At 44.1% G+C, this 71,576-nt stretch overlaps 2 protein-coding genes across 10 annotated transcripts; one reads left to right on the top strand and one right to left on the bottom strand.

Annotated features, from left to right (window-relative positions):
- Positions 1-19,337: 19,337 nt before the first annotated feature.
- Positions 19,338-53,462, top strand: Acox2 (acyl-CoA oxidase 2). 4 transcript variants are annotated; one of them, XM_028853830.2, is made up of 15 exons: positions 19,338-19,436; positions 21,761-22,007; positions 22,611-22,773; positions 22,968-23,119; positions 23,432-23,539; positions 25,241-25,360; positions 25,769-25,884; positions 26,444-26,616; positions 31,037-31,199; positions 33,079-33,269; positions 34,730-34,909; positions 37,483-37,588; positions 41,201-41,418; positions 49,740-49,872; positions 53,145-53,462. In XM_028853830.2, the coding sequence occupies exons 2-15, from the start codon at positions 21,848-21,850 to the stop codon at positions 53,205-53,207; spliced, it is 2,046 nt and encodes a 681-aa protein (XP_028709663.1). In that variant the 5' UTR covers positions 19,338-19,436; positions 21,761-21,847; the 3' UTR covers positions 53,208-53,462. The 4 variants fall into 4 exon arrangements, with proteins under 4 accessions (XP_028709663.1, XP_028709664.1, XP_037064552.1 ...); XM_028853831.2 differs by lacking the exon at positions 19,338-19,436 and adding an exon at positions 19,463-20,439; XM_037208657.1 differs by lacking the exon at positions 19,338-19,436 and adding an exon at positions 20,727-21,004.
- A 1,263-nt stretch (positions 53,463-54,725) lies between these two features.
- On the bottom strand, positions 54,726-65,593 carry Kctd6 (potassium channel tetramerization domain containing 6). 6 transcript variants are annotated; one of them, XM_037208655.1, is made up of 4 exons: positions 63,528-65,225; positions 60,369-60,438; positions 58,982-59,052; positions 54,726-56,955 (listed from the first exon to the last, which is right to left on the bottom strand). In XM_037208655.1, the coding sequence occupies exons 2-4, from the start codon at positions 60,391-60,393 to the stop codon at positions 56,269-56,271; spliced, it is 783 nt and encodes a 260-aa protein (XP_037064550.1). In that variant the 5' UTR covers positions 60,394-60,438; positions 63,528-65,225; the 3' UTR covers positions 54,726-56,268. The 6 variants fall into 6 exon arrangements, with proteins under 6 accessions (XP_037064550.1, XP_028709660.1, XP_037064551.1 ...); XM_028853827.2 differs by lacking the exons at positions 60,369-60,438; positions 63,528-65,225 and adding an exon at positions 65,350-65,593; XM_037208656.1 differs by lacking the exon at positions 60,369-60,438.
- Between the last annotated feature and the right edge of the window lie 5,983 nt (positions 65,594-71,576).

The following is a 71,576-nucleotide window of genomic DNA, read 5'->3' as shown; positions in this document are numbered from 1 at the left end:
TTTCTTTTATCCTTAACTCTAAAGCCAGAACCACATGGCTGAAGCTGCCAAGTTCTATTACTTACTGGGATTGGAACATGGCCCCTTCATTCAATTACATCTTCACCAGCTTCCTATCCTTCACTACGTAAGCTTGGCCATCCTGAAACTGGATTTCTAGACCAGGCTGCCCTCAAACTCAGAAATCTTCTAGCCTCTGCCTTCTCAGTGCTGGGATTAAAAGTGTGCCCACCACACCCAGCTCTAAGTTTTTCTTTAGTTTCTTTCTACAAGTGGGAAATTTGGCTAGGTGGGATCTTGCCCTGAGATCACCACTCCCTTTATTCCTTAATTTGTTTATCTCCTTGAACACAGCACTTAAAGCCATTCCTTTTCTCCTCAAATTTTACATTTTATTGCTCCTTTTCATTATAAATTTCCATTAGAGTTACTACTAATAACCATATGACAGATTCTATACTAGGCTCTTTTGAGATTTCTTCTGCCAATAGAATTAATCCAAAACTCTTCACTTTAGCCTTAGGCAGACTCTTTGGACAAGGGCAAAAAGCAGCCACTTTCTTCACCAAAGTATCTCTAGTCCACATACTAACATTCTTCTCCTCTGAAACCTTTTGATCCCCCCCAGTTTACCAAATCACATTCAGCACCACTATCTTCCATGCCCTACTAGTATGGCCCATTAAGTAGTGCTTAAAGCATTCCACTGCTTTCCTAACCCAAACTCCCAAAGTCCATATTACTCCAAGCAAAAATATGGTCAGGCCTATCACAACAATACCCCAGTAACTGGGACCAACTTCTGTCTTAGGGTTTTTATTGCTGTGAAGAGACACCATGATCCTGGCAACTCTTATAAAGAAAACATTTAATCTGGGGTGACTCACAGTTTCAGAGGTCAGAGGTTCAGTCCATTATCACGATGGGGAGCATGGCTGCATGCATCCAGATGATGTGCTGGGGTAGCTGAGAATCCTACATCTTTAAGGCAACAGGAAGTCAACTGAGATACTGGCCAGTGTCTTGAGCATAGGAAACCTCAAAGCTCACCCCTACAGTGACATACTTCGTCCAATGAGGCCATACACACTCCAAGAAAGCCACACCTCCTAATAGTGCCATTCCCTATGAGATTATGGGGGGCCAATTACACCCAAACTACCACAGACACAAAAGGCTAGCCTTGGTCTGCTTGTCCAAAAATCCCTGTAAGCAAGGCTAACAACTTAATTCCCTCTTTTCCAACAGAAGCCTGCTGGGATTGGGTCCACTGCAGGGCCTGCCAAACATACTCTGATGCTGCACAACTGATTCCAGTCTACAACTGGAAATCATCATCATTAATCCCATTCCCCGGTGCCATGTGTTTCCTGGAAAGACTTGCTGTTCCCTGGATTAGTGCAGAGGCCTCATCCCTTTTGCTGCCCTTGCCCTGCGCCTCCTCTATAAAGCAGAGAGGACAATTCCTATTACAATGTTAAGCAGATTTTGCCATACTCCATAGATGCCCCTGCTGGTTCCCAGGCCAGTGTTTCAAGCAATCTGGAAGGCTTTATGTGTCCAGTTCCCTCTCCACCCTGCCCTTCCACTGTGGCAGTCTGCCTGGCCTCCTGGTACTGCCCAGCAAGCCCCACCTCAATACCTCCCCAGCTGCTACTGGCCAGGAATAGCCTTTCCAGTAGCCACCCAGTACACACCTCATTTTCTTCAAGGTCCCATCTTCAAATCTTTCCAAAAGAAGTCCCAGCTAAAATGTTAGCATCTACATCTAACAAAAGTAGGTGAGGAAGGACCATCTCAAAATGCACCAAAATGGCATACTGATCATTTGGAGTTCCTGGACTACTCACTATTCACAGGTATCTACCCAGAACACAAGCTTCAGGACAGCCATGAAAGCAGCCCATCATAAAACCATAAACTTACTTAAAACATGAGATTTTCATGTGCTGATTCCATTGTGTGGTTCTCCAGCATAAACTGCAGATGATAACATCATGTCACAAAGTCCAGAGGTAGAACTCCCTAACAGCTTCAGAAAGGGACAGTTGTCCTGTCGTTTCCTACAAGCCACACACTATAAAGGTTCCATGGGGAGAAATGTTTTCCCCACAAGACATCAGCACCTGGGTTATCCCAAGCCTGAATAAATAACTTTTCTTCTGCCTGCTTTTATAGGATCCCAGATGTCTAGTGACATCTCTAGAGTTTGCTGCCCCTAGTCCAAAGATCTGTGCTCCATCAGACTTTACAGGCTACTGTATATTGCATAAAAAGTCTAAAAGCATCATGCGTTGGTCATTTTTTCACACTTCACTTTCTTGTGAAAATCCTCATGTGCACATAAAGGTAATAAGTGGTGTGTTTTTTTCTTCTTAGTCTTGTATTAACTTCTCCACTGTCATCAAAATTAGCCGAGTGTGGTGTCATGCACCTTTAATCCCAGCACTTAGGAGGCAGAGGTGACAGATCTCTGTGAATTCAAGGCCAGCCTGGTCCACAGAGGGAGCTCCAGGACAGGCTCCAAAGCTACACAGAGAAATGCTGTCTTGAAAAACCAGAAAAATAAAGAAAGAAAGAAATTCTAGTCAGTCAACATTGTGTTGTAGCCACAGCTATCCAGGGACTTTCAAATCTGAGTGACTACGACCCAGGAACACAGATTCCAGGTACCCTAAGCCTCACGTACCCCAGAGGTAACTCATTCTTTTAAGTAGAAGGAAGTTGCTTTGCCTTGATGGGCTTCAACAAAGCCTAGACGCCTTTTTTTTTTTTTTTTTTTTTTTTTTTTTTTTTTTTGGTAATTTAAATCCTAAGGAGTGAGTAGCAAAGCTGATATTTGCCTTTCTGCTGTTATTGGGGTTGTAGGAGAGGATCAATGACCCCCAAGGCTGTTAATCTCTGTTTCCCAATTTCACAAATCAAAACCCTAAAATTATTTAGGAACCAGACCAGGAATAAAGGACTCCAAATGTTTTGGCATTTCTGGACTTTAGCCAAGACAGAGCAAAGGACATTTTTGGCTTTTGGACAAGGATACAAATCAAGGCCCCATCTCTAAACATTCTGCCCCATTTCGATCTTTCTTCTTTATCATTCCCCACTGTCTTAGTCAGGGTTTCTATTGCTGTGACAAAACACCAAGACCAAAAACAAGTGGAGGAGGAAAAAGTTTATTTGGCTTATACTTCCATATCTCTATTCATCATTGAAAGAAGTCAGGATAAGAACTCAAACAGGGCAGGATCCTGGAGGCAGGAGCTGATGCAAAGGCCATGGAGGGGTGCTGCTTGCTGGCTTGCTCCCCATGACTTACTCAGTCTGCTTTCTTACAGAACCCAGGACCACCAGCCCAGGGGTGGCACTATTGGGAATGGGCAAAAAGCACCTTGTCCTAAGAACTGCCATTTTGATTTCAGGCTCCATTTTACCAGTAGGGTGAAACAAAGTTCAGGTTCCCGAGCCCTAGGGGAGCTGAGAACCTTCCAATAGCTGACTCACCTCCTCCCTAAACCATAGGGAGGTTTCTATACATATTAGAAACATCTTGGCTGTTCCTAACAAGAAAAAGAACAAATGAATCCGATTGGTTGGATTGAAATCTGGCATTCCATGTTGGTTGACACTGATGGAACACACGGGGGAAGCCCTTTATCTTTGAGTCCTGTTTGGTGGGAAAATGGAACTGTAACTTGGCAAGGATATTTGTGGGTTTTGTGCTTAAGTACTTGTTGAAATGTACATTTTGGGATCACAGTTCAGCTCCCAAGTCTGTTCTGCCAGCCTGATGGATCAGTTTTCTGTAGTGCTGCTCAGTAATAAATCGTGCTTTGCAGAACCTCTGCAAAGGTCTTGGGTCTGCTTGGGTTGATTTGAAGCCTCGGACCACAACAGCACCATCCACGGTGGGCTGGCCTTTCCCCCTTGAATCAGTAATTAAGAAAATGTCCTGCAGCTGGATTTTATAGAGGCATTTTCTTATAGAGTTTCCCTCCTTTCAGATAACTCCAACTTATGTCAAGTTGACATAAGACTAGTCAGCACACCCACTCTGAAGAAGAAACCCTAACTGCCATTAGGGAATTTAGATGACTCCCAACCTGGCTTCTGTCTATTGGGTGCAGACATCCATCTGGTGGGCCTCTGCAAGGGTCCTTAAAACCAGCCAGCAAGGTATAGTGAGAAAAGGAGGTCACCAGTGAACACCTGGATAGAGATGAGGGTAAAGAATAAAATCAAGAGGGATCTGGGAGAGTAGGCATTGAGTAAGTTGGGGTGCAGAGGGTTTTAACGATCCCACTCTTACAGACTTTCAAGCCTCAGAGGTTGATCAAGGGGACTCAGGTAGATAATTAGACTTTCTTGGGGCAGACTCCTAGCCAGGTGATCCACAGCTTGTTAACTCCTGAGGTGACAATAATATGGAATGTTGCAATGTTAGGTAGCTTGGGAAATCAGGTCTCCACCCAGAGCCAGAGGCAGAACTTTGATTCCGATCTCTTGAGCAGGAGGAAGTAGCTTGTCTTGAATAGGTGTGAGGTCCAAGCTCCATGCTAGAAAAGGAAGAGTGTCATAGGAGGCTGAGAAGCTGAGAAGCTGCAGGAAGATAAGACATATTTTATTAACCAGCACACAGACTGTTAGGCAGGCAGCTCCTGGTGGGTACCCAGGCAGGCACAGCCTGCGTGTAGACCAGCATGTAGGCCCCACGGAGTTAGGCATACAGGTTTAATTACAGATACACACAGGCAGGTAAGCAATGGCTAAGGCTCAGGCTTCTGTCTTTAAGCTTATATTTATATGGAATCCACACAAAAGTGTCATTCTGCTAGAACTGGTTGTCTAACAGTTGACATCACTATTTACTTTGGGGTTCTCTGAACATTCAGTGCCAGCCATTATGTGCTGACTCATAGTTGTACCCCAACTCCAATAACTATTATTTATTTATTTATTTGCTTGCTTACTTACTTACTTACTTACTTACTTACTTACTTATTTGGTGTTTTGAAACAGGGTTTCTCTGTGTGTAGCCCTGGCTGTCCTGGAACTCATTCTGTAGACCAGCTGGCCTCAAACTCAGAGGTTCACCTGCCTCTGCCTCCTGAGTGCTGGGATTAAAGGCCTACATCACCCCATCACCACCACCCTCCCACCCAACCCAACACCTCCACACCCTCACTTTCAATAGCTATCTTGATTTATGCTGGATATCCACATCAGCATCATGTTGTCTAAACATAAATTGGTCCCTTAGGGCCCTCTGTTCCCAACAATGGACCTCAATAAATAGCAGACAACTCCACCTTCTTATATAATAATTTAAATCCTAAGGAGTGGGGATCCTGATGTTTACCTTTCTAGTGTTACCAAGGAAACAGGAGGCAGGATCCATCCTCACCTCACAGTAATAATTTAAAACTGAATACACTAAGCCAGAGTTGTGGGTACATACCTTTGATCTCAGCACTTAGGAGGTGGATCTTTGTGAGTTGGAGGGCGGTTGTGTGTACACAGTAAGTCTGAGAAGTCAGCAGTACACAAAGAGACCTTATTTCAAAAATCAAAAGAGAGAGAGAGAGAGACAGAGAGAGACAGAGAGAGACAGAGAGAGACAGAGAGAGAAGTGGGAGGGTGGGGAGCAATATGGTCTCAGAAATTAGGAATCAATAAAGAAGAATGAGGCAGTTGTTTGGGGATAAGAAATTTATCAGGCAAAGTATTAACTTCATAGATAGACAGCAGCATTGTGGGAGATCTTATAAAAGTTCGGGCCCATGAGGCAGAGTAGGGATTGTTATGATATTTTGCACACGGGAGGGAGACCCCCAGCTGTGGGGTATCTCACACACGAGGGAAAATATGCTAGCATGCTGGGCAGATGCAGCAGTGGATGGTGGACACACCTTGTGGGCATGGCAGCAGTGGTGGTGGTGGCAGACATCCATTCGTGAAAAGAGTTTATTATAATAGGAGATAAAGAGACAAAAAGACAGAAGGGAGAGAGAGGAAGAGAGAGATGGGGGGTTGAGGGTGCACACTCATGGCAGGGAAGAAAGAGCAGAAGAGAGAGGGGGAAGGGGAGGGGTTTTTCCTTAAAATGAGGCTTTTATGTCAGGAAACAGAGCAATGCCAAGAGGTAGGTCAGAATATTAACATTCCTCCATTTCAATTATTATAAAAAAAAAAAAAGGTGAGTTATGGGAACAAGTGAGGGAATAAGGGGGCTGAATTTTCAAGACTGCTTCAAGCAGACAAGGAGCAAAGTGGGGAGGTGGAAGCCTAGAGTCAGGAGATCTCAGGCATCTGTTCCTTGAGGGAGCTGAGAAGGCAGGTTGCAGCAGAGATGTTCCAGGAGGGGGAACTGCACACCAAATCAGGAGTGCAGGAGCCATGGCATCTGAGTGCAGGAGCCATGGCATCTGCTGTTTCTCTGGAGGTCAGGAAGGAGGAGTGAATCTGCAAAATATACTCGACAAATGGGTGGGCTCAGAATGGGCTCTGGAGATGGTTAGTTTTCATCAGACCAGATTTCTTGATGCAGCAGCAGAACTTTCCCCAGGAACCTGCGGGTGTCTGTAAGACAAGTGGAATAGATTTAGCAAAAGGCTCATGGCTTTGGGTTAAAAGGTATGAACATTTTCTGGCTTCAGCCCAATATCTTTAAATCTGTAACAAGAGGAAATTTACTGAATGGAAGTAGTTGGGTGAGTAAAGGAAGAGGAGACTTCGATAAACATCATCAGATCTGAGAAGGATATGTAAGTGAACAGAAGTGAGACAGCTTTTTTGTCTTTATATTAAAAAAACCAGGATATACTGAGAGCAGTCAATAGTAAAAAGTTACATTGAAATCTGTTCTGTGAGTTTATCTGATCCGGTAACAAGGTAAATTGTGTCTAGGCCTAGCAGTAGCCCTAGGAGAGGGAGGTCTGTGAATTTTATATGGAGAACTGAGAAAGCAGCTGAAGCAAAGCCTGGTCATGAAACGGAATCAGAGATCTGAGAAGGATAAATCACATCGGCATGCAGACCAAGCAGCTTTCGAATCTAGCTCAGTCGGTAGAGCATGAGACTCTTAATCCCAGGGTCGTGGGTTCAAGCCCCACATTGGGTGCCAGATGAAAGATGAATTGCTAACCGGTCTTATTAATAATAATAATAAAAAAAAAACCCAGAGCCAGATATTGGAGTGAAAACTGAGAGATCAGAGAAGCAGAAAGAAGCCAGCACACATTCTTACCACTCAGAAATCCTCAACCAAGAGAGAGCTACTTCCTGTGTACTCATGCCTATATCCTTTCTCTGCCCTGCCATCTTACTTCCTCTCTCCACCCAGCTACACCACTTCCTCTCTGTCTGTACAAACCTCCAGACCTCTATGGTTAACTAGTGCTGGGAATTAAAGGCATGTGTCACCACGCCTGGCTCTGTTCCCAGTGTGGCCTTAAACTCATAGAGAGCCAGATGAATCTCTGCCTCCGGAATGCTAGGATTAAAGGTGTGTGCTACCACTACCTGACCTCTAAAAAAAAATGTCTCATTGCACATGTGGTATAACTCTAGCTTCTTATGGTTTGACAGACAATAATCTGTCATCTAAACAATCTTGCCACTTGAAACTTTAGTATTAATCTCTGTGCCTTGACAAAATAAGTATTCTGTTATATGTGAGATACACTTGTACATAATGTCTATAATAACTAACACTCACTCTAGACTTCTAAGAGATATAAAATTTAGGGTTTTGCCAATGCTGTGGCCCTTTTACCCTACTGAGCCAAAGATCCTAAATTGTACTTCAGTAGGAAAGTTGACTTAATACACACACACACACACACACACACACACACACACACACTTGTGTATAATTCTTCTGTGCAATAATGCTAGTCATCACTGACCCTTTTATATATGTATTACATAATTCATCTAAGATATAAAGCTTTTAAAAACCACTTTATTGAAATGATGTCCTCCAAAGTAGCAATGTTCATAGAACTAACCTTTTTCCAGCTTTATGTTTGTGTAATCTTGATCATAATGTGACTACTCTTTTTAGCCAGTGTAATGCAAATAAACCCTTTCCTCCTCAGTATGCTTTTTGTCATGGTCTTTCATTCATCAAAACAATAGTAGCCCTAAGACAGAGAGGAATTCCCTTGTCAGCCCTCTGTGATCTTCCACAAGTTGTTTCACTTTCCCACGCCGGGTTGGGTTTCTCCATTCTGAGTGGGTTTAGCTCAAGCTATGCAGTTTGCCCTGAGGACAAGAAGAGTCAGGGCTGGTTTCTAGTCTGTTGTGCCATTGCTCAGGCCGGCTTTGGATGCAGCTTCTGTTATTGTCTCTCCTTCAGCCATAATCAGCTGCTGAGTACTTGTGCTGGGCAAACACTTTCTGGTTACTTTTGCATTAATCTTATACACCACTCACTCTATAAACTTTCATATAACATGTAAAGTTCACATACATAGCAATATATTATGGTGATATTGTGTTCCCCAATATATCATACACCCTAATACATTTATCTGGTCAGAGAACAGAACAGCCACTAGACAGAAATGGAGGCCAGAAAATGGTGGCACTCACACCTTTAACCCTAGCACTCCAGAGGCAGAGATCCGCCTGGATCTCTGTGAGTTCAAGGTCACACTGGAAACAGCCAGGTATGGTAACAAGAGCCTTTAATCCCAGGGAGCGATGGCAGAAAGCAGAAAGGTATATAAGGCTTTGAAGACCAGAAACTAGAAGCTTTTGGCCAGTTAAGCTTTTAGGCTTTTGAGCAGCAGTTCAGCTGAGATCTATTCTGGATGATGACTCAGAGGCTTCCAGTCTGAGGAAACAGGATCAGCTGAGGAATTGGCGAGGTGAGGTGGCTGTGGCTTGTTCTGCTTCTCTGATCTTCCAGCATTTACCCCAATAACTGGCCTTGGGTTCGTTTTTATTAACAAGACTCTTTTTTAGATTCATGCTAAAATATATACTTCTGGAAATCATAGATTTGTAAGACATCATTTCAAAAGCATTTTTCACCTGAAACCTTGTCTTTTAAGCTAATCATAGAATGTTTCTAAGAGCAGAAGAGCAGCTTAAGGGTGACAGAGACAAGAAACGGACTTACAGGCACACATTGACCTGCACTTTCCCAGGTCTCCAACAGACAAAATATACGAAGAACACAAATTATGATTATTGTTTTATTATTTTGGTTTTTTTTTTTTTTTTTTTTTTTTTTGGTTTTTCGAGACAGGGTTTCTCTTGTGTAGCTTTGCGCCTTTCCTGAAACTCACTTGGTAGTCCAGGCTGGCCTCGAACTCACAGAGATCCGCCTGGCTCTGCCTCCCGAGTGCTGGGATTAAAGGCGTGCGCCACCACCGCCCGGCTTTATTTTGGTTTTTTGAGACAGGGTTTTTATGTGTAACCTTGGCTGTCCTGGGAGTAGCTCTGTAGACCAGGCTGGCCTCAGAGATCCACCTGCTTCTGCCTCCTGAGTGCTGGAATTAAAGATGTGAACCACTGTGCCTGGCTCAACAAATTATTTTTAAATAACTATTCATACTCATCTAGTTCATCTTTTATGAGCCAAGAAGCTGAAGGGACGCCTTCTTAGCATCCTCATCCTCATGGTTCTGAACTGTTGATGACACAGCTAATGGAGATTGGAAAAGAAAAATTAATTTTTTGTTTAAAATGTTTATTGCACTTGTTTATGTAGGTATAGGTATATTGTGGCACACATATTGGGAGCAGAGGACAACTTTTAGGAATTGGTTTTCTCCTTCCATCATGTGGTTCTTGAGGCTCAAACTCTACTTGTCAGACTTTGCATCAAGTGCCTTTGCCCATGAGCCACCTCACTGGCCCAGAAAAAACAAATTTTAAATGTCATTTGAGCATTCATTACTTACGTTTTTGATTTTGAAAGGTTTAATTGCATTCAATTTGTTTATTTATTTATTTAGAGACAGTGCTTCTCTATATAACAGTCCTGGTTGTCCTGGAACTCTCTGTAGACCAGGCTGCCTGGCCTTGAACTCAGAGATCCACCTGCCTCTGCCTCCTGAGTGCTGGGATTAAAGGCACATGTGCGCCGGGCGTTGGTGGCGCACGCCTTTAATCCCAGCACTCGGGAGGCAGAGCCAGGCGGATCTCTGTGAGTTCGAGGCCAGCCTGGGCTACCAAGTGAGCTCCAGGAAAGGCGCAAAGCTACACAGAGAAACCCTGTCTCAAAAAAACCAAAAAAAAAAAAAAAAAAAAGGCACATGTGCTACCAATACCTGGCCTGAAAAGCTATTTTTATTAAAATAACAAGATGAAGTTCTTTTAAGAAATTATTATTTATTTTTATGTGTATGGATGTTTTGCCTCCATGTATGTTTGTGCAGCACATGCACATAGTGCTTATGGAGCACAGAAAGGGCACTGGATTCCTGGGACTGGAGTTACAGAGAAGTGTGGGCTGTTGGGAATCAAAGCTGGGTCCACTGCAACAGCAGCCATTGCTTTTAACCACTGAGATATCTCTCCAGCAAATGAAAACTTACAAAATTGGTTGATTAGTCACATGTAATCTCTACTGAAATCTCTAATTCATATACACACACGAAGCAATTAACAGCTCAAAATACTAAAATGTCATCAAATCTTGGAGAAGAGTGTTCAAAAGGTAGATAGCAAGAATGGGGGAAGCATTTATACAATCGGGTTTTGTAAGAAAGCCTTTTTTAGGTTTGGGCTAGGGGTTTGGTTAGGCACTCCTCAGGTGCAAGCACCTAGAGGATATTCTCTCTCTCTCTCTCTCTCTCTCTCTCTCTCTCTCTCTCTCTCTCTCTCTCACACACACACACACACACACACACACACACACACACCTCATAGCTGCTATAAGAGAAATGGCAGACACCCTACTGAGAGTCCCCTTGTAACAGGAAAATTATGGAGGGCCTAAGCAAACAAAGGCTGCAGGGACACATCAAAGAGGGTGTGTCACATAATCAAGGGGTCAAAGCTCAGTTCCTTCACCATTGCCTGGGAGTATAAGACACTCTGACTACAAGCACATACTCTGGGCTACTCACCAATTTCATGACATAGAACCTCCTGTAGAAAGGCACCCCTGTTAATATTCTGACCCGCCTCTTGGCATCACTCTGTGTCTTGACATAAAAGCTTCATTTTAAGGAAAACCCCTCCCCTTCCCTCTCTCTCTTCTGCTCTCTTTCTTCCCTGCCATGAGTGTGCACCCTCAACCCCCCATCTCTCTCTTCCTCTCTCTCCCTTCTGTCTCTTTATCTCCTGTTATAATAAACTCTTTCTGCTCAGATGCAGAGCTTGGATTGTGAATGAATGTCTACCTACTGCCACTGCCATGCCTTCATGGCGTGTCTCATTCATTGCCCACCGCTGCATCTGCCCAGAATGCCAGCATGTTTTCCCTCATGTGTGGGATACCCTGGCCAGCTGGGGGTCCCCCACATGCAAAATATCATAACATTGGTGCTAGTGACTCGGCAGAAGCCCTCTGAGTGCATTTCTCCTGCCCGCCGGCAGTCTGAGACACACTAGGAGCCCCGAAACCTTGAACACTCACTCATCCAACACCAGCATAATCGGTAAGACCCCCTTTGGTAAGCCTCCCTTGGCCATTTCCCTACAAGTGAGGATTCGCTCATCTCTTGACCATGGTCTTCCAAAGGTCTGGCGCTGGCACCACATGTCTTTCGGACTCTAAGCCCTTCGGCCCCTGTCCCTACACAAAGGCACATGGAGACAGCCTGTGCCCACTCAATTCCACGGCCCACAGCCTTCGTGACGATGGTTCAATGGCTGTCTTGCACTGTTCATCAGTCCTCGCTGACCCTCTGGGACGATGGAGGTCAGTCTGCTAGATATGGTGATATTTTATTTGTGCTGAAATGTGATTTTATTTGTATGTTAATAAATAAAGTTGCCTGGGGTCAGAGCTAATAGCAAGACATTTAGCAGAAGTCTGGCAGTGGTAGCACATGCCCTTAATCCAATCACATGCCAGGCAGAGTCTGTGTGTTCAAGGACATAGCCAGCTTGGAGACACACGCCTTTTTAATCTCAATACCAACCATAGAGACCTGGAGGTCTGTATAGACAGGCAGTGACGAGGAGGTCATGTGGTTGGGTTTACAATCAATGAGAAGACAGAACAGAAAGTCAATAAAAAGATAGACATGTGGTAATATTGTGTTCCCTGAAATATTGTGCACTCTAATAAACTTATCTGGGGTCAGAGAACAGAACAGCCACTAGATACAGAGGCTAGAAAATGGTGGCACTCACACCTTTAATCCTAGCCTTCTGGAGGCATGGATCTCTGTGAGTTCAAGGCCACACTGGAAACAGCCAGGCATGGTGACTCACATTTTTAATCCCAGGAAGTGATGGCAGAAAGCAGAAAGGTATTTAAGGCATGAGGACTAGGAACTAGAGGCTGGTTAAGCTTTTAGGTTTTTGAGCAGCAGTTCAGCTGAGACCCATTTGGATGAGGACACAGAGGCTTCCAGTCTGAGGAAACAGGATCAGCTGAGGAACTGGTGAGGTGAGATTAGCTGTGGCTTGTTCTGCTTCTCTGAACTTCCAGCATTCACCCCAATACCTGGCTCCAGGTTTGTTTTTATGAATAAGAGCTGTTAAGATTCATGCTACAACTGGCACCCAATGTGAGGCCAGACACACAGGAAGTAGGTCTCTTTCTGAGGGGAAGGACGACAGCGACAGCGAGGGGTAAGAAGCGGGTCTTGGTCTCGGCTCTTGGCTGCTGCTTGATCTCTGGTCTTTTAACTCTGTCTGCATTTGGCTCTGTGTTTCTTATTTAATAACACCGTTCAGAATTACATCTACAGCTGGACCTTTATCTCACTGTGGAAAATGTGTCTATGCCCCCCCACCACTGCCACCGACCCATGGCTTGGGTTTGTTCCTCTGCCGCAACCCCGGGAGTCCCTCTGCACTGCTACTCGGTTTCCTGGTCCCTCCACAGCACTGCCTTTGAGCTCCAATTTATTAGCTGTAAAAGTTTTCCAGAAAAACCTCTCTCCTGCTTTCTTTCAAAAAGTCTATTTCCAGTATGCAGATATGATTGATGTGACCACCTATATTTCTTTCTGACTGACTTTTAAATACTTCAATTTACCTGTTCCTTATCTGCTCAGTTTATTTTGGGAAAAAAAAACTAACATGACCATGTGATCAGTCACCATATTTGATAAGGGTTGTCATGTGGTCAGGCAGACAACCGTCTTTGCTAAGGTCAAAGGGGGACAGGTCATATAACCTCACTGCCATCTTTACTAAGGGCACGCCCTGTCCATGGCTCGAGCATGAGCAGAGCACCCGGTGCTCAGGCCATCTATACAGGGGAGAAGTCAGGAAATAACCTTGCACCACACATTGTTTTACCATTGTTTTATGGGCCAAGGAAAGTCCTCTGGTCTTGGCCTGGAATTCCCCAGCTACCACTCTCAGGCTTGAGTGGACTGGGCCTGGAGATCTATCTTCCCCACATGCTGGTGATATAGTCAACTTGCCAGCTCATTTCATTGCCTGACTCAGTTGTGGGCAGGGGCAGCATGCTCCTGTGCTGGGATAAAGTGGCAACAGTAATGCTTAAGAGATTTTTAATTTTTTTTAAATGCCATATACTTTATTTTTTATATTGCAAGAAGACATTTGAGAGATCTTGAATCTATCCTTGGGAGCAGTTTTTTAGGTCTCCTGATAAACAATTCAGGATATAAATACCAGTTACAAAAATATGAATTTAAACTTCTCATCAGGCTAACGACTTCTCTCTGTCCAATCTGTACCTGGGGCTCTCTCTAATAAAAGTTGTACATACTTTTAAACCCAAGTCTGTAATTTTGCTAGGACTCAAAAATATGCACCTAGATACTCATTACCTGCTTTTATATGATTTGGATTTCAATACTGATTGATAATACTAATATATCTAAAATGTTTATGTCCTTTTATAAAATAAGAATTCATATAAGCCTCAGAGGATCAAAAGAAGCCAATGGATCCACTTCACAGAAGTCAAAAGGACTCCAGATAAGTACAATAGTACAGCCTGAGTTTTCAAACTCCTCCCCTCCCCAATTACTAAGGCTGTGAGCCTAAAGATTCCAAATACGTTCATAAATTTAACTTTTGTCTCTAGTCTATCTGCTTCAACAGGTTTTCCACTTGACTGGCAGACACATGGAAGAGCAGTTGTGGACCACAACCTGCAGCATTGGACACTGGGTTCCCCAGCTACGGATGCCAGCAGAGACTCTTGTCTATATGATTTGGGCTGATCCAGTTAAACACAATTGTTCCCTGTCTCTACATCTAGGTCAGATGACCAGATGCTTCTGATAAATGCCCCATTGCCCAAATTCCCTCCTTACCTTTGACTAGCCAGGGTCCTCACCACTTGAACCCCATTTCAGCTTGAAGCAGTTATGGAGGAGAATGTGTTGTCCTCTGCTCCCTGCTCCCAAAACAGGCTAAAGGGCTAAGTTAAAGGTAAAACCCCTTTAGTAGGGGACCATATGGCTACCTAACACCTATTAATTTATGCAGAACCAAGGAAGTATATGACCTTAAGAAATAATTATTTCTATATAAATCATTCAGGATTATAATCTGTCTCTAGACTAGAACTACAGGGCCTTAAAAATAGTAATAAATGTAGATATTGCTGCCAATGGCTTAAAAAAATGTCTCTCCTTACTCAGGGTCTATTCAGGCCTAAGAATGTAAGTCTCTTTGTCCTTACTAAATTTATCTGTTCAGATTAACAAAAGCTAATTTAGAGATTTATACCTCTAGAAAAATTAAATAAATGATGGCATATGTTTAATAAGCAAGATATATATCCTATGATGGAGTTTCTGGTCCCATGAGAGGGTCCTTTTCACAGAGGGAACCTTTTCTCAGAATTGGGCTGCACCCTGACTCACAAACACTTTTCTCCTGTTTCCATTCAGCCTTGGGATCTTTCCCATCACTCTTCTTTGCCTTCCCAGGAGAGAGCAAGTCCTAGCCTTATGGAAGCTGCTCAGATATGGAGGACTTAAGGAATACTAGCTGATAGCCATTCATATCTAATAGACAGGCAGGTATATAGTCCTCAAATGCTCAGAGATTTGAAGAATATGGCATTTAAAATGTTGATCAAAAAGCGTTTTATATCAGACAGAGACTCCCAGATCCTAGCAGTGACCCAAGTTCTCCGAAGAATATGAGGCACCACGATGTCTCCACCTGGATGATGGCAACGCTGACCTCTAGGCAAGATGCCCCAATGTGACACCTGCTACCAGGACCTGGCCACCTGTATGGACAAACACCAGGACATTAGAGAATTGATTGTACCCCTTTTGCTTAGACAAGGTAAGATCAGTCTTCTCTATGTCCCTCCTCCACAGGAAAAACTCCCACCTTATGGACCTGGTGGCCAAAGATTGATGCTGTTTGATACTTCTGCCTCCAACGATGTGGAGACCTGGGTATGGACTGGTTCCTGTCATTTTTAATAGATTAAAAAGCTGTATAACTTTTCCTTCTCAGATCTCTGATTCTCTTTGATGACCAGGCTTTGCTTTAGCTGCCTTCTCAGTTCTCTATATAAAATTCACAGGTCTCCCTCTCCAAGGGCTACTACTAGGTCTGGACACAATTTACCTTGTTACCAGATCAGATAAACTCACAGAACAGATTTCAATGTAACTTTTTAGTACTGACTGCTCTCAGTATCTCTTGGAGAGTTAGATAAAAGAAACAGCTTTAAAGTTAGTTTATATGAAGATAGGAAAGTTGTCTCACGTCTGTTCACTTACATATCCTTCTCAGATCTGATGATGTTTATGGAAGCCTTCCTCCTTTTTCACTCACCCAACCACTTCCATTCAGTGAATTTCCTCATGTTATAGATTTAAAGATATGTTTCACTGGGCTGAATCCAGGCCCTTTTATGTTCACACCTTTTAACCCAAAGCCATAGACTTTCCCTATGACACCGAGATGTAAATCTGTTTCAGTTGTTTTACACACTTACAGTTTCCTGCACAGATCCACCCCTCCTGTCAGACTTGTGCCATGACCAACCCTCAGGGGCTCTTCAGATATACCACCAGCCCCTGCACCAGCTCTGAGGATGCCTATCACCAACCGAGAATGCCAACTGGGTGAAAACTGACAGGTTAATTTCACCCATATACATATTCGTGAAAACTTTGTTATCTCCTAATTCATTGACACTTTTTATAGGATGAATGGAGGTATTTCTACCTCCTGAGAAATATCAGATGCAATGGCTCCTGTACTCCTGATTTGGTGTGCCGTTCCCCCGAGCTCCTGGAACATCACTGCTGCAACCTGCCTTCTCAGCTCCCTCAAGAAACAGATGCCTGAGAGATCTCCACAATGACAGCTAACTGAATGCTTCTTCACTCACAGCTCCCACAATGTGTGACCCCAACTTTCCCCTCCCCACTTTGCTCCCAAATCAGCAGGAAGCAGTCTTGAGAATTTGGCATCCTCACTCCCCCCTACTTGTCATCTATAACTCACCTTTTAGAATAATGAAAATGGAGGAATGTTAGTACTCTGACTCACCCCTTAAAGACCTGCCCAGAGTCCTGATGTAATCTTACATTGAAGGCCCCTTAAGAGGAAAAAACTCTTCCCCCTTCCTCTCACCAGAGGTAGCATGCATCTCTCTCTCTCTCTCTCTCTCTCTCTCTCTCTCTCTCTCTCTCTCTCTCTCTCTCTCTCTCTCTCCTTCCCTCCATTCGCTCTCCCCTCTGCCCAGATAAACTTGCCACATGGACATCACACTTGCCGTGTGAGTGACCATGCCATGCTGCTGTCCACTGAGCCTGCATGTTGTGCCTCACCCACCACAGGGCACCTTGGTCCCAAACCCACGCAGACCTCCCACATACTGTATCATTACACCAACCCAGCTGCAAAGCCGTCAGTCTACAAGAGTGACCTGCCTGCAAGATGTGCTGGTGCAATAGTAACACGAAGCTTGTGGGAGTCACCAACCAAGACCACTCCATAAAATGGAACCCATACCAGATACTGCTTGGGTGATCAAGACTGAGACTAGATAGGCCAGGGACCCAGGGAAAACAAATATGACTCCTAAAGACACTCTGCTATACTCATAGATTATGCCTTGTTCAGCCATTGTCCTGGCTAGTTTTACATCAATTTGACACAAGCTAAAGTCATCAAAGAAAAGGGAACTTCAATTAAGAAAACGCTTCCAGATCATGGTGGTGGCATGGGCCTTTAATCCCAATACTCAGAAGGCAGAGGCAGGTGGATCTCTATGAGTTTGAGCCCAGCCTGGTCTACAGAGCCAGTTCTAGGACAGCCAGGGCTATACACACACACACACACACACACACACACACACACACACACACACACAAGCAGCTTCAATAAGATCAGACTGTACACAAGACACACACACACACACACACACACACACACACACACACACAAACACAAGCAGCTTCAATAAGATCAGACTGTACACAAGCCTGTAGGGCATTTTCTTAGTGATTAATGTGAGAGGACCCAGCCCTGTAGCAGGAATTCTAATTGGTCTTAATAATAAAAACCAGAGTCAGATATCAGGATGAAAGCTGAAAGTTCAGAGAAGCAGAGTAGCCAGCCACTAGAAAAACTTCTTACCTCTAGGAATCCTCAGACCTGAAAGGGCCCAAGCTCCTGTCTCCACCCTGCCTTATCAATTCCTGTCTCTACCTAGTCATATCCCTGGGCTGGCAGTCCCCTGAGCAAGCCATGGGGAGCAAGTCAGTGTTGTGGAATATTATTTTAAGATGTGTTACATTTGTTTATGCTGTAGAACATTTGTTCAATGATGCAAAGATGTGTTGCATTCTTTTATGTTACATTTGTTTAACTCTGTGAAGCTGTGTTACTTTACCTGTCTAAAACACCTGATTGGTCTAATAAAGAGCTGAACAGCCAGTAGCAAGGCAGGAAAAAGGAAAACTTGGGCGACATTCAGAGAAAATAAATAGGAATCTGGGAGAAAAGATCAGGGAATGAGAAAAGGAGAGAAGACTCCAGGGGCCAGCCACCCAGCTACACAGCAAGCCACAGAGTAAGAAAGGCATATGAAATAGAGACAGATAAAAGCCCAGAGGCAGAAGGTACACGGGATAATTTAAGAAAAGCTGGCTATAAATAAGCAAAGCTAAGGCTGGCATCTATAAGTAATAATAAGTCTCTGTACATGTATTTATTTGGGAGCTGGGTGGCAGGACCCCAAAAGAGCCAAAGAATAAAAAAGAAACCAAAAAACTACAAACCAGTAAGCAGCACCCCTCCATGGCTTCTGCATCAGCTCCTGCCTCCAGGTTCCTGCCCTGTTTGAGTTTCTGTCCTGACTTCTTCTAATGATAAACAGTGGTGTAGAAGTGCAAGCATCTTCCTGCAGAGCAAACTGTACACTACCTTGGGGATACACTGGGGAGCTGTGTGGTCTCTTAGTATGTGAGTGTGTGTGTATGCATATGAACACACCCATGCATGTACACACTTTTGCATGTGCACACATGCACACATATGACACAAATAGGGAGATGGACAAGGTCCCAGATAGGAAGACACCTACCCAGAATCACTAAGCTTCAGAAGTCTTGCCAGGAGACCTGGATCTGTGACTTCTTTCCCAATATTGCACAAATGGAGCAGGAGTTCATCTTTGTCACCTGAGATTTGGCTCAAATTTCAGGTTGGTGATTTATTTATTGCACAACCTGGACATATGGCATTACCTAGTCTTCACTTAACACATGAAGATTCACCCTACCTTCTCTGGGAAAGGGTGGAGGGAAAAGAAGCTCTCAGTCTGCCTCACTCACTTGTGGAGATCTGGTTCTCCTCAGTACCCTACATAACATACTGCAGTACTCCTCAAATACTGAGCCAGGAGTCAGGGGTCAGGTGTACATCAGTGATGAGCATGATACAGACAAGGGCACATTTAGAGCAAAGCCATTCACTTCACAGAGCAGTCCTTTCCCAGAAGAATCACTGGGAAGCCTGCTCAGCTCATGTGACACTTACAGGCAAGTAGGGTCAACCAGGACTTTGTCCAGGATCTCCCTGTGGAAACACCACCAGGAAACATGGCTTTAGGTCCTAGCACCTCAAAAGGATCCCCAGCTCTGAGACGGGAGGCTGAATCTTTCCAAGAGCGCCTAGCACCTGACACAGTACACCCCACCTGCCCAGGAACATTGGCAGGAAAGAGCAGGGCAGTGCTCTGGCTGGGCCCTAAGGGAGGAGAAAGGGGTGGAGCCAACAGTCTGAAGATTGGGCCAGTCAGAGAGAAGCCAGTCCAGGCGACAGAGCTGCCCAGGACAGAGGTGAGTGAAGGAGAGTCCCAGGCTGCAAATGGAGAACTGACAGACCCTACCTAAGGTGCAGCAGGAGCCTAGACACCCTTAATGGCTTTGAGCGCTGCCCTTCTCCCGTCACTCTTATTTACAAGCACCTCCTAGAGGCAGCAAGTTTAAACTTTGGTAGGGGGAAGCTGGTAAGGGCAATAACAAAAAATGTAATGAGTAACTTGTCCAGCCTGTTAGACGGTTAGGGCAGAGAGAGGGTATCAGCAATGTAGGTAGGGGGCTTGGGCTGTTAAAGGAGGTGCAGGGAGCCTCACTGAGGTCTGATACCGAGGCAAGACAGGGGAAGCCATGGTGACATCTGAGGAAAGAGTGTCTAGGCAGAGGCAGGGCCCTGGCAAAGGCTGGCCATGGCAGGAGGCTGGAGAGCTGGGGAATAGCAAGGGTATCTGGCACAGAGGAAGCTAGAGGCAAGAAGAGGCAGCTAGGCAGCCTCACAGGAAGGCAAGCAGACAAAGGGCTCTTGTACATGCCAGGTCCCTGTCAGTACCCCACAGCGCCACTTCAGAAGCCTGCCTGGGCTGAGGCCTGACAAGGGTACCCTTTCCTCAGTCCTGTCCTCACTATGAAATGGCTAGGCCCTTACTGTATAGGCTCAGGAGAGGAAGGAAAGGAAAGCAGGTGACAGCCACACTCTGGGACAAGGGAGACACAATGCCATCTTCCTAGCACTCACTGCTTGCCCAGTCCTTACAGGAATGTTCTGTTGGGAGGGTTGCATTTCTGTAAGGTCTCCAGAGACTGGAACTCACTAGGAACACTGCAGAGCTGAGCCTTGGCCAGGGAGAACAGGGCAAAGATCAGGAAGAGAGGGGGGTTGGAGATAAGGTACAGAGCGGGCAGCCTAGCTGCAGGGAAGCACGTGGTCATGAAAGGACTCCTTTCTGCAACCGACTTCCTTCTGGACACTGAGGATCCACTTACAAACAAGAAAGGAAAACATGACCAGAGACACTGGGGCCAGGTGAGAGGTGAAGGTGGCTGAGTGATAGCCAAGGAGATGGCAAGGAACAGATGGAGTTCGGGTGCTCAACGAAGGTGAATGGATGAGTCTTGCTGTTGACTCACTGTGAGAGAATAGGGGTTTTGAGAAGGCCAAGGGTTTGGTTGAAGGAGGCAGGAGCCACCTTGGCTATAGGGAACTCCGGGGACACGGGGGAATACTTCACAGGAAGAGAGCAAACTCTCCCCCTCTGTCTTCTTTTTACAAGTGTCCCTTCTTCCTCCTCTTCCCTCCATCCTCTTCTTCTACAGTGACAGGAATTTAACCCAGGGCCTTGTATGTGCTAGGCAAGCACTCTCCTACTCTTCTATTACCATTTTGAGACACAGTGTCACTAAATTACCCAGACTGTCCTTGAATGTATTCTGTACTCCAGGTAGGTCTTGTGATCTTTGCCTCCCAAACAGATGGAATTACAGGCCTATGCCATCAGGCCCCACTGCACAGTACTCATTAGGTATCGCAGAAATGGAGATGAATGAAGTGAGTGGGACCACAGAGTCCCTGCACTGAGCCTCCCAGTAAGGTAATAATGAACAAGGTATATGCTTTGTGTCAGACCCCAGCCAGCTCTCAGCCAGCTCTAGTAGTAGCAGCTCACAAAACCTCTCTGGGACTGTTCTCTTCCACATGCCTCCCACTGACTCTTCATGAAAACTATCCCAGGTATTGCTATGACAAAAGCTATAGAGGGTGGAATAGGAGCTTTGTGGTCAAATCATCATGACCTTGGCTACTTCACACAGCAACCCAGGCTGCATTCACTCATGAACAATGTATGGACCACAGCCAGTAGCCATGAGAACAGGGTAGAAGTGCTGTGGGACGGTCTGTATGTCAAATTGCTCTGATTGGTCAATAAATAAAACACTGATTGGCCAGTGGCCAGGCAGGAAGTAGGTGGGACAAGCAGAGAGGAGAATTCTGGAAAGTGGAAGGCTGAGGCAGAGAGACACTGCAGCCGCCGCCATGACCAGCAGCATGTGAAGATGCCGGTAAGCCACCAGCCACGTGGCAAGGTATAGATTTATGGAAATGGATTAATTTAAGCTATAAGAACAGTTAGCAAGAAGCCTGCCACGGCCATACAGTTTGTATGCAATATAAGTCTCTGTGTTTTCTTGGTTGGGTCTGAGCGGCTGTGGGACTGGTGGGTGAGAGAGATTTGTCCTGACTGTGGGCAAGGCAGGAAAACTCTAGCTACATAGAAGTGTGATGTCATTCGGGTAATTAAGACAGGCTCTGACTGACCCAAGCCCTGGGCAATGCCTTTTGCATGCAGGTTCTTGGCTCCTCCCAGTGCTCAGAGCAGACCCTCAAGGCAGCCAGGCCAGAAGTGTTTCTCTCTCAGACACCAGGCAGATCCAAGATGGGTAGCCCAGTGCACCGAGTATCACTGGGAGACACCTGGAGCAGGCAAGTTCACCCTGACATAGACAGCGAAAGGTGTCTACCATCCTTCAGTGTGGAGCGGCTCACCAACATCCTTGATGGAGGCGTCCACAACACTGTGCTAAGGAGGAAAGTTGGTAAGCAGAGGCAGGAGGCCAAGAGTTGACTTTGAACCTGTATGTTTGTTTGTTTTTTTTTTTCTAGAATAGTCCTTTAATTCTGTACGCCTCCTTTAACTAATGGTCATTGTTGTTGCTTGCTTACTCTTTTGAGACAGAGACACTTATAGCCCAGGCTGGCCTCAAACCACTACATAGCCAATGATGATCTAGAACTTTCTGCCTCTACCTCCCAAATGCTAGGCTGCTGTGCCTGGTTTCTATGGTTCTGGGGAACTGGTGCTATGGATCAAAGCCAGAACTTTATTCATTCTGGGCAGTCATTCTACCAACTGAGTTCCATCTATAAGCCTAGTCCCTCCTTCAAGTAACAAGATGGTCCTTGACACCAGACACCTGGGCAACAGAATATCCACATGCTGGTCCTGGTTCCACCAGAGCATAGCTTTGCATGAGCGGTCAGAGCACATTTCTCTCCTCAGGGGTCTCAATGGTTTCATTTGTTAAATGACAGTGACAACTGACCTCCTTCCAAAATCCATGAGGCAAGCGGGTGGGAAAATTTGAAGGTATCAGGAACCTTCTCCAAGCCACCAAAGTCCTCTGTTCTCTCTGCTGCAGAAAGCATCGTCCAAGGTGACCCAGTGTTCAACCTGAAGGACCATTACTTCATGACTCAGGATGAGCAATACGAGGCTGCAGTTCAAAAAAGATTCCACCTTGAGATGCTAGCCCGGCGTCTGGGCTGGTCAGAAGGCAGTCCTGAACGCAGTTATGCTGACAGGTGCTCATTGGGGCAGCCCCACCAGAGAGGCTTGCCTGCAACCCCTGGGCCCATGAGACATCTCCCTCAGCAAAGGACGACTTACTGGAAGATTAGCATGCCAGATGCCCCTTCCCTCCTGTGCCCTACCCAGGTTGAACATTTATGGACCCATCTTCCAGAGGCTACTCATCTATAACTTCTCTCCCCCACAGGGTACTTTCTGGATATGCCAACTTAAGCTTACATGGCATTGCCATGAATGCTCTAAGAAGCCTGGGCTCAGATGAGCAGATTGCCAAATGGGGCCAACTCGGCAAAAATTTCCAAATCATCACAACATATGCCCAGACAGAACTGGGACATGGTGAGCCAGAGCTACTGCATAAGTGTTCAGACTACACAACTCCAGGGGACCTATTCATAGCTCATAAATATGCATACTAATTTGGAAACGTCCCAGCAGATGGCAATCACAGGTCTTGAGGAAGGAATGCCTTTTTCTAATGTGTATACATACATTGTATGAGCTACCAGAGGGGCAGGTTATTCCTCTTGGAAGTGTTAGCATGCATTCCTATGTCCTCACACAGCCCATAGATAAAGGGAGAGAGGGCTGCAAGTGCATCCAGGAGCTCACCTTGGCTCAAACAGTCTAATTCTCCTCCTTGATCCCAAGGGACATACCTGAGGGGCCTGGAGACCGAAGCTACCTATGATGCAGCCACCCAGGAGTTTGTGATACACAGCCCTACAATGACTGCCACCAAGTGGTGGCCTGGGGACTGTGAGTATCTTCCTTCCTATTTCCCTTTCTCTCCACAATGAAGACTAAGCTGGAGCTGAATAGCACTAACTTTGATGTCCAACAGACATCAGGTTGATTTTCTGTTCTAGGCTGATCACCTAGAAATCAATTGAAATAGGTAGGATGTAAGAACTTCCTTAGTAAGTGGCAGGAAGGTCTCAAAGGAGCTTTGAGTAGATAAGGAAATGCTCCCATCCTGTGGGTGATAAGGGCCAAGAACATACCACATATGCACTGCCCTGACACAACACATGTGTGATGCACACAACACACACACTACCCCACAGAGAGATATGCAAGCATAAAACACACATAAACACATACTGCCCCCTACAGTCACAGATACACACAACATGCATTGCCTCACAACACAAACTTTGTCCCTACAGACATGTATGCACTGCCCATACATAGACAACATGTAGATGTAAACATACACATACTGCCCCCCCCAGACACACATGTGAGAAGAATCCTGTGGCAAGTCTGGCTCATCTCACTCTGGCCCCTGTAGGAGGCCAGTTACCTTCATTTCAAGGTATTGTATATCTGTTCTCAAGCAGACACACCTGTGCATATACACATCACACATACCCCAATGTGTATGTACATAACACTGATACCCACATGTAGGTACACAGCATACACTACCACCATACAGACACACCTGTACATGTATATAACACACAGACACTATCTTTATCAATACATGTACACAAAAATATGCACACTACCCCATCACAGACACTCATGCATGTATAGAACACATATGCTGTCCCTCTAGACACACTTATGTACATATAACAATACTCATACATACACACCACCTAGTCTTATCCTAAGAGCTTCCCACAATATCATGTTTTAGCCCCTCAAGTTAACAATAAGCTTGCCACCTACCAAAACACATGCCCTGAAACTAGTTAGTGACTAAACATCCTCCCTGCCCCTGCCACTTCAATACTCAGACAAGCTCCAACCACATAGATACCAGGTGGCAGCCACACTAATGTCACTGAGCTCCAAGGCAGGGTCCTACCAAAGGCCCCTTTGAGAAATCATTTCTCAGGACTCTACTGCAGCACTTGAAGACCCAGTGAGAGAATGTCTGGTATGGACATTGAACAAATAAATTATTTGAATTCAACAAAAGCAGGGCAGGTGGCAGAATGGGGAAAGCAAGGCAGGAAAGAAGAGAGGGTGGGGGGACAAAGACAATTGAGTGATCAATATCAAGTTTTCAGGGCAAAGAAACCCATCTTTAAGATCAGGCTGATGTGGTTTAAATTCCAGCTCTCCCCCTCCAGGCCAGTGACCTCCAGTGTGTCACTCTGTACAGAGCCTCAGCTTCCCTATCTGGAAAATAAGACTCCCCTTACCTGCCCTGCAAGAACCAGGAAACCTCAGTCAAGAGCTGGGCTCTTGCTAGGTCTTGATAAGGGATGGCTGTGCTCATCATGGGGCTGACAGCAGAGCGCCTTAGCTGTTGTGGTAGAGTACAACTATTCCTTACAAGTTTGCTCACTTCAAACTCCTTTGCCAAGTCACTGTTTCACTGTAGCTAGATTTTATGTGTGTGGCAATTCCTTCTGTCATCAGTGACTTTCCCAAGCCCAGGAGGCAGGGGTAAGACATGGCACATAGGGCTTCCTGTGATGGGCCTCTCCTATTTCTGTCTAGTGGGACGGTCAGTCACGCATGCTATAGTCCTTGCCCAGTTGATCTGCTCAGGAGCCCAGCATGGCATGCATGCCTTCATTGTGCCCATCCGGAGCCTACAGGACCACACCCCACTGCCAGGTAAGCCCTGCTGCTTCCTCAAGGACCCCTCCTATAAGATGGTCCCACCAACTTGCCCAGTCCTGAATCCCCAAAAGATGTGCAGAAGAAGCTGGGGCACGTCTCTCTTCACCAGAAGAAATCCAGTTGACAGAGCTGGTAGAGCTGGCTGTTTGACTGGCAAAAGACTTAGCATCTGTCTGACTTCAGCTTGCTTACCTGCCTCCTGAATATCACGGTGTGTGTGTGTATACCTGTGTGTACACCTGTGTGTGCCTATGTATGTCTGTGTACCTGTGTATATGCCTGTGTGTGTCCCTGTGTATACCTGTGTGTGTGTGCGTCTGTGTGTGTGAATGCTTGTGTCTGTGTGTCTGGCATACTATATGCACTCAACTGACAGGCGTTCTCATCTCTACCCAATTCTAGGAATCACAGTTGGGGACATAGGGCCCAAGATGGGCTTGGAACACATAGACAATGGCTTCCTGCGACTGAACCACGTGAGGGTTCCCAGAGAGAACATGCTGAACCGCTTTGCAGAGGTTAGGTGCTGGGAAGACTATAAACCCAGACTGCCTAGGGAAGGGGCTTTCCCTTTATGTACTTGCCACAGGCTCTGATTTGCCTCAGCAAAGCTGAGTTTGGACCACAAGCCTCCTTACCCCCAAAAGAGGCTCAGGGGTCCCACAAATAAGGAAAAAACCCAGCTTAGGAGCATAATGGTGTTGGGAAAATCTTGTCACTTTAAGTCTCAGACTCCCCATGTGTAAATACTTAGCACATGGTTTTCATGAGGTACAGTGGTAAGGCAATCCCCAGAAAGGGGAGGAGCTGAGGGTGAACATATTGCTTTCTACAATCAGTTACAGAACAGATATGACCCAGGTTTGCTGGCAGAAGTCCCCTTCTAGCCAGGCTTTACCTCTTTGGTGTAAAAGGTGGGGGTTTCTAGGGTATCTCATGCAAGCATTTAGTGGTCATGCTGCACAAGGGATCTGCTTTACACGAGCAAAAGTGGGTTGCCTGCAGGGATGGAGGCTCCTGGAAGAGCAGCCTGGGGAGCCTTGGCTCCAACCCAGTACCTGTCTCTGTTGCACACAGGTCTTGCCAGATGGTACCTACCGGAGGCTCGGGCCAGCACAGAGCAATTATCTGGCCATGTTGGTGACCCGGGTGGGGCTGTTGTTAAAAGGAATCCTACCTTACCTCCAGAAGTCTTGTGTCATTGCTGTGCGCTACTCAGTCATTCGCCACCAGTCCCATATTCGGCCTAGGTAAGGAGTAACCCAAAGGCTGACCCTGACAGAAATGGCTGACACTCAGCCCCACAGTGTCTGCACTGACATCACCTCTGCCAGAGCCATGGTGTTGGAGCAGATCACACACTTGCACATGCACACACATGCATGCAGTTCAGATGGGGTCTTTGGCTCTCTCTACTCCAACACCAGACTGTCTGACGTAACCTGTTAGTCTCTTATCAGTGTGTGGTCCTATCAGACTCTCCGTGACCATGTCTTCCACGCTGCACCATCTGCTGTGACTCAGGCTGTTTGCTGAGTTCCAGTTTGTCCTACATGGCTTTGACTAGCTAGTGAGTTTGTGTCTGCCAATTGTCGAGGCTGGTTGGTTGTTGTCAAGTTGCATCTGATAAAAGCCAACTGCCTTAGGCTGCATGTGGCTAAACTCGTGCTCCTTGGCTCAAACTCAGTGCCTAGCTGTGAGAAGGCTAAGTCTAGACCTTTCTTTTCATTACATCTGTTGCATCTGGCTCTCGTTCCCTCCATTCTATGACACAGAATGGCAAGGGCTGCTATATGACATCTAAAAGTATATGTGCATATTTCCAGAAAGACTCCACTAGTTACATTTAAATTCAGGGAAACAGTCTTTTGGGATAGGTCCCAATTGGACATAACTCTCAAGATGCAGCAAACTACAGTGAGAACAGGAAGCAGGAGCAGAGCATGTCACAGCCTTAGGGTCTGTGGCGCTGAGGAGAGTTTTCATCTCAGCATGACTGATTGGTCCTGGACTTGAGGAGGCCCTCCTGGGTCTATGTTCTCCCTGTGCATAGTGAAGTCAGGAGGACTGAGCTTGAGAACATGCAGCCCTGGGGCCGGGTGTTCTTTCATGCAATGGGCCCTCGCCTGCACTGAGGATTAGATGCCAGGCAGACCTGGACATCATGCACTTCTTTCTCCTTTAGCGTCCATGTCTGCAAAATAGAGGTAACGGGCAGTTTCAGGGTGGTGATAAGGGTGAAATATGGAAAAAGTACAGAGCTTAAATCTCAGTTGCCTGTGGTGGTATTGTGTATTCTAATAAATTTATCTGGGGTCAGAGAACAGACAGCCACTAGATACAAAGGCTAGAAAATGGTGGCACTCACACCTTTAATCCTAGCATTCCAGAGATAGAAATCCCTCTGGATCTCTGTGAGTTCAAGGCCACATTGGAAATAGCCAAGCATGGTGACACGCCTTTAATCCCAGAAAGCCAGCCTTTAATCCCAGGGAGTGGTGGTAGAAAGCAGGAAGATATATAAGGCGTGAGGACGAGAAACTAGAAGCATTTGGCTGGTTAGGCATTTGGCTGGTTAAGCATGTGGCTGGTTAAGCTTCAGGCTTTCGAGCAGCAATTCAGCTGAAAGCCATTGGGATGAGGACTCAGAAGCCTCCAGTCTAAGGAAACAGGACCAGCTGAGGAAATGGCAAGGTGAGATAGCTGTGGCCAGTTCTGTCTCTCTGATCTACCAGCATGGACCCCAATAACTCGCCTCAGGTTTGATTTTATTAATAAGAACTTTTAAGATTCCTGCAACACCTGGCGCCCAACGTTCGTGTTACGAATTCATGAAAAAGCTGTTTGCCTGTGGCCTTGTGAGCCCCGGCTCAGGCCCAAGCTACACTCAGCCGGTTGTGGTGGCGCATGCAGGTAGGATTTGCTGAAGGAGACAGAGGCAGGAGGATCCCGAGTTTGAGCCCGCCTAGGAGGCTTGGGAGAAGCATTGGCCTGGACTGAGCCACGAACAGTGGTGGGACCATGGAAGCAGTGGCTACTGCTCCACGTTGCCAGCTCCTTCTCATCATGTTGGTGACTACGGTGATGCTGCTACCTGGGACGAAGGGTTTACTGCTGCTGGTTCAGAGAAGAATTGCCAGGACCATCGTGTTACAAGAAAGCATCGGCAAAGGTCAGTTTGGAAAAGTTTGGCAAGACAAATGGTGGGGAGAAATTGTTGTGAAGATTTTCTGTTCTAGGGAAGAATGTTTATGGTTCCGAGAGACAGACATTTATCAGACTGTGATTGCTCCAAACCACAGAGGAGGCAAAAAAAAAAAAAAAAAAAAAAAAAAAAATCTGCAGGAAACCATGACCATGCCTAACAGTGACTTTGAAATCTTCAAAAGGATGACAGGATCCTACAATGATGATTCCACATGGACTATGATAAAGCCATTAAGCTGATTAACACCATGGAAAAATCGACTTTGGACTACAAACTGGTCAGGACAATTTCGAGAGGACTAGCTGAGATGATACAGCCTGACAGACTACTCGAACAAGGACTTGAAACAAGCCCTGAACTTTCCTTTTATGCAGAGAATGGACAAATGATACAGAACTTGACGATTAACCCAAAAATTTTCTTTTCAAGATTCCCTAAAGATATCTTCACCCCTAGAAAGCAAAAAGAAAAAGAGAATATAGATATGAGATAGATCATTGAATCTACTCTGAGAAAAAAGATAAAAAGAGAATATAGATATGAGATAGATCATCGAATCTACTCTGAGAAAAAAGATAAAGAAATAATAGGATAAATAGGTAGATCATTGAATCTACACTGAAGAAAAAGGGGAAGATGTAAAAATAACAAAAGGTAGACTACTGAATCTATTATGAAAAGAAAAAAGAGAAAATATGGATATGATAAGATAAAAAGGGAGATTATGCAATCTACTTTTAAAAAGGAACTACTTGTTTTAAATAAGATAAGTAATGAAAATTTTTTGGTCTGAGTTTATCAGATGTTACTGGACTGGACATTGTTAATATATATAATGGAGTTTTCATATGAATCTGTCATGTTAATGGACTAGACATCATTAATGTAAGTTTTGGCTGTATATATTGTATATACTTATTGGATAGTTTTTTCTTGTATTAGTTATAAGCTTTTTTTAATTTTAGACAAAAAGAGAGGAGATGTGGTGGTATTGTGTATTCTAATAAATTTATCTGGGGTCAGAGAACAGACAGCCACTAGATACAAAGGCTAGAAAATGGTGGCACTCACACCTTTAATCCTAGCATTCCAGAGATAGAAATCCCTCTGGATCTCTGTGAGTTCAAGGCCACATTGGAAATAGCCAAGCATGGTGACACGCCTTTAATCCCAGAAAGCCAGCCTTTAATCCCAGGGAGTGGTGGTAGAAAGCAGGAAGATATATAAGGCGTGAGGACGAGAAACTAGAAGCATTTGGCTGGTTAGGCATTTGGCTGGTTAAGCATGTGGCTGGTTAAGCTTCAGGCTTTCGAGCAGCAATTCAGCTGAAAGCCATTGGGATGAGGACTCAGAAGCCTCCAGTCTGAGGAGACAAGACCAGCTGAGGATCCGGTGAGGTGAGATAGCTGTGGCTTGTCCTGTCTCTCTGATCTACCAGCATGGACCCCAATAACTCGGCTTGGGTTTGATTTTATTAATAAGAACTTTTAAAATTCCTGCTACAGTTGCCCTTCCTCTAGAAACCCACAATAGCCTCAGAGTAAGGCCTGGGCTTTCAAATTCTAGGCTAAAGGCATCTTCCCTGAAGGACTGAGGACTCAGAAGAAGTGATGCTAGTGCTGCTGCTGCCGGCAGCAGAGGTTTCCCAAGGGCTATGGGATGTGCTGTGTACACGTTATGTGAAGAGGAGATTCCAGGTGCCATCAGCTTCAAAGGACCTCTCTCCTCTCCTCTTCTCTTCTCTTCTCTTCTCTTCTCTTCTCTTCTCTTCTCTTCTCTTCTCTTCTCTTCTCTTCTCCTCTCCTCTCCTCTCCTCTCCTCTCCTCTCCTCTCCTCTCCTCTCCTCCCTCTCCTCTCCTCTCCTCTCCTCTCCTCTCCTCTCCTCCTCTCCTCTCCTCTCCTCTCCTCTCCTCTCCTCTCCTCTCCTCTCCTCTCTCTCCTCTCCTCTCCTCTCCTCTCTCTCTCTCTCTTCTCTCTCTCTCTCTTCTCTCTTCTCTCTCTCTCTCCTCCCAATCCCAATACTCAGGTCTCTACATGCTGGAGGTAGTCCTAGGTACTGAAGACACAGCAATAGACATGGACGACAGTTCCTTTCTTATGTGTCTTTGGGCCCAAGTTCATGCCCTAAGAGTTATTAAGCTCAACACATTTCTTATCATACAGCAAGCACATGGTCATAGGCAGTGAAAGGTCATGAACTCTAGTCTTCAGTGGGGTAGGGCCACACCCCTTCACCTGGTCTTTGGGTCCAGGAGGTTTGGAGTTTAGATTTTCAGATAAGATTTATATGCTGTATTTATTTTTACAGGAAAATGTGTGAATGTTGGTGATAGGTAAGGTTTAAACCATAGTAGCCTCATGTTGGCCTTTCAACGGTCCATTGTTATGACTTTGACAGTGTGAGGAATATGGGAACATGGTTTGGAGTGGAATTCTAAATCTTTTGCTTCTTTTCCTCTCAGTGACCCAGAGGCAAAAATCCTGGACTACCAGACACAGCAGCAGAAACTCCTTCCTCAGCTTGCCATGAGTTATGCCTTTCATTTCCTGGCCACTAGCATCTTAGAATTCTTCCACAGCTCCTATGGTGCCATTCTGAACAGAGACTTCAGCCTCCTGCCTGAGGTATTCTGTTTGCTGAAAGCTACTGATGGAGGGTAGCTAATGCTACTCCAGTTGTTGAGAAGTGGCTACAACCTGGCTCCCATAGGCCCTCACTCTCCCAGTGTCCCAGGGCAACGGGGTAAAATGTACCATACTACATGGGTCCACAGACAGTTGGCCCCTAGAGAGATCCAAGAATGTTAACAGTAATGTGAGTGTAGAGTCACAATCCCCAGTGCATGATAGAAACCAAAACAACCCCAAACACAGTCATTCGAACTCTTTTGATGGCACAGTTTGACCTGAACTAACCTGATTTATTCTGCTGGGCACAAAATAACAGAACCATCAATATGTTCAACCATGAGTATAGCATACCTCAGAGGCTCTGTGTTGCCTTTCAAAAAACCAAAGTCCTATCAGGTCCAGAGAGAGCACCACAGTCCAAGCTATGCATTGATCCAATATCTCAGAGTCTAGGATGAGGCTGTGACTCACATCTTCAGTCTGTGTAGGCACTGCACTTTTAAAGCATTGCTTCATTAACCCTTCCCATAGTAGCTACCACTTTATGTTCTTATTTTGCAAGTAAGGAAATAGAAATAGAAAGGAGAAAAGGAGGCCTTTCTCCCATGGGTGTGAAAGTCTGAAAGATGGATAGGGGCTTTCAAGAACTAAAACCTTAAACCAACCTGCTGCCTGGCAACTTCTGCCAGCCCGTTCAGTTGCTCTAGCAAACGTCTATAAACTCGGTGGCTTGTCCACAACAGAAATTAATTTCTCACTCTTCTGGTGATGTCCAGCCTCTGTCATGGTGCTACTATTTGGGAAGGGCCTTCCTGCTGTGTGGTAACATGGTGGAAGATATCATATGAACAGAGAAAGAGTGAGAGGGTACTGAGAAAGGGGACTCAGGTTTATAACAAAGCAACTTCCACCACACCAAACTCAGTCCCACAACAGCATTAACTCATCCATGACATAGGAACTCTCATGGCCCAGTCACCTCTTAAAACAGTTAAGATGGCAACTATAGGACCAGCAACATGGCTCTGTGGAGAAAGGCACTTGCTGCCAAGCCTGATGACCTGAGTTCAATCCCTGAAACCCACATGCTAGAAAGAGAAAATTGACTACTGCTAGTTGTCCTCTGGCCTCCACACATGCACTGCCATCATATTACACACACACACACACACACAGAGAGAGAGAGAGAGAGAGAGAGAGAGAGAGAGAGAGAGAGAGAGAGAGAGAGAGAGAGAGAGAGAGAGAAAGACAGAGACAGAGGCAGAGACAGACAGAGAGAGACGGAGAGGGAGGGGGGAGAGAATGAAAGCTTTCAGAGGCAGCAATTGTGCAATTGTATTTCAACACAAGTTTTGGAGAAGACATCCCAGCCATTGCAGCCATTAACACTCCTCATGGAGGTTTCACCTTATGACCTTATCCTTGTCAAAGGTCCACCTCCTAACACCATTGCTCTGGGATTCAGATTTCAACATATAAGTTTGGGTAGACAGTTGGACCATGGTACCCTCCTACAACCTGGGAAATGGGCTGATAGTAGATACATGTCTTCTTTGGCCACCTTTCCAAACTTCTGCCTGCTGGCAAGCCCCCATGACTCTTGTAGGATGGCGGACCCAATCCAGGAAGGCCCTTCTTCTGAAGATCCTGGAGACACTGGCTAGGACAGATTTTCCTTCATTCTTACACCCCACAGCCACACTACCTAACTGTGTGACTTTGTATGAGCCATACCCTCTAAGCATTCACTTTGTCTGATACTCTGGGAAGCAGTGAGCTAGGCACAGTGCCAACCTCCTAGCTGTGCCAGCATGCAGCAAGTACTAAAGACTGGATGGTACCACAGGACTCTCACACTGCTCTGTCCTTGCAGCTCCATGCACTGAGCACTGGTATGAAGGCCATGATTTCAGACTTCTGTACCCAGGGGGCAGAGATATGTCGCAGGGCCTGCGGTGGTCATGGTTACTCAAAGCTGAGTGGTCTGCCGACATTGGTCACCCAAGTGACAGCCTCTTGCACCTATGAGGGTGAGAACACGGTGCTCTACTTGCAAGTGGCCAGGTAAAGTCCAGTGTTGTCCAGACCTCTGCCCTACACTGGGGATCCTCTGAGCTTCTGCTTAGCAGAGGCTTCTGTCTGATGCTATGGAAGAAGTAAGCTTTGGAAAAGTACCATTTGAGGGCTGTCCAAATCCCACTGTGTCCCTAATCTGCCCACTTCCTCCAGATTTCTTGCTATTCCCAGCCAGGCTATCCTTCTGTCTCACCCAGACAACAACATCAGGCTCCTCCCCTGAGGTCTTGCTTCTCTCCTGTTCCCACTTCTCCATAGGCAACCAGGGGGCTCTTTTCAAAGCCTAGAGAAAAATCACATCTTTTTCTTGTTTAAAATGGTTCCCTCTACTTGAAGGAAAATGCCACAGTATACACTATGCTCTTTCAGTCCTTACGACCCAGACACTGCCTGACCCAACCTGCTCTCAGGTCCTCCTGCCTCCACTGGCCATATTCTTCTTTCCAAAGTGCCCTTGACCCCCTGCCACTCAAAACTACATTTCCTTTGGAAGTTATCACAATCCCTAATTACCTGCAACTTTTTGCTTAGCTTTTTAACTCTTTTTCCTAGCTAAACCAGGATTTCCTGCCTTGCTCACCAAGGTATTCCCTGCTCACAAAAGAGCACACACAAAAACACCCTGAGAGGCAATTAGGCCTCACCAGCCTCCTCCAAATAGGCTGCTTCTTTCCAGCTACTCATGATGGTTGATTCTCTCATACTCATTTATTCTCTGGTGACCAAATGGCACAGATACTTCAGTATCCAAGGAAAAAGGAGTTCACTGACAAATATGACATATAATATTTACTGGGTTTTTCTTTTTCAAGTTATAAAAATAATACAATAGCATGCATTAGGTAGCCTGTACCTGCACTTGACAAGCAATTCACAAGTGTCTCATTCAGCTCTACACACCTGCCCTGTTAGACAAGAAGCATCATTCCTATCATCCGTTAGAAACTGACCATCTTCAGTGGTCTCAGAAGAGCTAATGGAGTCCAGGGCTGTCTCACACAGAAGCAGCCTGGGGTCACCCTCATTCTTCCTAATGCCAGTACTCTTTCATGTGTCTGACTCGTTAGAAGGGCACAGACACTGTACTTACATCCTAAGCCCCCAGTCAGAAGTCCTGATGGTGAAGCTTCTGTTGGCACAAACCTCAGAAGGGCTTGTGCTTAGGATCTAAGGGAGTCTAGCCCAGCTTTTCATCCCCTGTCACCTGGTAAAGAAACTAGTACTTTGGGTACATCTCACTGAGGGTCCTACAGAAGATGGGGTGGGGGGGAGCAAGGAGGTTAGAGTGAAGAGTGGCTGTCAGAAAGGAGCTGGGAAGAGACCTGGAGCCTTGGCTCTCCTCACTGGAGTACAGCATTAAAGTGTATGCCCCTGGGAATGAGGGAGCTGGGCTAGGTTTCCCACAGAGTTTCACACTGCCTCATCTGTCTCTACCTTCCCCCCACCAGGTTTCTGATGAAGAGCTACCTGCAGGCTCAGGTGTCCCCAGGCTCCACACCACAGAAGTCTCTCCCTCAATCTGTCATGTACCTTGCCACACCAGGGCCAGCCAGGTGCGCAGCCCAGACAGCAGCCGACTTCCTCTGCCCAGATCTCTACACCACAGCCTGGGCACATGTGTCTGCCAGGTAAGCCTGTGCTGAGGCATCAGCATCCCAGTCAGGGTGGGCTCCTTCCCACATCATCAGGGCCAGATGGATGGACACTAGTGGCAGTGCTTTACAAACTCCTGCCATGGGTGAAGAAGGGACACCTTACCCCTCAGGCATCGACCACCATCATTTCTTTATTCTGGTCACAGTAATAGAAATGTATCTCCTCTCTGACTAGTGAGAGGAATTTTTTAAACCTTTGGGTTGCTACAGTGATTTCTAATATAACAAGTGCACTCACACATAAATCACTATAAATGAACTGATATACAAATCAGTGCCAACAAGTAAAGTAGTGTTTTAAGTCTGAACTATCCCACAATCTAAAAGTAATTTTTGGAGTTGATATCCACAGCACCCATGTAAAACAGGCAGGCATAGTTATAAGAACTAGTAACCCCAGTGTTGTGTGGAGCAGAGACAGGGTGACCACTGGAATTTGCTGGCTGCCAGCCTAGCTCCAAGTACACTGAGAGACCCTATCTCAGGGGAATAGGGCAGAGATTTATACAGGAGGACCTCAGACACCCTCCTGGACTTTATGCAAGTACAGGTACCCTTTGATACACACACACACACACACACACACACACACACACACACACACACACATATATATATATATATATATACCACATGTATATAACACACACATTAAATAAATAAACAATAAAAGTAATTTTCAAAAGTGTAGTTATATCTCAGAAAAGAACTGGTTTATAGTCAGGGTCTAGTAAAGTCCAAGGAACATGATCAAAACCAAGGACTCAGAGCTAGAAAGATGATTCAACAATTAAGAGAACTTACTGTTCATGCAGAGGTCTCGGGTTTGATTCCCAGTACACACAAACTCCAGTTGGGGGAACCTGATACCCTTCTTCTGGCTTCCATGGGCATCTGCACATACATAGTACACATAAACCCACAAAAGCACAAATACATGAAAATACCTGTCTTTTTAAAAGAACATATATTATTTGTTGTTCTTTTCTTAAGTAAAGGTCTCACTATGTAGTCATGACTGGCCTGGAACTCACTGGGTAGACTGGACTGTCCCAAACTCATAGAGATCCACCTGCCTCTGCCTCTTGCCTCCTCAGTGCTGGAATTAAGGATATGTATTACCATGCCTAGCTTAAAACATGAATTTTTATTATTTATTTTACTTTTATGTGTATGAGTATTTATCTGCATACATATCTTTGCACTATGGGTAAGCAGTGCCCATGGATGCCAGAAATGGGCACTGGATCTCCTGGAGCTAGAGTTACAGACAGTGTGAGCTGCCATGCAGTTCTGGGACTTCAAACTGGATCCTCGGGAAGAGCAGCCAGTGCTCTTAATTGCTGAGCCATCTCTTCAACCCATTACATGAATTCTATTAAAAAGACAAACAAAAACCCAAGAATTTGCACATACTGTCATTTAACAAATATCACCAAGTACTGACTATTTGTCAGAAATGGCTGTGTTCCAGAGGCTGTGAAAAGAGACACAACCTAACCAACCAAATGCAGACACCATCACCGAAGAAATTTAACTACCTAGAAGGGAACTTTGTGAACTGTGCCCCAGACCAGAAAGTCAAAAACTGGAGAAAGTATTTCCAGTACACACTAAGAAGGCTTACTTCCAACCTGTAAACCAAGGAGGGTAGCAGCTATTTTAGGATCAAAGGCAACTTTAGACATTTGCTTCTTCATTCCACAATACTTTTAAATGCCTTTAATATGGAAGGTACTGTGTTTACAAGTGGGGCTCTACCAATAAACTAGCCTGATAAATGCACAGGACACACAGGGCTAGGGTCGCCGGGAAGGTTGGGAAGGGAAACACAGACTTCTGGGGAATTAAAAAGGCACTCTGCATCTCCTTTCTTGGAACTCAATGTACCATCCGCTTATCATTTCCCTGACAAAGCAAACTAAATGTTGCTTAATAAACAGTTTGCTTTACACCCAAATTCCAAGGGCCAGATAAACACACAGGGAGTAGGAAAACAGACTAAAGGTTAATATAATGGCAAATGACTAAGTTGGCGGCTCAGAGGATAGGAGGTGGTTTTCTGTTTTTGTATTAGGTACCTCAGGTAGGACTTGCAGCAGGATTAGACTTAGAAGAATAAACAGTCTCCTTGCTCTTGTCATAAGAAGTAAATCAACAGAATGGCCTGAAGTTATCTGAGATCCTAAAGTTAAAAAAAAAAAAAAAAAAAAAAAAAAAAACCACAGGAAGCTAAAGCAGGAGGACTTAAAGTTCTAGGTCACTCTGGGCTATACAGCAATACTGTCCCAACAGAGAAAAAGAAAAATTTTAGCCCTATTCCCTATTAGCTGTGTGACCCTGAATGAGTTAATTAACCTCTCTGGGACTGTTTTTCCCACTGTAAATTGGGAATGCCTGCCCTTAAAGAGATGCTTATAAAACATTTAGCTTTATAACATGTAAGAGGTCAGTGAGATAATTTCCATTTTTGAAAGACCCCAGAAGTCCATCAGTTCTCCTTCCTGCTCATTCAGGATGCTAAGCCTCTTTTCTTTGATTTCCAGGCTCATAAAGGATGCGGTACACCATACACAGACCCTCATGAGATCTGGGATTGACCAGCACGATGCCTGGAACCAGACTGCTATCATACACCTTCAGGCTGCTAAGGTGAGATGTCTATCAGCTGAAGTTGTGAGGGGCTTGTTCTGTTTCCCAGGCAGGCCACCAAAGTAAGAAAGCTCAAGTTTACATTCTTCCCCACCCCTGCTCCACAGAGACTACCCTCATCTTACATCCAAGGCTGTAGTCCAGAAATCTTAATTAAAGGACTTGACTCCAAAGCATCTTGCTGGCAGCCTTTAGGAAAATGTAATGAGGCTTTGGGTTGTTCAAAAAGCTCCTCCCAGACAGAAAAGCAGCTCAAGTCCCCCCTCAGCCCCACAACAGGCAATCCTAGGATGCCTTATCTAATTTACATTGTCTTTTGTGTTTGTGCACATTTCACCATCAGTCATCAAATATTTGACCATTCACTCTGAGCCAGCACTGGGTACTAAACAGCGAAGACACTGCCTACAAAGAGCTATACGCAAGCAAGCATTAGGATGGGGTGGGAAATGGCAGCTGGTTGCACTCCCTGCAGAGCCCAAAGGACTTCCCAGAAGGGGTCCATGGGCTAAGATTTCAAGCAGCAGTTGGCTGTCTGAGGGTGGTGACAGCTTGGGAGAGGTTTCCCAACAAAGAGAGCACAGGTATCAAACCAGGAAAAAAAGGCTAGGTGCCTGGGAGGCCAAAGCAGGAGAACTGAACTAAAGTGAGGTAAGGAGAGCAGGAGGGAGGTGAGACGTGAGGCCTTCTGGAGCATGGTAAGACGGCTGGTTCTTCCTTCCCTTGCAGGTGGAGAATTTAGGAGTAATCAGAGCTTCTACAAGAATTGTGCAGGGTGCAGGGGGAGGGGGAAGGACTGGAAGCCAATCAGAAGGAAGCAGAGGCAGTCTGGTTAGTCCTGAGGTTGGCTCTTCCATGAGCATGGTGGAGACTGTAGGGAGAACTGGGGAGATGCAGAAATACATGGCATAGGTTACAGGACTCAAAGTCATGAGGTGGGGAAGAGGTAGGATGCCTCCTAAGCTGGGACACCTGAGATGTCTCGCTTATCAACAACTGGAAGACTGAAGTGTTCATTCCCGTTTTCAAAGCCCAGGCCTGAAAATGGCACTCTTAGAACAGAGTCCTGAGAAGTACCTGCACAGGCATCCTAGGCCAGGCTATCAGGCAGACTGAGCACGAGAGCCACCTGGCGACCCAACATTCAACCCACAGTTGGCATGAATTCTGCAGCCCTCAGCTTCTGGGCATCTGAATTTCATTTAGTCTACTGCCTGCAGTACTGAGACCCCTATCAACCAGAGGGTTAGCCAGAACTGTACACTCTCCTTAGATCACAGGAAAGGAGACACACTTGCCCAATGTTCATTTGTCTGTCTTTCAAACCTCTGTGCTCTGACTTTAAACACAACAACCACTACTTGCCAGGACTCCATCAGTTAGCATAGGGAGGCTAACAGAATCCTTTCTAAGGTGGAGGACATACAACTCATAGGAGTGAAAAAACTGAGCCAAGATACTTTCCTTTCCCATGTGCCACGAAGGCACAGTTGTGTCTGTCCTCTGGAAGCTTCCAGGGAGATACCTGCTGCTGAATATTGCCTCTCACTCCCTGGTAGAACTCCCTTGTCCTCCCTCATAAAGGAATTACTCCCTGCACCAGCCTCACACTCTAATCATTTAACAAACAATAGGTGTCCTGAAGGCCTCCCACTGAGGCAGGTTTTCACCCTTTAGTTGTTGGGGTGAGGAGAAAGGGAAAGAGTCCAGATGGCAGAGGTTTGGTGGCAGTGGTCATTTTGCTGATTCCCACTCTATATTAAGTGGTTAAGAACCACAGAGTCAGCCCTTCTTCCATGGCCTAGTGAACAGCACTGCTTACATCCAGGACCTTATGCTTCTGCTAGTATACATTTTACACATACATTCCTCAGTGCACACATGTGCACATACACTGCCTTAACATGGCAGATAGTAAGTAGCTGTTTTCTTGAGAAAAGGGGGCTGCCACCCTCCAAGTACCACAGGCTAGCCTCCAATACACCTATATTCTTTCTTTCTACTTTCTTTTGTTTTTGTTTTCTATAGTAAACAACAGTTCTTTTTAATGTCAAAAGGGAATACAATCATTTAAAAGTATTTTTCAAAGTTAAATAATGAATTAGTCCATTTTGAGTACTCTTTGCTGTAGAGTTAGTGATTTTGACATAATCAAATGCTGTACACTAATGATACAACTTTTACAGGTAGCAGGAATGTGGCTGACTTGATTTTCACATTGGTGAAATTTCCTAGCATTGTTGCATTTGATATTTATTTGAATTTGCTCAGACTAACTAACATTACAGTTTGTAATCTAATTAAGCACCTTCCTAACACACTTTCTAACATTTCCAAGAGCTTTGAAAAGAGGAACCTAACGAAATATCCAAACACTGCAATGTATTCCTTCTCATCTTCCTGTTTTTATTTTCTATTATTTATCTACCTATCTATTTATTTGTTCTATGTGTTTTTCACATCATGTATATTGATCCCATTTATTCCTCATCCCTTTGCATCCACCCTCTGCCACTGCACCCCTACCACCTAATAGAATGAAATTCAAGAGAAAGAAAAGGAAGAAAATAAAATGAGAAAAATAAAAAAAGAAGGGAAGGAATTAAAAATCGCATCATGGAAGCTGTACTGTGGCCCAACAAGTCATGCCTTTGTCCATATATCTCTAACTGGCAAGTGTTCATTGCAGTCATTGGTCTGGTTGTAGGACCCTAGTCTTCACTACACATTCAATGCTGGGCCCCCACTAGGACTCTTCCTGGACATCCCACTCCACCCTGTGTTGTGGAGATCTTTCAGCTTTGGATCTGTGGGTCATGTCCCTTTATGTGCTCTAACAGATCATAGATGAGGTGGATGTTGGGGCAGACCAAGTCAGAACCCTGGGTCTGGGCCTGGGCAGCTGCAGGGTTGGTCTGCCAGGTGGGAGATGGGGGCAGCTCTCTCATAGTTACAATTTCTGGGCTGGTTCACCCACATCCCCACTAACAGTGTTGGCTCTATTGTGCTGCCCTGGTGAGGTGCAGGGCCTGCTCTCCCAAGTGTTGGCTGGTGAGGGTCAGGGATGGCTCTCCCACAGTTATCATCACAGGACCAGCTCTCCCACTGTCTCAGGTGTTGATGGGCAGGGGGGCAACTCTCCTTTGCTCATGCTGCCACAAGGCAGATGGGTAATGGGGACAGATGTCCCATACTCACGCCTCCTCTAAAAGGGCTGGCTCTGTTGTGCTACCCTGGCGGGGTACAGAGCCTGCTCTCCCTGGTGTTGCAGCTGGTAGGGATCGGGAATAGTTCTCCCACTCTTATGACCATAGGGCCAGCTCTCCCACCTGCCCCAGGCGTTTCTACTTTCCAATGCTCTTGAACATGTCTCAAGTAAATGAGGATTCCAAAGGCCCAGTTTAACAGTCCACCAAGCCCCTAACACATACACATACACACACACACACACACACACACACACACACACTCATACATCAAAAAGATTCAGTCAGACAAAAAATAACCACCAATCCTCTGGAAGGCATACTTACTCCAGCCATCTTGCCAAGCTTCCAGGATGGCCTGTGGATCTGGGAATGAGAAGGCTTGTGCATCTTTGTGTCTTCGTAGGCTCACTGCTACTACATCACTGTGAGGAGTTTTAAGGAAGCTGTGGAGAAACTAGACAACGAACCAGCAATTCAGCAGGTGCTCCAACGCCTTTGTGACCTCTATGCCTTACATGGTATTCTGGCTAACTCAGGTGACTTTCTTCATGATGGTTTCCTGTCTGGGGCCCAAGTGGACATGACTAGAACAACCTTTCTTGAGCTGCTCCCCTTGATCCGGTAAGTGACTGGGACTTGAAACCATGTTAGACTGTGGTGCACAGACTGCTTCTCACTCCAAGGCCTTGCAAACTTGAGGTCTAGACAGGCTAACACCTAGCACAATTATACCAACAGAAAGCATTAGGGCTTAATGAAAAAAAAATTAGAGGAATTAGGAGAAAATTAAAAATTAAAGAATAAATTAGCCACCTCAGTTGAATTCTTCAACATCAGCAAGGAGCAGTGTCTAATAAAATCAAGACTCCTATATATGGGCATGTTAATAATAACAATTTTAATCATAACCAGTGTTTAATGGGTATTTGTATGCTAAAAGCTTTTATATGCATTATCTCATTTAATCCATACAGCCTTTGAATTGGATTTAATCTTCCTGTTCTTTGAGAAAGATTAGGTTTATGAGAGTGAACTTTTGTACCTTTGCATGATTAGCAGAGGAGGAGCTGGGAACATTCAGAGCTTCTGACCACTGAGCATCACTCTTCTCCTGTGGAATACGGTGCCTGGGGAGGTCATTATTATGTATATGTTATGCATAGCCAGGTCTTTGTTGACTATGCTTTAAGCAAATTCTTACCAAGCTTAATAAATGTATTTTATTACTCCTTTATATCCCTTCAAGATGCTTTTTTAGACTCAGTAATTTATGTACTGATTTGTACAGCAATAATACAGATACTTTTTAAATGTAGATCTGATCCTGTACAATTTAGAGACATGAATACTAGTGGCATTTATCCTGGTATTTTATAGATAAAGTAAATATTGCTTTAGGAACACATCAAGGGGCTGGAGAGATGGCTCAGAGGTTAAGAACACAGGCTGCTCTTCCAGAGGTCCTGAGTTCAATTCCCAGCAACCACATGGTGGCTCACAATCATCTATAATGAAATCTGCTATCCTCTTTGGCCTGCAGACATACATGCAGGCAGAACCCTGTATACCTAATAAATAAATAAATAAATAAATAAATAAATAAATAAATAAATAAATAATTTTTTTACAAAAAGAACACATCAAAACCAAAGTCTGTCCTGACCAGATAACTAGAAGAAACAGGTAGTAAAACACTATGAATTGCCAGGTGGTGGTGGCGTTCACCTTTAATCCTAACACTTGGGAGGCAAAGCCAGGGAATCTCTGTGAGTTTAAGGCCAGCCTGGTCTACAGGACGAGATCCAGGATAGGCACCAAAGCTACACAGAGAAACCCTGTCTTGAAAAACCAAAAAAACACTATGAATTATTTACTAGTATCAGTATATATATATATATTGGGTTAATTTGAGAACACAGCAGTTTTGAAACTTTGCTGGGCAAAACATATGATGTCTATTATGTGTGGAGGGAAGTGACTTTTCCCCTGGGACTTCCAACAGTTCTCATTATTAGTAAAAAGACTTTAAATATGTATAGGTTTTTATAAGAGGTTAAAAAATTTCAACCAAATGCCTTTTGTTTCTAAAATGCAGTATTAACAAGCCCCTGTGGCTAGATATCAGCATCTGACCAATAGCTAGTGGCTAGTAAATGTTTATTCAATTAAACTATCAAATATGGGGCCAAAGAGATGGCTCATGGGTCAAAATACTCCCCACTAAGCCTGACAATTTGAGTTTGATCCCAAAGAGTGGAAAGCTAGTTCCAGCTTCCATAAAGGCATTTTCTAACCTCCAAACACATACCATGGCCTCTCCACCAGAATAAATAAGTAATAATCTAAACAAAAATGGTCAAAAGTATACCTAATACAATTATACTAGGTATTAAACTTACCTTAATGTGGAGGGATTCAGTATGGGACTGCTAAGGGTGTAATTTGTACTACCAAATTCAAATGCAAGTTGGCCTGTCTTTCTGAAATGATTAACACTTTTAAAACACATGGGGAAAAAAATCACCTAGGCCTGGGCTGGAGAACCATAACACGTCATAAGCATGGTGCACTCATGCCTCTGTGTGTGTGTGTGTGTGTGTGTGTGTGTGTGTGTGTGTGTGTGTGTGTTAATGTGCATTCTGCTTTTCTAAGTGCTTGCCTTGCCAGAGACATAAACTGCCAACTCACACCTAGAAACCACAAATTGATTTACTTACATTGGGTCCTAAGTTTCCTTTCTTACTGCAAGGTAATTATGTGCAAAACAGATCCCATGCTCTTATCAGTTCAGCATCACAGCTGTGTGCCTGGATTAGCCACTGTCACCCTCAGATTTCGGGGATGACAAATCAAGGGCAGGACAATTCTGAGAGACACCAAAACTAGCTCTCAGTGTGAGGCCAATGAACTGATCCAGCTCAGTCTTAGTACCTTAAGTGATGATTAAAAACCTCCACTGAGGGACTTCTGAGTAAAAGTGGCAAGCTGAACATATGCATTCATTTCCAAAGCCCTACTAAAACATCAGTATAAACATCAAATACATATTTGTTTTGAGACAGAGTTTCATGTAGCCCTGGCTTTGAACTTGCTGTACAGCCACGGATAGCCTTGAACCTGTGATTGTCCTGACCCCATTTTCCCAGTGCTGGGATTACCAGCAATACCCAACACATCCAGTTTTTATGAAGTGCTGCAGTTTGAACCCAGGGCTTTGTGCATGCTGGGCAAAGGGGCTACACACCCTTATCCCTTAAAACATTAAGAAATTTAAAGGTATCAACCTACAAAGAGGAGGACAGAAGAAGCATGAAAGTTGGAGGACATGTGGACAGTGGCTGGCAGACAGGTTCAGCAAAGACACAGTGCTGTGTCTGACAGTGGGGTAAAGGTGAGATGACAGAACACACTGGACTCCCAGTTTCCTCCTTTCTCTTGAACCTGTTCTGCTAAAAGGGTAAACAGCAAGGCAGTGGACTAGAAAGCATTGAGCACAGCTGAGGACGAGACTGTCCTACAAAAATCACTTCACAGGCCCTTCCCAGCACATTTTCCATTGGTTCCTAGAAGGCTGGCAGCCTGTACTTACAAAGATGGCAAGATAGTCCTTCAAGCAGCCAAGGAGGAGCTAAAGATGCAAGCCACTTTTAGCATTTACAATCCATCCAGCTCACTCCACAGTGACCCCATTAAAAAGTAATACCAGGCTTCTACTAGTTTGGCTAGTTAGCACCCCACTATCAGCTAAGATCATACACTCAGGATCACCATGCACCAGAGGAAAGCCCTTAATCTAAAAGATGGAGACCCAAATAAGCAAGAATAAGACAACTTGAAGGATACAAATAAACCTGCAGGGAAAGTAAAACTTAAAAACAGAAAAGAAACATTTGTTAAAATCACCAACATCTTCAAAGAGATAAGAAGGTCGAGATACTGCAGCTATGAAATAAGAACAAAAGTACCAGACGGGCGGTGGTGGTGGTGGTGGTGGTGGTGGTGGTGGTGGTGGTGGTGGTGGTGGTGCACGCCTTTGATCCCAGCACTCAAGAGGCAGAGGCCAGCCTGGTCTACAGAGCAAGTTCCAGGACAGCCAGGGCTACACAAACAAACCTTGTCTTTCTTGAAAGATCAAAAAACAAAAATGCCGTCAATATTCAGAGAGCAGAAAAAGGGTTCTGAAAGTTTAAAATGATAATATAAATGAAACATCAGTGAATGGATTAGAGATGGAGTTGTGACAACCTCAGAGAAAGAGACAAAAAAAGGCTTTTAAAAAGAAGGCCAATCAATAAATTTTTTAACATATTTTAAAGAAAACTCATATTCACAGTCCATCATGTGAAAGACAGGTGAAAAAAAAAAGAAAACCAAAAGGTGGCAAATCATCATTAAAATAATTTACAAAAATTTATCTCAAGTAAAAGATACAGAGTTTCAGGCTGAAAAGGTCCACCGTGCCTATAAGCAGAAGGAGACAGGTCCTCACACAAGCAAGCATTGCCGTTTCAAATGTTCTTGTTTTAATTTTTGTGTGCTCCTGGAGATCAAAACCATGGCCTTGAACATGTTAGGCAAGTACTCTACCTGTGAGCTCCAGACCTTCAAGCATTTAAATAGGCTGAAGAAGGAGGGTGGCTAGGAAGGTGACTTCCCAGGAAAGGCCTCAGAGTTCAGGGAAGGGCCTTAGGGCAATCAAGAGAAATCATGTGGCTGCCAGGAAAAAAGGGCCAGACAAGCTGAGCACAAGACAAGGAGACAGGAAACTAGAATGCTTGACTTATCTACCCAGAAGCCAGAAACAAGGCCAACAGAGGTGGGAAGCATGGCTATGGTAGAGAAGACAAAGGTGTAGGTGCCAGTGAGACAGGAGGAATGGGGTATACAATTGCAAAGACTTTAATGACCTGGGCTCTTACTATGTGTGAGAATGAATGTTTTTACCGGGCGGTGGTGGAGCATGACTTTAATCTCAGCACTTGGAAGGCAGAGGCAGGTGGATTTCTGTGAGTTCCAGGCCAGCCTGGTTTACAAAGTGAGTTCTAGGACAGCTAGGGATACACAGAGAAATCCTGTTTCTTGTAGGGGAGGGGTGGGGAGGAGAATGGGAAGGTTTTGAGCATAGCACAGTTATTATAACCTGAAACAACCTAACCTTGTGTGTATATTCATACCTAGGAGGTATGTTTGTGGGTTTTTTATTTCAGGTTTGTTTGTTATTGTTGTTTTGTGTATGTGCACACCAGAGGACAGCCTCAGGTGTTCTTTCTCAAGCGCCAATGGCTAGATAGACCAGCCAGTGAGCCCAGGAGCGATCTGCCTGTCCCCACTTGCCCAGTCTAGGATTACAAATGCCCCCGTGATAAGTAATGGCTCATGCCTTTAATCCTAGCACTCAGAGGCAGGCAGATCTCTGTGATTTCTAGGCCAGCCTTGTCTACAGAGTGAGGTCCAGGACAGCCAGGGTTACACACAGAGAAATGCTGTCTCAGAAACAAAACAAAGCAAAACAAAAATAATGCCCAACATGACACTCAGCGCCCCCACCTCCCCCCACACACACATAAGTACTGGGAATGAAACTTAAGTCCTCAAACAGTTTATCAACTGAGCCACCTCCCAGCCCCTTATATATATTTTTGAATAATATAAAGCAGGGCCTGGGAGTACAGCTCTGAGGTAGAGTACTTGCTAAGTGTACATAATGCTACTGATTTAACTCACAGCCCCAAAATTAATCATCATAAATAATTAATAAATAGCAACAAGGAAATGGGTCTGAAAGCCAGGTGAGAGATGATCATGGACTGGACGAGAGCAGAGCACTGACTGATGTGGGAAGTAGGCAAAATTTGGACATGCTTTGAAAATAGAACAATGTTTGCTGACCATTAGATATGGCACAAGATAGAAAGAGGAAGTTGGGCCATTTATCATAAAAGAGAAAGCTATAGAAGGACTAGGCGTAGATAAGACAGACAAGATCAGGAGTTTGTTTTTGGCATTCAGTGCATTTAGAAAGCCTGTTAGAAATCTAGTACAGAAGCCAGTGAGCAGGTGACACAGCAGGGATAAATTTGGAAGTCAGTGGCATGTGGCTGATATTTAAAGCCATGAGAGAGATGATATCATCAAGGAGTAAGTGGATGAGAAGGACTCTCCAAAGACAGTAAGGAGACCTAGACAAGAGTCGTTTCCATGAAGTGCTGGAGGTAAAAGTGAAGTGAATCCAGTCCTCTCCAGAAAGTGCAGAACTGGAGACAAGCAAACAAAATACTCCCAAATTCAGTCAAAAGAGGAGCCAAGATCTAGGGTGGAGAGGGAAAGGAGTAGAGCCAAATGTTTGTTTGTTTTCATTTTATTTTTTTTAATTTTACAAGTATTCTTCCATATATGTAAGTGCAACACACCTGTGCAATGCCTGAGGCGTTAGAGTTGTGGGCCACCAACTGACTACTGTTAGCTAAACCAAGGTCCTTTACAAGAGCAGCAAATGTTATTAAACACTGAGCCATCTCTCCAGCATCCCTACCAAGCTTGTCTTAAGAGAGATGACAGCAAGTTTCTATACAGATGGAATGACCTCATGGGGTTTCTGACACCGTACAGGATGGAAAAGTATCCTTCTCCTGTAGGTAAAGGCTGAAAGCATCTAGTGCACCAAGAATAAGCAGACTAGGATTGGAGATCAGAGCTGACTAGTGTAAAGGAGGGCTATGTATAATGCTCAGAGGCGGGAACCTATGGGAAGCTCATCTGACTTCCACTTGATCAGTGAAATAGGATGCAAAGTCACTCTGGTAAGGAAGAGGAGCTGGGTGCTATAGACTTGAAGATGTAAGACTATGAAAAAAATCACTAGGAGAGGGGGTCAGTAAACCAAAGCAATGGAATATGACTGTTAGGCTGTGTCTCAGCTACCTGAACTCTTAGGACAGCAGCGTAGGCTGGTTTTTCCAGCCACATACAGTCACATAGGCGGTGGTAAACAGTGAAAACAAGGAGTGGCCTGGGCTATACCAGTATGACAAGGAAAAAAAAAAACTGTTGAATATATTTTTAGGGGGAGAATACAATGGACCATGGAATTTCACATGACTACAGAGAGACCTGAGCCCATCAGGGTCATAGGGGATATTAAACAAGAAGTATTCATTAAACTCATTAGCACTTGTCAAAACAGGAGGCTCATTAGTTATTGTCAAAACAAGATTAAAGGCCAGCCAAGATGGATGGCTTGGTGGGCAAAGGTACTTGAAGCCAAGACTGACAATGTGAGTTCAATCCCTAGGCTGATGATGTAAGCTTGATCTCAGAGACCCACAAGTGGAAAGACTGACTCTTGCATCTTGTCCTTTGACCTCCATGTGTACTGTATAGTTCTAGACCAGCCAGAACTACACAGTGAGACCCTGTCTCAAAAACAAACAAACAAGAACACAACAACCAAGGCCAAATTGATCTATATGGGAAGTTCAGATCAATCAGACCTTAAGCAAGACAAAACAAACCAAACAAAACAAAAATTTAAAACACAAAAATATAATTAGGTTTATTATCCTATCCACCTCAAATGTTTTGATGCCATATAGTCATTATAATGTCAACATTAATTTTCAAAATTACAACTACATTTGAAGGCAGGAAAGCTAAGGGGAAGAAGCATGAGGTTGAGGAGATAGAGATGAAGAGAAACTTGCTCAATCCAGACAAGTGTGTGGAACATGCCTGTAATCCCAGCAATCAGGAGTCTGGGGGTGGAGCATTGAGGGGAGTATAATACACCAGACTGGGTTGCATAGAATTCCAGGTAAGCCTGGACTGCATGATAAGATTTGTCTCCTTTTACTCCCCCAAAAGGAAACCCTTGCTTTTATAACAGTCAGCCAATACCATCTAAAACTGAAGCATCAGGAAAAAACTAGGAGATATTTGCTCAAATATCAGCTAAAAGACCAACAGTGTTTCCAAGGAGAAGAAACCTGGAACAGAGAGGCTGGTGCACTAGTTGCTTTCCCTTGTTGTAATAAAACACTGACTAAAACCAACCTGGGGAGGAAATGGTTTATTTGGTTCTCAGGTTATAGTCAATCATTGAAGGAAGCCAAGGCAGGAACTCAAGGCAGCATCTGGAGGCAGGAACTGAAGAAGACACCATGAAAGAGTGCTGCTTACTGGCTTACTCTCCATAGACTGCTCAGTTGCCTTTTTATATAACCTAAGACCACCTACCCAGGGATGGCACCACCCACAGTGGGCTTGGCACCCCCATATCAATCATTAATCAAGAAAATGTTCCAACAACATGTTTACCAGCCAATCTGATGGAGGCAATCCCTCAGCTGGAGCTCCTTCTTCCCAAGAGACTCTAGTTTGTGTCAAGTTGATTTAAAAAACAAAACAAAAAAAAACAAAAAACAAACCAAAAAAACCCCCTAACCAGTGCACTGCTAGATAGGCTGATTTTTTTTTTTTTTCATTTATTTTTTTCCAATGTTGGGAACTGGATACTGGACTTTATGCCCAGTAGGTAAGCCCTATTTTTTTTTTAATAACAAGCCTTAAAGAACTCTATGATTCTTTATCCTGTGCATATATAACTAATAAAAGTAAAACCCACAAGGCTGTAGAGATAGCTCAGCAGTTAAGAGCACTGGCTGCTCTTCCAAAGGACCCAGATTCAATTCCCAGCACCCACATGGCAGCTCACAGTTGTCTTTGACTCCTGTTCCAGAGGATTCAGGACCCTCACACAGACATACATGGGAGCAAAATACCAATGTACATAAAATACAAATAAAGTTTAAAAAAAAAAGAAGTTTAAAAAAAATTAAAACCCAAATAATAAAGATGAATTGTTCAAACAACAGATAATGATGCAACTTCTAATATTTCCTGTGGATCAATAAGGTGAAATGCTCACAATTTGTCTCCTCTCTCAGGAAAGATGCGATCTTGTTAACTGATGCTTTTGACTTCACGGATCATTGTTTAAATTCTGCACTCGGCTGTTATGATGGACATGCCTACGAACGTCTATTTGAGTGGGCTCAGAAGTCACCAGGCAATACTCAGGTATTTGAGTGAAACCCATTATAAATTATGTAAAACAGCAGAGAACAAGCAGTAAATACATCTCCATGTTTCCCATTTTAATCAATTCCGCTTAGGTTGAAAATCACTTGACACAGAGCATCTGTTTAAAATACTTTTAGGGAGTACATAAAAGAAACCAGGGGTGCGACTTGGCAGGAACTGAAATCAGCAAAATGCACAGTTCAGAATGTGCAAAGGGCATTAAGAGAAAGGCTCATTTCTAAATCATGGCTTGACATACCCAAAGGCACACACATAGAGCAGCAAGCTGGCTTTTACATTTACAAAACTAAGATAAAGCCGGGAGGTGGTGGCGCACGCCTTTAATCCCAGCACTCGGGAGGCAGAGGCAGGCGGATCTCTATGAGTTCGAGGCCAGCCTGGGCTACCAAGTGAGCTCCAGGAAAGGCGCAAAGCTACACAGAGAAACCCTGTCTCGAAAAAAACCAAAAAAAAAAAAAAAAACAAAACAAAACAAAACTAAGATAAATCATATCAGTGGTAAACTATTTTATTTTCAGCCTTTTAGCTCCATTTTATGTAAATAAAAGAGGATCAGAGGTAACAGGAAATATGAGGTACTGCCATATGTGGGCAGGAAAAGTACATATATTATAAGGGGGATGGTGATACGACTGTTCTGGATGGAATACGAGAATTCCAGTTATCCCAGCCTCACTGGACAAAGTTAAGAACATCAACCAGTAGTACTGTACTTCGAATTTAGGGAGCCCATCCTGAAAAGCAGATTTGACACAGATGATCCCAACAAGGGACCTATCTATCTATAGGCACACACAGTGTTGGGTATATTCGATTTTAAAAACAAATGTCTTTCAGATGGAAAAACTTTCTATTTAGTCCAGCTTCAGAAGGTGTCTTAACAAAGAGGTGACCAACACTCGCACTTAGCCAGACTTGCTCTTGACAGTCCGTATTCTGTTACACGTCAGAGCTTAGCTTAACATTGTCACCTAAAGTTATAACCTCAAAACGGCTGCCAGAGAGGTCAGTCCATTTCAGTCAAGTGCCATCCACAAGATAACATTGTTTTAGCTGAAGGAAATATAAACAATTTACCTACACATTCACTGCTCCTATGGTTAGCCTACTTCTAGCACATTACTTTTCTAATGATCATTCCTCTGTCCTTGCTAATGTTTAAATCCTGGCATAAAAGCAAAGCAGTCCTTCCCAATCCAGCCTGCTTCCCACGGTCTCAAGAGAGAACTATGTCCTTTGGTATTCCATAGAACCATCATGCCTCTCCCTGTTCACCTGTCAGAATGCTGAGACACATAGCTCAGACCTGTTTTATTGGCAACCCAGGCAACATTCCACTCCCCTAGATTCCTCATGGTCACCAAAGACTGTAGTGGACCATCTTGTTTTTGTTCGTTCTTAAACACTTTAATCTGGAAACCATAGCAGGTTTGTAGATATGACTGACCCATCATACTGATTCTGTAAAATGTTGACATACTTCATCCTGTTCTTTAGTCTCTACTTCCTTCTATTTGAACAAGGATGAAGCTTCTCATGACCTACATGATACAAGAGCAGCCAGTGCATCCAGACACCACAAATACTCATCAGCCAGCCTTATGTTACCTTGTTAAGTGACAGGTGCAGCAGTGTGGCTCTTTCATGAATGGCAGTTTAGAAATGTGAGGTTACAGATGACTTTGACTCCCACTTGGTCAAAATGATACTTGGTTGACTGCTAATACATAGCCACATGATTATACTTTCAGATCCTTTGAAAAGCACCAACATTTTTAAAGCCTATTTTTTGATCTGCCATAGTCTGAAGTGCAGCAGATATTTTAATAGAAAAAGGCACATTACAGGTAAAACAGCAGCTATGTTGTACCCTGTGGACACAAAAGTACAAGTAAGAATATTTCTCACTGGTGATCTTATGCTGGAAGTAAAGCGCTATATGCTAGGCTGTATGTCTTAGTGCCACAGGAGCCTCTCCTGTCTGGAGCAGGCTATGCTGAGCTTTCTCCCTAAACAGGATGACATGTGCTTTTGGCTTTGACTGATCTAGAAAACTGCCACAGAAGATTCTCCCTCTTCACATGAAATCATGTCCAAGTGATTCCCTAAGGAAGCAAGAAGGACTCATCGGGGGTCATTTCAAACCAAGAAACCCCTTTTTTTAGTGTTTAAGGGTCTTGTGTAGCCTAGGCTGGCCTTGAACTCCTAACTTCCAAATGCCAGGATTACATGTGTACATCATCACACCCCAGAATCCTAATCTCTCAGTAACTATATTGTAAAAACATGCCCAAGGAATAGTGAGAAGTGTTAAACATTCTGGTTCATTCCATCATTCAAAGAGTATTTATTGTGCAATAATGGTGTGCTAGTATTGAAGAAATGGTGGAGAACAAAGGTGTAGACCTGTGTTAAGGACCTTAGGATTTTTGTTTTGTTTTGTTTAAGATTTATTTATTACATATACAGTGCTCTGCGTGCATGTATGCCTGTGAACCAGAAGAGAGCACCAGATCTCATTACAGATGGTAGTGAGTCACCATGTGGTTGCTGGGAATTGAACTCTAGTGCTCTTAACCTCTGAGCCATCTCTCCAGCCCCCAGGACCTTATAGTTTTACTGTAAAAGAAAAGGAAATAAACAAGAAAATAGTATGGAAGACTGAAGTTTAGCTATGAAGAAAAGAACTCAGATGCTGCAGTAGAGGATGATGGGAAAGCCTATTCACACACAGAATATCAACTACCTGATTCTTTCTGGTTGCCTGTTTTGTGGTTCATGTTCAGTTTCAAAGAGCCTCAAATACTGAAGGCTTTTATTTGTATTAAATTCCAAAAACAAAGAATAAGCTGTAGGTTTTTCTTATAATTAGCCACCTGCATGCAGTTTAAAATCTAAGAAAGGAGGCTTTTTGGAAAAGTGTTTACCATATGTTCACACAATATGAATTTTAAAAATAATATGAAAAATTAAGAATCTTGGGTAATTGCCAGGTGGTGGTGGCACACACCTGTAATCCCAGCACTTGGAAGGCATGGAGGTGGATCTCTGTAAGTTCGAGGCCATCTTGGTCTACAAAGTGAGTTCCAGAATAGTCAAAGCTGTTACACAGAGAAACTCTGTCTCGAAAAACAAAACAAAAAAGAATCTTAGGTAATATTACTCTTTTAACATGAAGTACTTAATTTGAAAGTGAAGTTATTAATTCTAGAAGTGTTCTTCTAATACTGTGATTCCTGTAAACACAGGAGAACCCTGCCTATGAGAAATATATCCGACCACTGCTACAAAGCTGGAGACCCAAGCTATGAGAAGCCAACAGTACTCAGGATCAAGAAGCACTATGGTGGTTCTACGGCATACATGTAAAGATTGAAAGTGAAAGCGAAGGCAGAGTGGCTAGCTCCTCAACTCTTAGTGAGCTGGTACGTGAATGAATGTTCATCACATTATTCTACTTCTGAGTATATTTGAAATTTCTCTTTGTCTATTTGTAGTATGTATTTGGTTAAATGCTAGAATTTTCCTTTAAAAATAGCAAAAGCCAATAAACTCATTAGTCACTACTTATGTTGTTTATTTATCAAGGGTATGCTGGGATCAAAAAGTCTGATGGATGTCAGCAAGCACTCTACCACTGAGCTACCCCTGTGGCCCACAACTTACCTTTAGCATTTACCCTCAGGTTTACAGGAACACATATGCAGCCTTTCAAAGCTACCTGGATGTGCTATAATCTAAATAAAATATAAAGGCTCAGATGCAACATATCATTTTTTAAAATCAACTCTTCCACAGTAAAATGCTGTGGATATTACTCTATATAAATAAAACACTGGTGGCCAGTGACCAGGCAGGAAGTATAGGAGGGACAAAGAGAGAGGAGAATTGGGGAAACAGGAAGAAGGAAGGGGAGACACTGCAGCCACGGCCAGGACAAGCAGCATGTAAAGACTCTGGTAAGCCACCAGCCACGTGGCAAGGTATAGATTTATAAAAATGGGTTAATTTAAGATAAAAGAACAGTTAGCAAGAAGCCTGCCACGGCCATACAGTTTATAAGTGATATAAGCGTCTGAGTGATTATTTTATAAGTGGATTGTGGGACTGCAGGGCTTGGAGAACCTGGAGAGAAGCCCTCCAGCAACAGTAAAAATTATTTAAGATTTCATAAAGAGGCAGAATCATCTCAATATAATCAAATATAACCAAACTACATTTTTCATTTCATTTTCATTTTCATTTCATTCATTTTCATTTCATTTCATTTCAACTACACAACAACTACACAACAGTTATGGCATGAAATACAGCTAAGTGATGAGCACTTACCTAACATGAACAAGACCCTGGTCAATCCTTAGGACTGAGGGAAAAAAACAAACAAAACTTAAAAATCTTGCTAGCTGCTTTTATTCATAGAAGCAATCATTTACCTGCTAATAATTAGTGAACCAGAGAAAATTTGCCAACAGCAAACTTCCTTTTGGGAGAATGGGAACAAGGAAGAGAACTCAGTAATTTTTCTTTTTCCCAAACTTGAAACTAGTATTACTCCTACTTCCACAACTTTAAACATATATATGCATATATATATATATATATATATATATATATATATATATATATATATATAGTGTGTGTGTGTGTGTGTGTAAGCCAGTGGTGCCAGATCTGCCTAGAGCTAGGGTTACAGGCAGTTGTGAGCCACTGATGTGGGTGCTGGGCAACAAATTCCAGTCCTATGCAAGAGCAGCAAGTGCTCTAACCCAGAGCCTTCCACAATAGTTCTGAACCCAAATCAATTCTTCATATTGACTTCAGCTAGCTCCATGGCACATGACCAATTTGGATCTTTATTTAGGAAACCATACATCAATTTACAATAGGAGCAAATGTTCCAAACAGTAACAACTTCTCTCCAGTTCATCAATATACTGAAACTATAGCAACCGGTCAATAACAATGAAGTATCCTAGTTTGAAGATGAGGTAATCATGGGTTTCTTATATGTGTGCGGGAGAAGGGGTGGTAGTTTGGCAATCTTAAATTTTCAGAGACACATAAGTAAATATTTTCATCTTCCTTTCAAAGGGAGAATCTTAGAATAGTCTCAGAGAAGAGGAAAAGTATCTTGTCTGCCCTAGGGCCAAAACCACAGAAGTCCACAATTCCCTTAAAACAGGGAAGTTGTTATGTGATGTTCACAAACTAGAAAGTCTCACCATAATTAACACACTCCTTCCAATGAGTAACAGAATCACATCAACTCGACCATGAAATAAGCAAATGTACATACATTTTCCCAAGTGTTTCCAATCCTTCACTGCAATTTATTTCTTCTCAGAGTTGAACTTAAGCTTGATAAAAACATACATTTGCAGCTACCACAATACATGAGAATAGAATCGCTGGAGTTATTTTGTCCCCACGTGTAGCACAAGCTGGAGTGAGTCATATTCATAGCTGTGGCAGCTAAAACCCTGTAATAGTCACTGTAAATCCGATCTGAAAAGACAAAACTGTTTACCTCTGGTAACACAGCTGGCTTTATGAACTCAAATCTAAGGTTCCACTGAGTCCTGTCAACTCTATTACAAATGTGCTATAAGCAGTTTAATTGAGACATAAACAATGCATACTTTTGACAAAGAATATGATTTTCCCCTTACATAGCAATAAATACAACTCTTAATGTTCATACTCCATTTTTTATTAGATTTCTCTTTCCTGGTAGACAGTACACTTGGGAATGAAACTGTACCAGGCATAAGGTTTCTACCACAGGGACATTCTGTATTGAGAATCCAATATAAATATTTCTAGTCAGACATTTCAATGGCTACAGATATTTGGTTGCTTGATTTATATGCATAGAAAGAAACAGTTGTCAAACTGTAGGAAGCGGTCCTTAACAAGTACCAGCAGATGACTGGCCATGTTTCCTTTAATATACTGCTGCCTACTGGTCTGGAAATGAGGTCACCCTACATGATATTCTGATTTTTCTCAAAGACATCATGAATACTCTGCTTAATCTTTCATTACTGTATTTTTAGCCTTCCAGTTGAGTTAGGGACCACATTATCAGATCATTTTAGCACTGTTAAGGGTAGATTATATATCATAATGATTTTCAGATCTCTTTTTAAAAAAAAAGGTTTTTGGAGACTCTGAACAGGCACATGCATACTTGGGAACAAAACAGGGAGAAGACTGCTCACACACGGAACTTCTTTCTGGTCCTCAATGCCTTCAAATAAATACAAATATTAAAAAGGGGGGGCACACTATGATTTAAAAAACAGTAACAGTCTCTTCCATGTCCCAAGAAAACATGAGCTTACAGGAAGTTCTCCTGAGGGTTAGTGATCAGTCATCTGTCTTCCGGGCCAGTCTACAGAAAGTCCAGTTGTGCTCTACTGTGTTCTCATTGGCCCGCTCGCTCATGTGATGCACCCGAGTATTTCGGATAGTGAAACCTTGCTTTGTAATGTATTCCATCAGGTGGACCCGGAGAGAGACTTCCTGGTGATAATCGCATGGTCCAAAGGTGAAGGAAACCTGGCAGTCTCTCGTGTCCATCATGTGCTTATTCCACTTGGTGAAATAATTTGAGATGCCTTCTAGTAAGGAATGGACCTTGGTGGTGATGGTTAATTGAGTTATGATGACAGCCACTGGATTGGAATATTTAGAAAGCTTCCGAGTACTAGACAGCTCTACAACTTCTTCAAAAGTATCCATAGGATACAATGGCTTAGGGTCATTGAGACACTGAATTAAGGGTTCAATCTGGTAAAAATCAGCTTCTTTCCGAAGCAGATCAAATTCCTTAAAATCCAAGGGGAGGGTCAATTCTGAAGTTCGTAAGAAGTTGAGGACATAACGGAAAAGAGGTCCATCTCGATCAATGAAGTAATTGCCTTGAGGGTCTCGGGCTGTGGGGAAGTCCCCCCCAAACATAGCTCCAAGCATGGAATCTGGGTAACGTGTCAATGTGGTAAGGGACGTTGTGTACAAGTGTCCACCTACATTCAACGTGACTGGGTCAGTCATCTGAAATTAAAAAAACAATCAGTCACCTGAAACCTTAAAATCTTAACTTCAACAAATTAAGAAAATAAATACCAATAAGCAAGCACAAGATTCCTTCAAGCGTGTTGGGGATTTAGCTCAGTGGTAGAACACTTGCCTAGCAAGCGCAAGGCCCTGAGTTTGCTCCTCAGCTCAAAAAAAAAAAAAAAAAAAAAAAAAAAAAAAAAAAAAAAAAAAAATCCCTTCAAGCTATATCTGGCAGTTATAGGGTGCAAAATGGCTTTACTTTCAATAATAAAACTCACCCAGGAGAAGGGCTTCAACATTTGCTCTCAAATCACATAAATCTAATCTTTTAAAAGTTACTCTACTCCTGCCAGGTGTGACCTTTAGTATCATACAGTCAAGTCCAGACTCTGTAGAGGTTTTGGGTTAGATCTGCCTGCCTCTACCTCCCTAGTGGGATTAAAGATATGTGCCACCACATTTGACATGACCTTAAGATTTTTTAAAAATTTAACAGAAGCTAGAATAAAAATAAGCTGATAATGTAGCAACAATTAAATCTGGGACTTCTTTGGGTTTTTCTCCTCAAAGGAGACATGTATTTTTTTTTTTTATTTTTATAGACAAAGTTTCACATAACTTAGGCTGGCCTCACATTCACTGTGTAGCTAAGGGTGGTCTAGAATTTCTGATCCTCCTGCCTCTGCCTCAATCCTAAGACCACAGGTGTGCACCATCACACCCAGCTACAAAATCTGTGTATGTATTTATTTTATGTGTGTGAGTGTTGGCCTGCATGTGTGTATGTGCACCTCATGCAGGCCAAAGGTATGGACGGGTCTAGGAAATGGAGTAACAGGTGGCTGTGAGCCACAGGCTAGATGCTGGGAATCAAACCCAGGTCCTCTGCAAGAGTATAAGTGCTCTCAACTGCTGAGCCATCTCTCCAATGCCAAAATGTATCTTAAAGACAAAACTTTGTTTAGAATTAATCTTGGTAATTTTCTTCATGGAAGCAACAATTTCTTTTTCTTTTCTGGCTTTTGTTTTTGTTGTTGATGAGATAGCATCTTACTGTGAAGATAAAGCAGGCCCAATCCTCACAAACCTCCTGCTTCTACCTCCCAGGTGCTGATATTACAGGCCTGTGCCATCATGCCCAGGAAATAAGTTCCCAAAACTAAATTAAAATATATAAGGTTTGGTGGATACAATCTAGCCTATGTCTAGCCCTAAGCTACCATATACCCAAGGGCTGGTAGCAGCTTCAAAATGTCATAACCTGATTGTGTATTCACTTTTATAACATTAATGCTGCAATCTGACCTTTAATTCTAAGAAGGAAGCTTCTCAAAATAACACACCTCCAGCTTTAGAAATCCTATTTAAGAAAAAAAAAAATCAAACACGGTCTTCAGGTTCTAAGAAAGTGAAGTATTTCTTACCAGATGAAGAAGGAAACAGGGAGACATAGACACATGTGAAAACTGCATGTGAGAAGAAACTCCTTCTACCTATTAATCTCTTTACTACATACAACAAAGAATTCTTCATTCCATTCTCCCCAGTCCTTTGGACATTCCAGTCAATGAACAGAGAATTTAAAAAGTAATATACACCAAAGACCAAAGCATCACGGTCTACCTGACATTAGTGATTATAAATAGTTACTAGGGGGTAGAGAGATGTCAGGAGTTAAAAGCAATGTAACTCAGTGGACCTAAGTTCCATTTCCAGTACCCATGTCTAGGTGGCCCATAGCAGCTCCAAGAATCATATGCCCTCTTCTGGCCTCCAAGAACACTGCTTCACCATACATAATTGAAATAAAATAAAATTTTAAGCTATTTGGAGAATATGCATTGAGTCTTTCACTAAAACATCAAACCAAATAAAAATGCTCACCCCAAATACATCTAGACAAATTAGATGGAGCTGCACAAATTCATAGTTTTCATCCATGTAAGATAAGCCTATGAATGTGCAACTGAGAAAGACATCAAAATCATTTGCCAGCCTTCAAAGTGCAAGAACCACTCACCATATAGCCCCAGTCTCCATTATCCATCTGCTCCAGCACTGCGTCTTCAGGAGCCCAGGAGCCAGAAGACTCTGGAAGAAGAAAAACAAACACATAACTATGACAATGGAGAACAAAGGCTATTCTGCCCAAGGTAACAGATCAAACTTTACAAAGACTAGAACCTACATCGGGCCAAAAGTGTGGGGAAGAAAGCTATGCCATGCTGTGTCCTTACCTCTGGAGCCCACTGGGCACAAAGAACTAGCCTATACTTGGAGAAAGGAAAGGATCATTCAGTCTCTCACTCTCGGCTGGCAAGATGGCCCAGCAGGTAAAGCTGCTTACCTGGAAACCTGACTTTGATCCCTGGGACCCTCATGGTGGAAAGATAAAACTGACTTCCACAAGTTGTCCTCTGACCTTCACACACACACACACACACACACACACACACACACACACACACAGTCACACGCACCACATGTAATAAAAAATCTGACAAATTCTGCCACTCTTCTCTGAAGATGTAACTTTTAGATTTTCAGAGAACATTATGATTAGGTCTACAACTTTACATTGATTCAGACCTATAAGATGCTTTACATCAAAAAAGTCATTTAAGAGAAGGGACGGGGGTGGGGGTGGGGGGTGTTCTTTTGGATCAGCATGCCAGTAGTATAAACTAAGCATATCAGAAAGCATTTAAAATCATGAGTTTCAAAAGTAATGGTCACTTTCCCAGGGAAAAACACCAGAATATTATTTTCTTATAATATAAAAAAAACGAATCGGCTTAATAATGAAGTATTTCTCTTTGTATATTCATCAAAACAGACAGAAATCAATTTAAATGCCACACTGTTAAGGCACAATTTGGTACAAAAAGAACCTTACAGACCTGGCTGAGGGTCCCTCAGCCAACACCATTGAGAGCCAGGCTTAGGCCACTGGCAAATGCCCCTGTACTAATGATGCCGGCTTCAATCTGCTTTTATCTCCAATTCAAGGGCACGCCACAGTTCCCCAGCTACTGAACTGCCTTCATCAGTTCCCTCTCACACACACTATTCCCAAAATCAACCTGCAAAGCAAATTGCAAAGCAAATTTCAAAATCTAGCAAAGATGCCAAGAAACATGGATTCATCAGTCCTTTCACCAGGAAAAGCACCAGCTTTGTATGAGGTCTTTGAAGATGCATTTTTCCCATTTTTAGTGGAATCTGGTCCCCATTTCCAGAACAAGAACAAGCCCTGGCTAGAGAAGATCACAAAGGCTCTTTCTCAAAAGGTCACTCAGGCATGTAGAGAACATTTGCATAGCACAGCAGGGGCTGAAATCGGAGCCTGCAGGAGCTATTCCTCCACCTTTACAATTTCTTCAAAGCAAACAAGCTAAAATGTGTACCAGAGGAGACGCAGTCAGCTGTCATTCTTTACTCTCAGCAGCTGGGTACAGACAGTCAGGCCTCCACATACTATAGTGAGATGGAACAAACATAAGACCAGAGCTATCTTACCTTTTCATTCTCTGACTTACTCCACAAACCACATCTGATGTAAATGGAAGAAATGAGCTTTACCAAGTTTTTGGTTTCATTACTAATAACAACAAATCAACAATGAAGTGAGTTAAAAGGCAAACTCACACACATAAAATAAATACATACACAGATTTTGTAGCTGGGTGTGATGGTGCACACCTGTGGTCTTAGGATTGAGGCAGAGGCAGGAGGATCAGAAATTCTAGACCACCCTTAGCTACACAGTGAATATGAGGCCAGCCTAAGTTATGTGAAACTTTGTCTAAAAAAAAAAAAAAAAATACATGTCTCCTTTGAGGAGAAAAACCCAAAGAAGTCCCAGAGTTAATTGTTGCTACATTATCAGCTTATTTTTATTCTAGCTTCTGTTAAATTTTTAAAAAATCTTAAGGTCATGTCAAATGTGGTGGCACATATCTTTAATCCCACTAGGGAGGTAGAGGCAGGCAGATCTAACCCAAAACCTCTACAGAGTCTGGACTTGACTGTATGATACTAAAGGTCACACCTGGCAGGAGTAGAGTAACTTTTAAATTCTTTCCCCAGTGCCTCAATAATCATGCAACCAAAATTTATTTTAGGACTACTATCATGGGGCAGGGGAGCTCATGTGAAATACAGACACACAGGAATAAGATAGTGTAACCCTGACCTCGTGGAGCTTTCGATCTATGAAGGAAGGCAACATGCAACAACTGAAGTCCACAATATAATCCTAAACTGCTCTATACTAAGAAAGGACTGGTGGAGCCCTCAGGAGGAAGAGACCTAGACTCCAAGTGGGAAAACGCAGGGCTGAGAGAAGAGCTGGCCGAGTGGGACAGGTGCAGCCTGAGAAGTGTTCTAGAGTCTTTCTGCTGGGGAGCACAGTCCTGTTTAGTTTTAAGATAAAGAGGGAGGAACACCTGAACAAGAACTTGTGTTTTCTGACTCCTAGTCTAGATTTTTCCAAAAGCCCCTCCTATAGTAGAAATTCAAAGAACAAAATACAAAAAAACAAGAGAGTGAAAGCAACTTTGTACTCCCTATAGTCAACTATTAACTCCATCCACCTGGCACTTTATTTACAATTTTACAAAAACTTAGGCTAACTAACTAGTTATAATGAGTCTGTACAAATTTCCACCACTAAAAAAAAAAAAAAAAAAAAAAAAAGGCAAGAACCTACTCAGTAGTGTGACCGACTGATGGCTGCTGTCCCATCTTAAGCAACAGGAAGAATTTCAGTTCATGAACATTCAAATGGCTCATGAGGAATGCAAGCCCAAAACCTAAGAAAATCAGCAATGTCACTGCTCTGGTTTTTTGTTTGTTTGTTTGTTTGTTTTTGTTTTTGTTTTTTTCAAGACAGGGTTTCTCTGTGTAGCTTTGCGCCTTTCCTGGAACTTGCTTTGGAGACCAGGCTGGCCTCGAACTCACAGAAATCTGCCTGCCTCTGCCTCCCAAGTGCTGGGATTAAATAAAGGCGTGCACCACCACCGCCCAGCAATGTCACCACTCTTATGCCAGGACTAACCTTTCATGTTTATGTCTTCACTTCTAAATCAAAACAAGATAACTTCTTGTGCAAACATTAAAACAAACAAGCAAAAAATTAGATGTTTCTGAATCTCTTCCATAGGAAAAGCCAAGGTCTGGCTACAAACATATAACGTTCCTCAAGCTTAATAATTTAGGAAAGCGGTCATGGAAATGTACGTGTTCCCTCCCTCCTTTCTTTCCTTCCTTCCTTTTTTCCTCCCTCCCTCCCTCCCTCTCTCCCTCCCTTCATGTGTGGGGGTTGGAGGCCGAGGCACTTGGGCCAGGTTGCACCTTACTATGAAGCTAGCTCCGTGATCCAAGCTCAGGTTTCTTAAAAAGCACCTCAAGGCCTTGTATGTAAAATACATCAAAATAAAATGAGACAGTCTCTGCTAGTCATTTCCAATATAACTAAACTACCTAAAATAATAATAATAATAATAAATTATTTACTAATAAACTCAAAAAGGGAAAAACGTACTCTTGATTCATTTAAAAATGACCTCTGCGCCTTGCTTGTAAACATCTGCTGCAGTGGAGCATCCCTACAAGAATCCTAGAGACAGGGAGGGGCAAGATTCTTGCTTATCCAACAGCCAGGTTCTGAGCTGATAACTATGAGGGACATCTCAGACATGGATGCAGTAACAAATAGCCGAGAAGACTTTCCAGAACAGCTTCAGTCTCTCCCACTGAACCCTTCCCAGGGTGCTAACAATTCAATTCCTTTTCATCTTCTCTCCCATCCGGCACAATCTGCAGTGGAGGACTTAATGAGAAGTTTAAATAACCACAAGCCAGGCAACAGAAGGCCATCAAGTGGGCATCAAACAGGCCTGTTTTACTTGAGGGGAAGGTAAAGAAATACTTTTTAATAAAATCTGTGAGACAGTCCTCATAAAATTCCTTTAAAAGTATTTCCCTCACTAAAGATCCTGCAACCAAACAACAACTATAAAGTTCAAAGAAAGGCTTTCTGACTTTGTAAAATCAGTTCATCTGAAAATATCTGACCTTTGATACAAATAAAACTCATATCCTAAAGACTAAGCTTCTAAGGTTATTGTAGCTAGTGTATAAACGAATAGCATGTGAGAAGGTAGTTAAGAAAAACAAATCCTGAAGAATTTCTAGGAGGCTGAAAGAAATTATGAACTTACTGACCTAGCAAATCTGAAGAATGCACAATTCAGTAAGCTAACTGCTTAAAACCATGTGAGAACCCCAGTGGCATCCTTCTTAACACAGCAAAGCGGCACTAGGGGCTACAATAAATTAACACAAATATTCTAGACTTTCTTACGCTATAGACTGAGGCTCCCCAGGTCAAAAGTCCTACTCCCATGCAATAGTCTACACGCTGTAATGCTAAGGAGTAATACAACAGTAATCGCTTCCTTCCCAGGGTTTCTGAGTAGCCCTTTCAAGTGCTTTTCTACAGGGACCTCTGGACCTGGTATCCCCAAACAAGGACTCAGTAAATTCTCTCCACCTATACTTACCTTCCAAATTGCCTTTGTACTAAGTTTCTCTGTTCTTGGAAACATGGGAGTTTGAAAGTGAAATATTTTTTATAATAGTTGGTTCAATGGCATCTAAAGGAGTCATATGAGTTAACATCCACACACAGGCCAGCACAAGCTGCCAAGCACACCAGGATAATGGAATTATAAAACTAAATTACCGATAACTAAACCAGAGATGGACTTTTTTTCTCTTTCTCCCCCTCTCTCAATCATGTGGGCTAGAAAAAAGGAGATGAAGGCAGAAAGCAGAAAGTCTTACAAGAAATTATAAGTTTTCTAAAGTATCAAAACAGAAGAATACACACACTCTCCAGTTAAAGTGTTGTCAGAGTACAAAAAAATAAAACCATAAAATTCCACTTCCCCTTAGTTTCCACATAAAATGGGCAATTATGACCTTCCCAGAACTAAACACAACATAGGTAAAACTAGCTGGCAGGGCAGTGATGAGGAATGGAATTCTGAAGTCACTGTGCTGCCTCCCAGCAGAGAAGGGCTAGCTATGAGTAAATGAGAACCTGAGTAAATCGCTCTTTACTCTTGGAAGCACAAACAAAATTTGAGTAGCGAAGTCAGGCACAGTGGCAAACACGGAGTTCAGTCTGTGCTCCCAATTGCCCAGGCCCTCCTTTCCCAGGAGTTCCCGCAAGGGCTGCCTGCGATAGGAAGAACTAGGTAAAGGATATCCCAGCGCTCACAGACACATGAGCTCACGGAACTTCTAGAAAGCATGACTCAGGGCTGTCTCCAAGATAAAGCAGAACACAATTATATGTGGTCCATTTAAAATAGACCCCAGCTATTAAAATTCAAGATACACCGAACGATTCATAGGAATGATTATAAGACTGCTTTATATGATACTGTTTCCGCTAAAATGTGCTTGACGAACATTCGAGCCACAAACCTTACTGATGGCATCCTCTATGGCTATCTTTCTTTCTAAGGCATTACAGAAAAACGAAGAATCCGTTCAGGCACCTCGTTCTCAAGGGCGATTCTCCTACCCCACCTACCTGCCCGCCTGGACCTTTGCTCTTTTGAAAACACTTCCCGGTTTCAGGCCTGTGCTACCCCAGCATTATTAACCTACTAGAATATTTGCAACAGAGAAAAAGAAGAGCCTGCCAAGGGTGATACGTTGGAGACAGATGCTTGGGATATCCCAAACATTCTTAGCCAAACCAGATCACCCCGGGTCTATTTGTCACCCAAACCCCTTGCATCACCAAATACTGCAACTGGGTTTATCAACTTGCTGTGTGAACTGGTGTACTGAACAGAAACATGACAACTTCAGCAGAATATCCAAACAGGATCTCAGTCACGCTTCGTTTCTCCGTCCCACCCCCAGACACAGCCTGCTCTGCCATCGCCCAGCAGGTGCTGCAGGGGCTCCCCACGACCTCGCCATGGTTCACCTCTGACACCCAGCACTAAAACACCGTGACATTCCAAAATCCCAGCAGAAAGCTACAATCTGTGCAGAAAACCCCAAAGGCGGGGCTTTAAACTAGGGCAGTGCCGACTAATAAGCGCCACTCCCCAAAAACAATCCTTTCCCCGCAGAACCCGCGGGGCCGGGCCGGGCCGCACTCCGCGGTCGCCCGCAAGCCAAGCCCGGCCGGCCACGCGCACCGAGCCCCGAACCCGAGAGGGAGCCCGGAGCCCGCGGCGGCCGCGCGTCCCCGGAGTCCCCCGCCCAGGCCCCGCCGCGGGCTCGCGCCGCCCCCGCCGTTCTCCTCAGCCCGACTTCCCGCAGCCCCGGCCCCACAGGCCCGGCTCCCGCCCCACTCACTGCGCGAGCGCAACGGCGACCCGTCCGGGAGACGCCGGCGGCCCGAGAGCGCGAGCGCGGGGACGAGCGAGCCTGCGCCCGGCGGCGGTGGCAGCGGTGGCAGCGGCGGCGGCGGCAGGGACGACTAAGCCGGCGCCCGGAGTTGCGGCTCCAGCTGCCCGGCGCGGGCGGCGCCTTCTCAGCAGAGTCGCGGCGCCGAGAGCGCGGACGCCCCCTGTCGGCGGCGCGGGGCGGAGGCCGGGGAGCCGGGCGGCCGCGGGCGCTCTGGGCGCTGCGGGGTCGGCGTGGTCACGCCGGCTCTGCAGCAGTCCCGAAGCCCCGCCTCTGGGCCGCCCCTGGCCCCGCCCCGCCCAGGACTCCCTCGAGGAGCCCCGCCCAGACCCCGCCCCTAACTCCGCCTCTGCACTCCGGCTGTAGTCATCCCTGCCGCCGGACTCTCTTCCGCGCGTGCCATGGCCATCGTCTGTTTTTGCAGCCTTTTCTCCTCAGCTGTTTTCACTAAGTTGATAGACCTCATCGTATGCTGGGCTTGGAGAGTACACTCAGACCGAGGAGAATCCCGAGACTCAAGAAAGCAGCCAGTAGACAGAATAAAACAAGTTCGAATCCTGTTGGGAGGGGCCTGACTAGAAGGCTGCCTCGGAGAATTAGGGAAGAGGGACTCCTGCTTTCCGATGTGAGGCTCTGTCTATATGGCCAGAGCCCCCACTTTGTACATTAATGGCTGTGAGGGACCTCCTGTCCGGCCTTTGGGAAAGAAAGAACAGCCGGTTAGAAGGGCAGAGCTAACATCATCCTGTACAAAGCCTCTGAGGAGCTTGGCCTGGATGGGGCTGGCAAGGATTCTGTCCCCACTTCAGGAGGGAGGCCAAGGCGGTAGGGCTAATTGGACTTGATGTATAGACGAGTTCCAAAAGCCTTTCACTTCTGGCTAGTTGGATCGCGATCCACTTCTACAAGGATGAAAAACCACTGGCCTTAGAAACTCACGTGGGCCAGGCATGGTAAAGGTGGTGCATCCCTTTAATCACAGCACTGAGGCAAGCAGGTAGGTCTCTTGTGAGTTCTGGGTTAGCCTGGCTTACATAGAAAGCTCCAGGCCAGCCAGGCTACATAATAAGACTTTGTCTCAAAAGAACAAAACAGAAACTCACCTGGTTTACACATCTGCATGTTTCTGAGGTAATTCTGGAATCTAGTTTTTATGGATATGATCTTGAGGGTCATATCTAATTTTCTCCAAAAATCAAATTGATAAGTTAAATAAGTAACATGGACTTCAACATAATGGAGGGCTACATTGACATGTTCACTAAGTGAGAATACAAACTAAGTAAGTTTACTGGGAAATGCTTCTACAAGTCAGTATACAAAATAATGCATGCAGTATTCTAACATTGATTTTTATTTTTTATTTGTTTGTTTGGGGGAGGCTATTTTGTTTTGTTTGGATTTGGGTTTGCTTTTTTCAAGACAAGGTTTTCTCTGTAGCCCTGGCTGTCCTAAAACTCACTCTGTAATGACTGGCTTCCAACTCAGATCTGCCAGCCTCTGCCTCCAGAGTACTAGGATTAAAGGCCTGTACCACCACTGCCCAGCTAATGTTAATTTTTAAATGAATATACATAGACAAAATTTTGAATGATAAACCATTGAACATAGTGTTCCAAAGTAATAGGCTACAAATATCAGTGATTAGTGACTTATTCTTTTTTTTAAGATTTTCTCAAAAATTTTGTGTGCATGGGTGATTTGTTTGCCGCAGAAGCTTTGCACAGGGTGATGTTAGCTCTGCCTTTCTAACTAGCTGTTCTTTGCTTGCCAAAAAGCCAAAGAGGTGGTCCCTCACAGCTGTTAATTTACAGAACTGCCTGTAAAAGCAGCGGCTCTGACCATAGACAGATCTTTCATGTAGGGGTGCTACCGTGTGCAGTGCCCATGAAGGACAGAAGAGGGAGTTGCATCCCCTGGAACTGGCCTTATAGATGGTGCTTAGCTACTATGTGGGTGCTGGGAATAGAACCCTGAGCCTCTGGAAGAGCAGCCAGTGCTCTTAACTGTTGATCCATCTCCCCAGCCCCTACTTGATACTTCTTAACGTTCTTCTGAATTTTATTCATTTTCTAGAATATGTGGATATTGTATTTACAGTCAGAAAAAATACAATGAGTATGTATGCTTGTCTTTGTGGTACTAAGGATTGAACCCAGGACCATACAAACTAAATGTACCCTCTACTGCTAAACTACACCACTGATCCACAATGTACTCAAAGAGAGAGAAAAAAAAAAGGAAAGAAAGAAAAGAAAAAAAGAGAAAGAAAATACAGAAATCACTCATGCGATCTCTAGGATTGCTGTCACTACAATTGCTTCTGATTTACTGATATCCCTGGAAGATTCACCTCCTCTATTTCTCCAAATAAAGACCTTTTGTTTGTTTGTTTTTCAAGACAGGGTTTCTCTGTGTAACCCTGGCTGTCCTGGAACTCACTCTGTAGACCAGGCTTGGCCTCAAACTCACAGAGATCTTCCTGCCTCTGCCTCCTGAGTGCTGGGATTAAAGGTGTGCGCCATCAGCGCTGCTGGCTTTTTTTTTTTTTTTTTTTTAAGACAGGGTTGGTTGGGCAGTGGTAGCATGTGCATTTAATCCCAGTACTCAGGAGGCAGAGGCAGAGAGATATCCGTGAGTTCGAGGCCAGCCAGGTCTATAAAGCGAGTTCCAAGACAGTCAGGGCTGTTAGAAAGAGAAATGCTGTCTTGAGAAGGAGGAGGAGGAGCAGGAGGAGGAGGAGGAGGCAGCAGCAGGGTTATCAAGTAGACCAGGCTGGCTTGAAACTCATAGAGATCCTCCTACCTATGTGCTGAGATTAGAGGCATTGTGCCACCACACCCAGTTAATTCTGATAATTCTTGTCTCAAAGGTTATATAGATATTATAAATTGCATTTTCAAATTTATAATTTATTAAAGTGACTTTGACTTTTTGTATAATAACATTAAATTATATATATTATATATCCAGCAAACTTAACTCTTAGTTTTAATAAGATTTAAGGTATATTTAGATTTTCTGTATAAATAACCATCGAGTCCAAAAGTAATAGCAACTCACAGCTCCTGTCTAGTCTTTATCTAATTTTTTCCTTTTTTCTGCTGACTAAATTCGCACACATTGAGCTGAATACCACCCGTGACAATAGGCATCATTACGTTGTTTTGCTTCTAACATGTCACCACTAAGTATGGTGTTGGCTATCAATTTTATCAGAGAAATCTTTGTAGAGTTAGGAAGCATCTGCTTTGCTATGAATGGGTGCTAATATAAGTTCTAGTCTTGAATTGTTGTTAAACTATTCATAGATTCTTGATGATTTATTACTTTTTTCACTATACTGTTGAATTTTCTTGGCTAGTATTTTATTAGGGTATTTTGCTTCCATAATATGAAAGAGACAGGCCTACTTTTGTACATTGTTTTTATATTACATTATTTTGTATATCCTTATGCCGTTTGGCTATCCAAGTAACCTGAGACTCTTAAACTAAGAAATTGTTGCACACAGCAGAGCTGCAACAGGGGTTTTCTGTAATTTAGTTCTGTAAATCATCCAGAGCTCTTGGTCAGGGATTGAGAGTGGAAAGGTTGCCCTGGTAACTATTTGACTCCAGACAACTCAGGGTTGCAAGGCTGTAGGGGAACACCAGCTCCTGGCTGGCAAATCCCCACCCATGCACCCACACTCCAATGATTCCTAGGACTCTTATTTTCCTGTGTAGCCTTTAGGTATCAAGGCTCCTGTGCTGAAGAGAGTCTGGATGGTCTTGTCTGCCCCAAGGCTGGGCTAGCCTGGAAGAGGCCATTACTATGGCAGCTGCAAATGCATAGGGAGGGAATCCAGACCAAAAGGCTGGGAGGCAAAGACAATGGAGAAAAGAGAGCCACAGCTGAAAAACCTGACCATGGAATTCAGCCTGCCATTCTGAGTTATTCTTTACCTCATTGCTGGTTGGTGGACCTCACCTCCCACTTGTCAGAGAATGTTGCATCTTCAGTGGAACTCCCAGGATCCCTCCTCTACCTGCTCTGGATTTACCTGCCTTTCACTGTTCTTTCTAACTAAGATGGCTAAAGGATTCTCTTTCCTGGCCAGGTGATGCCCACCTAGGTCCATCCCTGTTTCTAGCCCTTTAGCCTCCCTAGAATGAGTTCTTCCACTCTGCCTCTGCCTACTCTGTCCAGATAAACAGCCACAGATCTCTCCCTTGACCTAGTGACCCCTCCCTTTATTCTTTTTTGATACATCTTCCTGTTACAAATCCAGTCTCCTCATAGGGCCCACCTCCTACTTAAATTGGTCTTGCTAACACTAGTAGGACCTTCCTTGGTATTGAACAATCATGACTCAGGCCTCGGAGGTGGAGGTACCCAGTGTCCTGGGATGCCATACTCTCTGCTTTCCCCCTTTTCTCTCTCCTCTCAAACTCAAAAAGACTTCTCTTGCTTTTCCCATTCTTTACACCCAAGTTTTGATGGCAACCTCCCCTCTCTATCCATCATTCTCCCCAGACTGGCTTCAGCCATTTCTATGAAATTCATGGTTGTTTCTAAACCAAGCATTCCCAGATCCATAACACCAGCCCAGCCTCTTCTGACCTCTAGAGTGGAAGATCTTGCATATATGACAGCCCCAACAATGTGCCAGACACTATAGGAAGTATCCCTGCAACAGTTAGTTATCTCTTGCTTGGTAACAAATCGTATCAAAATATAGGCGTTTACAGCACCTAGTTATTACTCATGGTTTCAGGGCCTAAGAGCTTGCAGTCCACCCTTCATCAGGGGTTACAGTCATCAGAAGACTAGAGAATTCACCCCTTCACTCATGTGACTTTTAGACTTTTCTTTGCCACATGCGCTGCTCCTGACAAATGACAGCCAACATCCTCAGTGTAAGTGACCTGCTAGACAGTAGCCTTGCAAGCCAACCTCAAAAGTGATATGCCCATATTGTTTTGGTCTTACAGACCAAACCTTTTACAATAGGGGAGTTGTGAATAGCAGTAAGTAGAGGTCATTGGGGCCTACTCTGCAGGCTGCCACAACTGCTGTGAGGATTGACTGGCCTCCCCTACCTACCGTACACACGAGAAAACTACATGGGATGAGTGAGAGCATCAATGAAGCCACTGGGCTGAGAATGTAAAGTGGGGGTCGGTTACAGCTACCTCTGCTTAGCTTCATGTGGTTCTTCCTCTCTCACAGCCCACCATTTGCCAGCCCACCCCCAGCTTCATCCTTGATAACTTCAAAGCACACTCTTACTCTTCCACCACCCTCCAACCTCCTCAGCCCTGGCTAAGCTCAGAAAATGGTACCACTGTCCTACCATCTGCCAAAACCAGCAGCTTTGAGTCATGCCTGCTCCTCCCTCCCCCTCACTCCCCACTGCCAGGAAGCACAGGCTTGCCAAGTCTCCCTCTAAGCACAGCCGGCATCCATCTCTCCTCCTCCCTCTTTGTATGCATCACCAATTGCACCAGGCCATGCCATCAACAGTACCATTATGGACATCTGTAGAAGCATTCACTCTGGTCTCCCTCGTTTTTCTCTGCCTCACACCTCCATCTGTCCTTCTCTCTTCAGTATGAGTCACTCAAAACTGACTGTGTCGTCCTGCTTGCTTTATATATCCTGCAGTGTTTCCCTGGACCTAGACCCCTGGGTGTAGTCTGGTCCCACTCACTTGTCCAGCCTCCTCCCCTGATCTTCTTTCTTCTGGTTGGGTCCTTGCCTCTCTCACAGTTCTATTCTGAGACCTACTGCCCGTTTGTCCATGTCAGGAACACCATGGACAAATCTGCTATTCCCTATATCCAGAACACTGTGTCCTAGCCTTTGAATTTCCATTTCCTCCTTCCCTCTGTAGCATACTGTCACTTTCTGACCTCCCCCAAGAGTCTCAGGTCCTTCAGCTATAAGTTGCACAGGGCCTGCCTTCCCTCTCTTTGCCTCTCTGCTTTTCAGTTGGACTGTGAACTCCCTAAAGGCAAAGGCAGCGTCTGTGTGACTTAGAACAGCACCATACAAAGAGAATGAGCCACACCAGCGCCAGGTACTTCTCACATACTCAACAGCGGTGTGACAGTTTGGGGCGTTCTCTGCGTTGCTCTTTTCTCCCAGGTTCCTCCCACTCCAGTGGAGTCGACAGCGTTCCTTTGATTTGA

Source organism: Peromyscus leucopus, chromosome 9 (assembly GCF_004664715.2).
Source record: "Peromyscus leucopus breed LL Stock chromosome 9, UCI_PerLeu_2.1, whole genome shotgun sequence".
Lineage (NCBI taxonomy): Eukaryota > Metazoa > Chordata > Mammalia > Rodentia > Cricetidae > Peromyscus > Peromyscus leucopus.
The sequence above is the reverse complement of the archived record's forward strand: the minus strand, read 5'-3'. Positions and strand labels throughout refer to the sequence as shown.

Excerpts from the sequence above, each read along its gene's own strand:
- Kctd6 (XM_028853822.2), bottom strand. The coding sequence starts at position 63,764 with ATGATTGAGAGAGGGGGAGAAAGAGAAAAAAAGTCCATCTCTGGTTTA. Across the intron at positions 59,053-63,709 it reads CATCTCTGGTTTAGTTATCG|AGTCTTCTGGCTCCTGGGCT; the intron begins GTAATTTAGTTT and ends TTCTTCTTCCAG. Across the intron at positions 56,956-58,981 it reads ATGGAGACTGGGGCTATATG|ATGACTGACCCAGTCACGTT; the intron begins GTGAGTGGTTCT and ends TTTTAATTTCAG.
- Acox2 (XM_028853831.2), top strand. The coding sequence starts at position 20,344 with ATGAAAGGACTCCTTTCTGCAACCGACTTCCTTCTGGACACTGAGGAT. Across the intron at positions 22,008-22,610 it reads TGTGCTAAGGAGGAAAGTTG|AAAGCATCGTCCAAGGTGAC; the intron begins GTAAGCAGAGGC and ends TCTCTGCTGCAG. Across the intron at positions 34,910-37,482 it reads TGGGCACATGTGTCTGCCAG|GCTCATAAAGGATGCGGTAC; the intron begins GTAAGCCTGTGC and ends TTTGATTTCCAG.